The 72,089-nt window shown below is 43.5% G+C and overlaps 1 long non-coding RNA gene across 1 annotated transcript; it reads left to right on the top strand.

The window, feature by feature from the left end:
* Nucleotides 1-33,356: 33,356 nt before the first annotated feature.
* LOC144782673 (uncharacterized) lies at nucleotides 33,357-51,002 on the top strand. Its single transcript, XR_013601201.1, has 2 exons — nucleotides 33,357-36,371; nucleotides 50,898-51,002. It is a non-coding gene; the product is annotated as an uncharacterized LOC144782673 (long non-coding RNA).
* The last annotated feature ends 21,087 nt before the right edge of the window (nucleotides 51,003-72,089 follow it).

Below are 72,089 nucleotides of genomic sequence, written 5' to 3'. Positions count from 1 at the left end.
ACAGTAAATATGTGCTGGCAATTAATGTGGTCTCGTTTTATAGGACACGCATTTGCATTAGTGCATTGCCCATAGATTATTGCTTCGTGTCTTATAAACAATCACAATCAATCTCAGAATTTGTGTATATGAATAGTAGAAAACGCAAGGGCAGCAGCATCTTCCACAGGAATCGAGTGTTTAGCACATGAACAGGTGAGGCTTTTTGTGCGCGTAATTCCATTTCACAATCTGGCCGAGTTATATAGATTGCACTGGTGCCAGTGCACTTTTGCCCCAACATTGGACCAACCGACAGATGGAAATTATTGTTCTGTCTGCCAGTGCAACCTTTTTTTTTTCCATTTGTCAGGTGGTGCCAATAGCAATGCAAACAAGCTGTGCCAGTGCTTAATTTTGTAAACAAATAAGTTCCAGGGCCCTCGTCAGGAGGCCACCGCAGTTTGCACCACACATTGCCATTGTACCTACACAACTACTAATCATCACACTCCTACAAGTTGACAATTCACACTGTTCGAGGCCGCCAAAGCTTAAGAATGGCTTGGGTGGCAGGTATTAGTTGTTTTAAATGTACATTGAAATAACACACAACTGTTTTTCTGCTCATCTTTAATGTGTGCAAATAGCGCCACCATGTGGCAACTGTCATAGGTGTAGGTTCTGGCAATTAAGTGCCGGTGCCATCAAGTAAGTGCCGGTGCCGAACACCAGAAACGACCGGCTCAAATTAAGCCCTGGTGCACTCAGAACCTGAGGTGCGGACATTGCACCAAAGAAGTGCCTGGCATGGTTACCTCTATCACATTTAAAAAATAGACTATTTTAGTAAAAAAAAAAACTTTGAAACATTGTCTTTTTTCCAAATAAGAAAGAAGCAGCAGTAATAGAAGGGGTGTCAGAAATTGCCCATGATCCATAAAATTGCATGGAAACTTAGCAATATGAAAGGTTATATTGTGGTTGTTTCTCACTAGCCGGGACAAATGGCACTCAGTCTGCTGCAGAAAGTGGCTTCTCAAGCCTTCTTGCTGGGCTGAGCATCACGTTACCTCAAAGAAGATGGGATGAAGTCTGAGAGAGACAGAGTATACACAGTAATTACAGGTGCAATGAGGAGGGAACATTTAGTCAGATCTGTGAAAAACAAATAAAGATAACCACACAAATAATAAAAAAAAATCCTACATTACACAGAAATATAATTTCACCCCTGCTTCCACATTACAGATAGGGGCTTATTTTGATGTCGGTCGGAGGCTTTCCGACCAACATAGAAGGTTGACATTCCAACTGCCAAATTACAATGTCTGCGGTCGGAGTGTAAACTGTCCGGGCAAACCCACTGGCTTCCAAGGGGCTCAAGGAGCCTGACAGCCAGTCAAAAAACGCTGATAATCCCTTAAGGATGGCGTTTCCGTTGGGATTATGATGTCGTTTTCAGGACTATACTAAGGAGGTACTCTGTGCACGGAGATTCTGGGGATTCTCTGTCTCTGAAGCCCAGTATATTTCTGATCTTCCTGATTTTGATTCTCCACATGATGTTTACCACCCCTGACTGAGAACCTTTTTGGCGGGAGCATTCTAAAAAACGACCGTTAGGTCATTCTGAACTTGGCAGTTAGAATTTAGACACCAAGTGATTAGTAAGGGTTGTTTTGTTGCAATACTTGCTGTTGGTTTTTGATGCCTGGGATTGGTAAGGTAGTTTAGTAACGCTTACTGTGTCTTTGGATTTGTATGATTGGCCAATGTTTGTATTTGGAATTCGTATTATATAAATTGCAATTTATGTAGGCAGGTAATGAGGAGACTTTTCTCTCTTTTGAATTGGTTTGAACGGCACACAGTACACGAGTACCTTAAGTGCAACTTTGGTTGTAATACTGCATATGTTGCACTATTTTTGGCATGCCTGTTTCAAGCACACACCGAAGAATGTGTTGCTTTTTGGAGGTACCATAGTGAGATGTGAAGTGAATTAGCCGGCTCCCCTAGAGGGAATACCTAAATAGGTTTAGGTATAAAAACATTTCTTCCTTGGTGACTCTGTACCCCAATGGAATTAAAATATGACAATAATACAAACAAGGATCCTTTTCTGTGCACTTTTATAAATGGAGAAATGCAGAGTGATTTTTTGGTGTTCTGCCAGACAAAGCTAGTGAATTGAGTGTATTTTGCCTTCTTGGAAATAAAACAGTCTTTTGGGCTGGTTTTTTTGCAGTCTTTTGGAATACTATTGAGAAGCTCTTCTTGTAAATATGACTTACAACTTGTATTTACAAATGGTTTGGGTTAAGCACAGTCTGTGGCCTGTCCTTTGTTTCTGTCCTAAGTGTTGATCTGTGGGTTAATCGTGTGTTTAAATGTCTATGTGGTTTTCCCATTAGTGATACTTCTGTGAGTAAATAGTGATTGCGCTCTTTGTGAAATAATGGCTAGCCTTAAGCGCGCTGTATTATGTGTCAGAGTGTATAACCCACCTTCTGTATATATCTGGACTGAGCTCAATGTGTTTGTGTTTTTTTCCTGTCATCAGTCTGTTATGCAAAATGTCATTTAATTCATATCAAATAAAAATAATAAAAATTGAGAAATGAACCATATGATATTCTAAATAACTGCATGTTACTATTAAATTTATAGAGCAAGCAACTATGCACATGTACAAACTGCCAATGCTTAAAAGATAAAATTAGAATTCACATTGAATAGGAATAAAATAGGCCTCAAAAACGAAATTGTGTGTTTTGCAATACATAAACAATTATAAAATGTTACATTTTCCTTAGATACATTGTATTAGATATAAGCAGGCAAACACATCATCTGATTAAATTGGATGTTGCTGAACCAGACACATATCATAGAACATGCATTGAAATGCCTCAGTTTTAAATAGACTGTCACCGTGCTTACATTTCAACACTAAAAAAAGCTTCCCAACAGCTGTGTCAACTGTCATTAAACAGCAGCTGTTGTTTTGATTGTAGGCCATGGAGAGACAGGAATGTTGACTCAGCTAGGATTTTGTCAGTACAAAACATAGTGTAAAACCCTGCATTTCAGACTGCCGTTTTAAAAAGTTACAAAAATCAGGTTCATTATTTTGGAAAACAGGAAAATGTTTAAAGTAAGGATTTCCTTTCTTAAAGCCTTTTTACATAAGCACATTCATGGTTCTGATGTTAAATAATGATTGTCCTTTTAAAAAGTGGCGCAAAACGTTTCATGTTTCAAGTTAGGCATCTGTGCTTAGGCTTATGAATGAATGTGTCTAAATAGGATAGGCAAGGAATGAAGCTTGCTTTTCCTATGTGGAATTATCAAAATGATTGCTTTTATTATTATTATTTTTTTAAATTATGAATAAAAAATTATTATAAAATAAGTGCTTTTAAATTCGTTTTTTAATATTTATAAAGCTTAATACTCATAAAGTGACCTCCTGGCATTAAAATTAAATTTAAGTTGTGTTGTACCGCATAATGAGGAAATTTTCATATGAAATATCAATCTGCGCAGGCATAAAAAACTCATTTGAATATGGGTTTACATGAGATATTTCTAATGCCCAATCTCTGGAATTTGTAGACAACATTCTGAGGATGACTTTTATGCAAAAAAATTATAGGAGATTCATTTTTAAGTGCCCCAAATATCAAAGTCTAAATTGGGCAAAATTCACTAATTTAAAAACAAATTCTGCATCATTCAGAGCAGCTTTTAAACTGCCTTAGGCTTCAGTAAATGTATACATTTAGGTATAATACAAACAGCTGACTTCTATATTGCTAGAAAAGTATAATGCACACTGCTTATAATTGAAAATATGTATGAAACCAGCAGAAGTTATTCTCTTAACTCTGCACTGACAAACAGGGGGATGAGTGCTCTCCAGCTCTGTCTCTAGGGTGACTTTGAATTGGGACAGCCGCATGGGAACCCTTGCATACAGAATAGGACAGCTGGGAAGAGTTAAAAGTCAGTTCTATATTTAGATGCCTAGCAGGGCTCCCAGAGCAAAGTTTGCTTTGACATTTTGACCTCTGAAACCTTTTGAAAGACGACAGGGGAGAAAAGGAGAAGTTTTACTTTTTTGGCAAAAGCAAGCACTTTATGTACTCATATGATAGAAAACTATATAATGGTATATGTGAACTTTGATTAACAGACAAGCTTTGCCATATTTACATAAAGCACTAATGCTTTTAGTCTGAGGATTACTGTAAAAAAGCTGAGGCAATGACATTTAGTTTGAATTCATTCGCCCTCATGTTTCACTTGAACATTTGCTAAAAGGATTGGGGTTTGGGTATTCATGTTTTATTAGCTCTCTCAAAAGTGCTATGTACCTCCTATAACTTTGTTTATGCCCATTTGCTACAAATAGGGGCTGATAGTATTGACAGAAGTGAAACCTGTTTCAGGTTTCCTACTGTCAAAATGGGGGAAGGAGGCTAGTCCCTCTACAAATTAAGGCTAGGTAAAATGTATGTTGCTCTATCTTTTTCTCAATTTTTATTTTAGCCTGTATAAGCTGACTGTGAAATGGCAATGAAACATTTAATTGGCTATTCAGTAATACTGTTTTAAACATTGTTAGCATTAATACAATAAATAAATATACATGTTATGTTACTACCCATCCTGTTTGATGAAATTATGACAGGATCAGTAATCTAGATTGTTGTTCCCTTATTTTGATCTTTAAGGGGAACTAGATGTGGGTAGTTTTTGTTCTACAAGTCTTAGGTGATAACACCATTATTGTATGTTATTCTCATGCTACATAGTTTTGGAGGGGCATTTCTAGCTTTTATTAGCAAGTCTGTGTAAATAAACTGATAGTCCTTATTTGAGCTGATGCTGCATAGTTTGGATAATGAAAAGTAGAACCAGGGAAGATGCCCATGTGATCCTTAGCAGACATTTTTGAAGGAAATGTTTTATAGATAAGAACCCCTGTTAAATTAGCAGTTTTAGATGTTCCTGTTGCTCCTGTAACACGAGAGCATGGTCCTAAGTATACAATGTAGGTACTTTTATTAGGATCATTTTAGAAGTGTCTGCAGTCCTGTACAAGTAGTTTAAAATATATAAGTAAAAGTGTAGAACATTTCCTTTTTTCTTGAGGGTTTTCAGATTAGTACACAGGAATACACCAATGTAAGGATTTAGGGTATGTCTGTGTTGTTTTTCTCTTTTCCTCTGCGTTTAGTAAATGAACACACACTTCCTTGGCTGCTTGGAATTGGGTGATGTATTACTCTGGTCAGTTCACCAAAGAGCTCCTTTTATACTGCCAATAGGTCCAGGCTGTTGTTTTTTTTTACTCTCACATAGATACATGAAGTGGTTCTTGGGTGCCTTGCCATATTCCTTATCAGCTGCCTCAATTTTGTATTATGATGAATCAACAGCTGCCATTTTAATGCTTGTCCCGGAGGATTACTTCATACTGTGTGCTTCTCCTTCATTGCTCCGCTTTCTCCTTAATGGCAAAAATACACAGCTGCCTGAATGACTCTTAGTAAATCTGTCACTGCTTTCATTACTTGAGGATTTTTATTCTCCTGTTTACTGCAGAGCCTAGTCATTGTTGATGTACCTACATTGCCTCAGGTGGTAGTGTCTGATGCTTTTATCCTATTTTGGAGCTCTTATTTTGTGACTTACCATGTTCATTTCTGGGAGAGCCTCTTTGTAGCTACTTTTTTGACACGTTACTGACCCTTTTTGAGCCTGCCTTGATTCTCCTGCCTCAGTATTTGTATATTATTATTATTTTTTTCTTTTTTTTCTCCTTTTTCGCACCTTGCCTCTACTCAGCATACGTTCTTTCTTCAAATTTGGTGTGCTCTTACGCTGTTACTATGGCTCACGACGCAAGCAATATGAAATCTTCTCATACCGGAACAAAGCCTAAGCATCTTAAAAATGACCCGCCCTCCCCTATTCTTAGTCCCCAAATCCTGTTCTGGACTCCATATTAGAGGAGGTAAGGGGTCTCCAACCCTTTATGGCTGCTAGTAATGAAAAACTCAAGCAAATTGAAGAGAGATAGGTCGTTATGGAAGGCAAGGTTTTAAACTTAGAGCAATGCGTCAGTGACATTCAGGTTGTCTCCTCTAAAATTCCTCTTCTGGAACAAGAAATCTAAAAGTTAAAATTGCATACTGAGGACCTTGAAAATCGTAATCGTAGGAATAAGCTACGCATTTATGGTGTTCCGGAGAATTTGGAGGGGTCTGATATGGTGTCCTCCATACGTAAATTTCTTCACGAACTCTTAGATCTTCAACCGGCGTCTCATCCTCTTAACATCCAGAGAGCTCACCGCTTAGGGCGTCTTTACTCCAATGCGACTAAACCTCGTGGCATTATTATTCTGTTTCTTGAATTTGCGGAATTGATGGGTGTTTTGAAGGCTGCTAGACTCAAACGACGACTTATATGGTCTGGGCATAACATTTTTATTTCACAAGACCTTTCGAATGCAACGAATGCTCGACGCAAGGAGTTTTTGAATCTTCGTCCTCAAATGAGACAGTTGAACATCCAATATGGTATCCTTCATCCATGTTTTTGCAAGATCACACACAATGGCCGTACCCATTCGTTTGATGATCCTCAGAAGCTTCACGAGTATCTGCAGAGTGTTTCCTCCTAGCATGGACACCAATATTTGATATTTTCTTCTTTCTTTTCTTCCTCCTGTTTGAATTAGTTATGCTGATCTAATTGCTCTGGCTTCATTTTAGTCTCTATTCTATGTAATTCTTTTCTTGAGGTTCTGTCTTTTCACCCTTCTCTTACCCAACTTTGCTCTTCTGCTGCTCGTTGGGGTCCGTGTCCTCTCTGGTGTCTCCTAGCTCCCGATGTCTTGCTTATCTCTTTCTTCCCAGAACTGGCATTTTTGCCTTGATCTGTCTATTTATTTATTTCCTGTTCTGTCTCTCTATTCTTTCTCCTCCCTACTTTGCTTCCCCCTTTTCTGTCTTCCCTTTTTTCCTGTGCACTCTCTTACCTTCTTCTTCCCGGACAGTCTCTGTTTTTTTTTTTGGCTTCCATGTTTTTATCGTTGGTCACAATATTTTTGGGCGCATTTAATCCTTTAAATATTCACGTGTTGGGTATTCTTTTCTTATGTAATGTATTTCTTTGCTGTGTCCTTTCTTGTAGTTGTCCTCCTGCAGTGTGTCTACTCCAAGTATATTCCCACCTCCCCACCTTTCATCATGTGTAACTTTGTTACATGGAATGTTCGAGGTCTTGGACACCCTGTCAAGCGTCAAAAGGTATTGTCTCATTTATCCAAACTTAATTCACAAGTTGTTTTTCTCCAGGAGACTCACTGTACAGATGTTGAATCTTCTAAGCTAAAAAGACAATGGGTGGGTCAAGATGTGTTTTCTCCTTCTGTCAACAAGAAAGGGGGTGTTGCTATTTTGTTTCATAAAGGGTTGTCTGTCCAAATTTTATCTTCTCAAACTGATGATGAGGGGCGTTGGGTAATGGCTAAGGTTGTGATCCAGAATAAGACTTTGGTCTTATTGAACATTTATGGACCGGTTCGACCCGTTCCCAAATTTTGGAGTGATATTAAAATCCTTATCTCCTCAATTGACTGTCCTGATATTGTAATTGCTGGTGACTTTAACCAGTGGCTTGATCCGTTTTCCGACAGACTCTCCTCAAGCAAATTTAACCCCGATAAATCTCATAAATGGTTCCAATCTGCCATTGCCTCACGTCCCCTCTATGATGTGTGGAAACCCTGCAATCCTGACTCCCTTGAATATACCTTTTTCTCGAATGTCCACCATACTCATTCAAGGATTGACTATATTTTGGTCAGTAAGTCTCTTCTTCCTTCAATTCAAAAATCCGAAATTGGCTCTATTTTTAGTTCAGACCATGCTCCTGTCCATGCGGTTCTTGACCTTACCCTTGCCTCCTCTAGATTTAGTCGTTGGAAATTCAATACGTTCCTATTGTCTGATAATGTTTTTATAAAAGAAGTTACTGTGTTTATTAATGAGTTTTTCACTTTCAACAACCCATCGGACACCTCTATCCCTAATAATTGGGATGCTTTCAAAGCTGCCCTTCGAGCATTCACTATCTCCTATGTCTCTAAAAAGAAGAAAATAAATAGAAATAAATATGAGGACCAACTTAAGAATATCAAGCAGCTTGAACACTTGTATTTTTCGTCTAAGTCTACTGATGCCCTCCAGAACCTAATTAAAGCAAAAACTGAGCTAAATAAAATTGCTACAGTCGAAGCATGTAATACCCTACTAAAAGTCAAATCTAAATATCATGGAGGTCAAAACAAGGCGGGTAAAATGTTGGCAAATTACCTAAAAATCAAATCTGAACGTAAAACTGTAGGTCCTATTTTTAATGATTCTCTCTATAAATTGGTTTCATCAGATGAAGACATTGCGGAAGTTTTTCATAACTACTATCAAACTCTTTATACTGATGACACTCGCCCTTCTGCGCAGAACTTAACATCTTTCTTTGATGGTCTCCCCCCTCCGCCGTTGCTTCCTGATGAGTTTGACCAGCTGGAGAAAGACATTTCTCTTCAAGAAGTTCTTCGTGCTATCAACTCTCTGAAAAAGTCAAAGGCACCAGGTCCTGATGGGTTGCCAATTGAGTTCTACTCTGCATTTCATGCCATCTTTGTACCCAAACTACTTCAACTTTTTAACTCCTTTATTTCTAATGCTAAGGCATCAGGGTCTTTCCTGGATGCTCTAATTATCATAATTCCCAAACCTGACAAAGACCACTCCCAATGTAAAAATTATCGTCCGATTTCCTTGATTAATTATGATTGTAAAATTTTTGCTAAAATTCTTGCTTCATGTCTTGATTCCCGTATCCCACTTTTAATTAAAACTGACCATGTTGGCTTTGTAAAAGGCAGACTGGCCGCATATAATGCTCGTATGTTTTCTAACATCATCTCCCACAGTAAAAATTTTAAAGCCCCACTAGCAGCCTTGTCTTTGGATGCGGAGAAAGCCTTCGATCGCATCAATTGGCAATTTATGTTCCGTACCTTGCAATGGTTTGGGTTTGGTCCCTCCTTTATTTCCTTAGTCAAACTCCTATACTCCTCTCCTCGTGCCTGTATTTTTGTCAATAGCCAATTTTCTAGTTTTTTTTCCTTGTCTAGGGGTACAAGACAAGGTTGTCCTCTTTCCCCGTTATTGTTTATCCTATGCCTTGAACCTTTTTTGGAACGAATTCGAAATAACTCTAATGTTAATGGTTTTAAATTCACCTCTATTGAAACAAAAATATCTGCATATGCTGACGACATATTGGTGTATATGGCCAACCCGGTCACGTCTCTCCCTCCTTTTATGGAAGAAGTTCGTTTATACTCTTCCATTTCAGGTTACAAACTTAACTTATCTGAAACAGAAGTTTTACCCTTAAATTCCACCTGCTATCAATATATGTTTACTTCTACTGACTTTGCATGGTGTCCCTCCAAAATCAAATACCTTGCATTTGGTTTTCTTCATCCCTTGTTGACTCCCTCAAATTTACTTTTGCATCCCTTATCGATAAAATCCAATCCCTACTCCAAATTTGGTCTCCCTTATTCCTATCGTGGTGGGGTAGACTTGATACTATTAAAATGATGATCACGCCACATATACTTTACACTGTCTCTATGCTTCCTATAAAAATACCTAATTCATATTTTGTTCACTTAAATTCCATTTGTTCTAAATTTTTATGGAATAATAAACACCCTCGCATCGCCCTACATAAACTCATCCGTCCTAAGAATGAAGGTGGTGTCTGTTTTCCCAACTTTAAAACTTACCACTCTGCTTTCCTGATTAAACAATCCTTCTCTTTAGCTTATGATTTTTTAGACTCCACATTACCTAGATGGGTTGCTTTTGAACGTTCACCATTAAAGGACTTCTCGTTTCAACACACTGTTTTTATGTCAAACTGTTCTTTTTTGGCCAAACACCCAGTTCTAAAATACGCTCAAACACTGTTGCATGACACATTCTCTAAGGATTTATCTCCTCTTCAATGTTTTTTGGCATCCATTGTGTGGTACAATAAGTTTCTTAAGTATAAGGGCAAATCCTTCTATTACAAGTATTGGAAAGAAAAGGGTATTTCATTTGTCCATCAATTTTTTTTGAATAACTCTATTCTTCCTTTTCATGAATTGCAAACTGTATATCAATTACCCAATTATTGTCTGACTGAGTATACCAACATAATTACCGCTATACAATCTCACTTATCAGCTCTTTCCACACCTGATACTCTACCCTCTTTCTCTCCCTCAACTCCACTTTATCCTTTGTTCTCTCTGTATCAACCTAAAGCTGCCCTTGTATATAAAATGTTGTTATCTAATGTCATTGACCGACCCAAATCGTCTACTGAGATTGCTTGGGAAACTGATTTGAATGTTTCTCTATCTGTTGATGTTTGGGATCGTTTATGGTCCAAATTATTTAAAGTTTCTATTGCTGCACGCATTACTCAATCACTGTTTTTTATTTATTATAGAGTTGTTATCACACCTGTAAGTATTTCTAAATTTTCGCCATTATCTTCCCCACTATGTTGGTCTTGTTCTTCAGAAACAGGTACCCTTAATCATCATTTATACGAGTGCCAATCTGTTTTATCCTTTTGGAATTCTGTTTGGAATATATGCATGCAAATGTTTCAATGTTCTTCTTCATTACTAAATGTGTTTTTGGGTTCTGTATCAGATGATATAGATATTGTCACATCTAAAGCTCGATTACTTAATCTTTTCATTGCTATTGCGTTTAAAGTGATTTTATCTTGTTGGAAAGATAACTCCAAATTATCTATAATTACTTATTGGAACTTCATTTGTGACGAGCATAGGATTGCTGTCGCCTCCTCTTCTCTGTCTCTTTAAAAATTAAATCTGATCTCCTATGGCTCCCCTTTGTTACTTATCTCTAGTCTAATCCTCCCAACTGATTGCTTGATCTGTTTCCTCCTTGCATATATTCTCCTGACTCTTGCTTTACTTTTCTCTTTTTCTTCTTTTGCTCCTATCCCTTCTCTCTCTTTCCTTTTTCTCTTCCTTTCTTAATATTTTCTTTTCTTTCTCTTTCCTCTTCCCATGCTTTAACCCTTTATTTTACATTCATTTTATGCTTTTTGTTTTATCTTATTATGTTTATTCCTATCATTGTATGGCTTTGTATCATATTTGTTAAAACCTAATAAAAATCTCTTAAACAAAAAAAAAGAAGCAACCACAACCCTTGTCAGGTTGAAGTCACAAGCAACCCCTAAATTTACCTATGCTCTATCCTCTGGTAGCTTGGCCCAGAGCAGTCAGGCTTAAATTAGAGACAATGTGTAAAGCATTTGTTAAAATGAAAACATACCACAAAAGGGATCCTTGTCAGATTAGAAAAATAAAGTAGATTGTAATGCATAAAACAAGACCAATACGACAAAAATCCAATCAGTAGAACCAGAGATATGCCATTTTAAAGATTTTAGCAAATATAGCATCAAAAAGCACAAAGCGCCAACTGTGTATCTGGATGCACAGGACTGGGACAAAGTCACAAGTTCAGGCCGACCGCAATAGAGCATGGACTGGCTACAGGAACCTAGTTAGGCCTACTGAACAGTTGCAAATTCTGTTTGCAAAGAGTTATAAAGTCCTGCTTTGAGGATATGTAGTTTGAAGGAGAGACACATCAGTTCTGAGGAGCTATGAAGCTGTGATTTAAGGTCCTGCATTGTCATTGAGGATCTTGTGATGAGAGGCATGTAATGTGTTGGGAACATCCACGCAGCAATGCTGATGCGCTGGTTCGGCTTGGAGTTGCACTGCGCATCAGGGGAGATGCTTTGGTTCTGCTGGATCCACAGATGGGCTGGAAGAGCACCTTCAGGTCCACATCGAAGGGTCCAGTACTGGGGTGGCACTACTGGGCAGGGTAGGCCTCACAAATGGCAGAGTCCAGGTGCTAGGTTGAAGGTTGTTGGAGCCTTCTGTCCCTGATGCTCTACTAAGGAGGGCAGCTAACTAGCTCTTGGAGTAACTCTTGGTTCCTGGAGAGAGCAGCAGGTCAGAACAGCAGAGCAGATGTCGTTTAGAGCAGCAGTCCAGTAGAGTGGCGGCCCTTTCAATAGATCAGCAGTCCTTCTTCTTGGCAGAGTCCACAGGTCCAGAAGTGTACTGAAGAGTTGGTGTCGGAGGTCCAATATTTATACGAGGTGCCACCTTTGAAGTGGGAGAAGTTTCTAGACGTTTCCCTTTGATGTGCACAGGTTTCCTGCCTCTCCTGCCCTTGCTCCAGACTAACTACAGGGGGTATGCTGCCCTTTGTGTGGAGGCAGCCTTTTCAAGTGTAGATAGGGCTGTGCCTAGCTCCGCCCTCCCATCTTGCCAGTAATGGCCCATCGAAGCACACCTAAACCCTCTGTTGTGTGGTGCTGTCTAAGAGGAATACACAAAGCCCAACTGTCAGCGACACCCAGTGATATGACCCAGAGACAGGCTGCAGGCACTAAATGGCTATGGCAGGAAAATGCAAACTTTCTAAAGGTGGCCTTTTCAAAATGTTAATTTAAAATCTGACTTTACCATAAGAGATGAATTTTCATTGCAATCCCAAAGACACCAAACATGGTTACCTGTTCTCATTTGGAAGTTACAGCTTATTAAATGTAATAAGATAACTCCAATGCTATCATGCCGCAGTGAGAACTGAATGTAAGAATTGTTCACTACCAGCACATGTAAAACTAAACAGTAAATATCCACCTTCTTAAAATACACTTCACCCTGCCATTTGGGCTGTCCAGGGCCTACCCTAGGGGTGACTTATATGTATTATAAAGGAAGGTCCTATGGCCAGCAAAAACAAGGCCAGCAAAAATGGAAGAGGAAGGTAAAATGTTTAGGGGTGACCCTGCAGAGAGAGCCAAAACCAACAGCCCTCATCACCAGCAAACTAGACTACGGGAACACCCTCTACATAGGAATCACCAACCAGCCCACAAAAATACTTCAGAATGTCCAAAATGAGGCAGCCAGAATGGTCCTCAACCGTCCACAACAAACTCACATCACACCTCACCTAAGTATTCATTCAATTCATCTTTATTCGATTCACAAAGTGTATCATGAAAGTATACATAAGAACAAGATGTGTTCTAAAATCGAGATAATAATGTAAAACAGAGATAATAAAATGCAGACACAATGTAACATACAGCAGGAAGCGATTTTCTTTTAGTTAATGCAGCCTAAGACATCTTGCTAATACCATGCATGTATACAAATGAGGAAGTCATTGCAAATATAAAAATGCCGGCCTACATTATTTAAAATTGAAAGATTTCATTAAAGGTATAATAAAAGATCTCCTCAGATCTGTATGAAATTTACAAAAGAACAATAATTGCATCGTTGATTGTTTGGCCGTATTATTTCAAGGGCAAGACATTAATTCACTTGACCAATTGTTGATATTTGGAAAGCTCGTCAAACGGTGAAAGATATAGAGTCTGAAACAAATCTGTGCTGTGCATTAAAAAACATTAAAAAGATACGGTTGCATTGAAAAGGTAGACAAAACCATTCGATTATGATGGACAGTTGGTTTGACCAGTTCCACAGACAGTCTCTGATCCTCCAATAGGTTTAAACACTCTAATTTTAATGATTTCCTTGTGGTGCTGGTCAGGGTTTCAGGTAGATCATAATATTCCGGATGGCTAATATCTAACATAAAGTTCTTAATAAACTTTAGCCATGGAATTTTTAGTGCAAACTCAGAATTGCAGCAGTCCTTTGCTAAGTCCCGATCTTGTGCCAAAGAAGGACTGGCTGGATCTTTATCAGATGTGTGGCTCACTGGTCTGCAGTCTGCATAGAATTTTGCGACCCACAACCTTAATTAGAGAATCTAGCAGGGAGATGGGTCTATAATGTGAGCTGCAGTTACGGTCACCTTTTTAAAATATTCGTACAATATGAGACTCCGACCAGGAATTTGGGAAACCAATGCTCTGGCATGATCTAAAAACAAGAGTCAAGAGGGGTCCCCAAAGATCAATATTAGCCTCAAACAAGTCAATCGGAACCCCATCTGGACCTGGTGCTTTACCTCCCTCGCTTGAACTTATAGCCAGATTAACCTCTTCCAGGTAGAAATTAAGATCAGAACGGTCATAGGTGATAGTAGATAAAGATGTATCCACCATCTATGCTGATGCAGAATTACAACCACCCCACTTTGTTGATTCTGCATATAGCTTAGAGAAATGAGGTACCCAATTCTCTTCAGTAACTGCAACATCTAAATTTGGCGTATTGTCCTCTCTAAAAAAGGGTGAGTTTATCACACGCCAGAACGCAGTAGTATCATTGTTGCAACTAGTATGATGCAATTTTTCCCAGGCCTCCTCTCTTTCAGACTACTTCTGCATTTTTTTAGGGCAAGCCTGTACAACCGTCTCCTATGCTGGACCTCCAAACAATTCCTAGGTGTACTCTTTAAAGCTATTTTTAGGTTTTTGTGAGCCTCAGTTCATGCATGATCAAACCAGGCCTTCCTCTTTACTGGTCCTTGCTTCTGATTGGAAGTTAGACCCACTTTGATTGCTTCAGTAATTTGGCCAAAAGGCTCCATAATCACAGAGGCTTCAGCAGAATCATCCAAACAAACATCGAAGGCCCTTCTTTGTTGGTGAATTAGTTGCTCTAGGAAACCATTTGGATCAACCATAGACCTGTGAGAGAGAGAGAGTTCTATATTCTCCACAGACAAAGTGTGAAGGCAAGCCCTTGTTCTTTAACAGAGTCAGAGTTCAACACTAGGGTCTGAGGGAAATGGTCACTCATTGTTAAGTCATGAATTGTGAAATTAATAACTAAGGCCAGTAACAGTAGAAAAAAAATAGATAAACAATGACACTTTTACCTATGCTACCATCAAATGTACAGGATACCTCAACTAGTCTGTTCCCAAATTCATTGCTAAAACCCAGATCATATTTAAAAATAAGCTCATTTGGTTTCTCGCCATATTCAGTGTGTAAGAAATGGGTAACATTGTCATGTGTAGGTGAAGTAAAACCAGAGATCTTGCTGGATGGCAGTTTGCATGGTTGGATGTTAAAATTCCTCTGCCACACCAAGATTTTATCTCTATTCCCCTTAGTGATTAGAGATTCCAGATCAGAATCAAGTTGGTCTAAAATGGCCAATATATCTGAATCACAAGCATTATTTTAAAAATGTGCTAAAATCAATTGGGAAGAGGCTGAGAGCTCGACAGAAACAATTTGATACAAAGTGTTAGGGAAATTTACTTTTACAATATGAGAAGTTAATTTGTTTAACACATAAATTCAAATGCCACCCTTGGGTCTATCATGCCTTGATGGAATGGCTGGAGTATTAATGTTTTATGACTATTCAGATGATTTGGTTCCAAGACCCATGTTTCCTGTAAACATATAATATTTAAACCAGTCACAAAATCTAACCATCCTGGTAAACTGTGCTTGCTATGAAGCCTCGCCATATTCCAAAATAAAATGCTAATGGTACTAAAATCAGGAATTGTAAAGTCCAAGCTTATCTCAATCCTCGACGGGACCTGCTCCACAGTTGGTTGCACATCTTATAGGTCCTCCTCTATGTGGAAATTATTGGCAGGGGCTTAAATTATAGAAACAGGTTTATACAGAATAGTTCCTACCAATGATTCGGCCTTTAGTCAATCCACCCCAGTAAGACTAGAGAGGCAATCAAATCTATTGGATGTTGCAATAGGATACATCAAGGAACGTACATTGTTTGGATTTAGAATTGGGGGTTGAAATGTTGGTTGTGGTTGGGGAAATTGTTGTGTCTCAACATTCAGCTAGCTGGGCCAATGTAGGGGGGGGCCTGTAAAATAAAGCAAGCTTTAAAACTTAGACTTGATTTGGATTTAAAAGCACTGACTTTGCCCTTCCCAGAATCACACTGACTAATGCTGGAGTTTTAAAAGGGAGCACCACACAGTAACCCTGAAGCACTTTGGGGCCGTCTGGCCATCTTAAAATGTTCAAAAAGTGCTCCCCTCATCCTAACTTTAAAGTTTGACCAGTTAAGAGACTTGTTACTCAACGAGTCCCATGTTTCTTGAAGAGAAGCATCTAAGGTCGGGACATTGGCCAAAATGACCACATACGGAGTAGCAGCAGCAGGAAGATCTAATCGATCCTTGACAAGCAAGGGGCGTGTAAACGCAGATGCCCCAGGGCAGGAATTAGACATAGAAGCTAATGGTGCCTCTTTATTTTGAAACCTGTCTACATCAATCACTGGTGCTAGATGAGACTGGGGCACTAGGTTTAACACTCGGATGGGTAACAGATGGGTAACTCGGGATTCCATGGAACAGGTTGTTGTAATGGGAGGGTTGCAGGGGCTCTAGGGGTATTGACATTAACATGATAATTTGTGCCACATTGTAAATTTATTGAGCCCAATTGCTCTACACAGGTTAACACAGCACATTCAATGGCTTTAAGTCGGTCTGTGAGAATACATAGAGAGGTCTTAATAAATTCAGTCAGAGCATGAACGGATGTCACCAACGGGGGGGGTCACTGCTGACTTTTGCACAGGAACCTTCTTCTTAGCCCTGTCTTGCCCATCAGATGGATCCATGGTAGGATCGGCAGGCCAACTCCTTGGAATCTTTAGATGTTTGGATGGGGGATGGGTGTTCGAAATACCGACAGAATCAGTACTCTTGATCTGCAGTTCAGTCAATTGGGCTGCATTTGGGGAGATTGTCCTTGAGCCAGCAAATTCATGTCCATTCTCAGAACATATGGTTAAAGTTTCCTCCACACTTAAAATGTGATTCTCGATGGCCCCCGTGGCCCCTGTTATGCAATTCATAGTGGACTACCCTGCTTTTGGTGGGGACTTTGCTAGTGCAGAGCATGGATGTTTCCTTTACCCATTTCTGTACTGTGCACCTCTGCTTGGTTCCAAAGTAGGATGTGAAAAGACAATAGGGCCTGTAAAAGCTGCCAAAAAAGACAGAAATGATAGATAAGGCAAACTTAGTATCAGCGTCGTGCTCATCAGTAGGGGACAGGAAAATAGGAACAGTGTACATTCCCCCTGCACTCCACTCAGTGCTGCTACCCAAACTAGCTGACTTTTTACTGACTCTTCTCGAGGGGGACGTTGTTCTTGGGGGAGACTCCAATGCCATTGTAGATGCTCAACTAGATAGGTTCCCGAGGATGGCTCCCGCTGGGGGACCCTCCCGCTTCCAGCGTTTTCTAACAGCTATGGGTCTAATCGATATGTGGAGGCACGCCCACCCCCAGGCTAAGCAATACACCTTCCACTCCGCAGTGCACGGCAGCATGTCGAGAATTGACCACTTCCTGGCCCTAGGCAATGGCATCCAACACATAGACACCGTAGAAATTCACCCTAGGGGTATCTCAGACCACTCCCCGATCACACTGACGATATCCACACAGGAGAAGGCACGAAGACGAATATACCCCATACATGCTACATACCTTAAGATCCCCCAAGTTCGCAAGGCACTCAATAAGATGTCGACACTGTATTTCACTGAAAATGCGGACTCAGTACGCTCCTCAGAGGTTGTATGGGAGGCATATAAGACAGTGTTAAGGGGCTAAGCCATGAACTCAATCACAGGCTACAAAAGGGAACAGGCTCAGGAACTCACCAAATTGGAATTGACGTTGCAGGAATTGTCAACACCGCACCGGAGGGACTGAGTACACATCTACTAGCAATGTACAAGGAGTGTTTAGAGAAGGGAATACTTCCACCAGATCAGAGACTAGCCACTATAGTAGCCATCCCCAAGCCGGGGAAACTACCAGAGGCATGCTCCTCATACCGCCCCATCTTGCTACTTAATGCAGAAGTCAAGATCCTCGCCAAACTCTTGGCGAACAGAGTTTTGCCTCATCTGCCCAACCTCATACATCGGGACCAATCCAGATTTATGCCTCATAGAAATACGGCGCTAAATCTGCGCAGATTACATGGGGTGCTGGCTAGAGCGGACTCGATCTCAACACAGGCAGTAATATTGGCCCTGGACGCCAAGATGGCCTTTGACCTTGTAGAGTGGAACTACTTGTTTGAGGTCCTGTCTCGCTTGGGATTCGGCCCTAGGTTCATTGCATGGATCAAGTTGTTGTACGCTGACCCGGTGGCGCAGGTGGTGGCGAACGGCCATATCTCGCGATCAATCCCTCTGGGGAAGGGCACTCGTCAGGGTTTCCCCCTCTCGCCGTTGCTATTTGCAATTTCCCTGGAACCACTGGCCACTTTAATAAGGACCTCACCGCTACTGACAGGAATACGTTGGATGGAGGGCTGGGAGGACCGGCTTTCCCTCTACGCGGACGACATGCTGGTATACCTAACAGACCCTGAACATGGGGTGCCAGCGCTCTTACATCTCTGTGACACCCATGGTACAGTATCAGGGTATAAGTTAAACTGGAGAAAATCGGAGATGTATGTCCTGCAGGGACCGATTCCAGCGCTGACTATGGACTGCCCTCTAAGGGCAGCTGGTTCTTCCTTTAAATACTTAGGTATCCATGTTACTAGGGACCCAACGGAATTTATGGATAAAAATCTGGGACCTCTTATGGCGCGACTTAAACAGGATGTTAAGTTTTGGGCGGGGCTGCCTTTAACACTACTGGGGAGGGCTGCACTATATAAAATGATGTCCTTGCCCCGATTTCTATATATACTTGAAAATACTCCGTATCCGGTGGCTCCGAGATTCTTTCAGAAGGTAGCAGCTTTGGTTTCAACTCTTCTGTGGGGGAACCTCCCGGCACGCATTGCGCAAACCAAATTACACAGGGGCTGGTACGATGGCGGAATCGCGTTGCCTAATCTGAGATTGTACTATTGGGCGGCACAACTGAAACCCATCAACCATTGGCTACACACTCCGCAAAATGAACCAGCATTCCAAGCAGATAGTGCGCAACTAGGCACGAATAGTCTGCTGGCTCCGTTATATGACCAGAGCAAACTGCGTAGATTGGTAGGGCCCACCAGACTAACCGCGACACTATGGCATACGGCGACAGCGGCATTAGGATGGAAGGGGAGAATAACCAGACTTACTCCACTGTGGGACTCTCGAGCCTTGGGTAACATGAGAAACAGCAGAGGCTTCTCGCAATGGGATACTATTAGGATATCTACAGTGGGAGATCTCTGGGAAAGGGGAGGGGTGGTGACGTTTGACAGGCTGAGGGAGCTCTACGACCTGGGAGAGAGGGAATTATACAGATATATACAGATACAACATGCATTGCTCGCTGCCATACCCCCAGACACTGAGTTGCCGGAATCATCCCCACTCGAAGACCGCCTTCTCACTGAGTTTATGATTGAGCGTGCGACATCACTTATATACCGTAAACTACTTAACAACTTACCGGACCCAATGACCCTGCTGAAGGAGAAATGGGAGGGCGACACCCGTGAGATGGACGAACATGAATGGAATGCAGCGATAGCGTCGCCTAAGGAAGTGGGCATCTCCGCACGATTGAGACTAGTACAACTGAAAGTTTTACATAGGGTATACTACACTAGGACTATGTTGCACCGCATTAACAGAGCACAACACCCTTACTGCCTTCGTGGGTGCGGGGAGGAGGGCACGTTTTTTCACACTCTATGGGACTGCCCCCGTATCCAGGAGTTTTGGAAACAAATACTGCGTACCATATCACAGACGCTAGAGGTCTCACTGCTACCTGAACCACGGAGGTGCCTCTTAAATGTATGGGAACCTACTGATTTGTCCAGACACGGTCAACTCTGGGTCACGGTGGGCTTGATAGTAGCGAAACGTGATATCGCACAGAGATGGGGAGCGGCAGAAGTGCCTACAAAGACGCAATGGTGCCTTAACATGGACAGGGTTATGGTGACAGAAAGGGCGGTGTACTATAACAGAGCATGTCCGGGGAAATGGAACAAAATCTGGACCAAGTGGAACGTGTACAGAGGGGAGATTTGTGATCCCTTGCCGGAGGATGACCAGGACATGTTGGATGAGGAAGGGGAGGATATGTAGTAGACCACACAGAGCCCAAAGGGAAGTGTGGCCACGGAACTCGGAATACACCAAGGTTTTACAGGATAGATTTGAGAGTTAAGTAAGAGGGGATACAAGGGGGGCCGCGTCCGAGGGAGACTGAACACTCCCACGTTGAGGTTTTAATGTGGTGTTGGGAGAGTCGGAATGGAGGTGGCACTGGGGAGACATTTCTTTAATCAGTTGATGCGACCGATAACTAACAATGCATGACCACAATGTGATTCCTCAAGTTTCTTTGTTTTGCAAAAATAGAAAACCAAGAACCTGTACTTAGCGGCAGAATAATGATTATACAGCACCTTTTAAATTAATGCAGTTATACGGAGGTAAATAGAGTAACGTGCAGATTCAAGTTCTATGCTACTGCATGGTGAATACAAAAGTGTGATGGCGGCCGGCCCTATGGGTTGTAGGCCTACAGCTGTGTAAACTTAAAGGAGCAATAAAGGTTTTTGGGGGGGAAAAAAACTCAGGTGGAACCCCAGAGGTTGATCTGCTAATGTATTTGATTCAATTTCGGACCAATCACCCTCCTCCTACTGTTTCAGGAACGATGTAATTATATGGGATAAAATGCTAGCTAATTTTTTATCACAGTCTATATCTCCATGTTTTAAGGTGAGAGACTGGTCCTTCTCACTTTATCAACTGCACCAGCTATACTGAACACAGGCTCAGCAGACACACTGGTGACAGGACAAGCCAAGTACTTTATTGACAGCCTGCTGAGCTCTGCCCATTGGCGCATCTTCCCATACCAATACATCAATGAATTTTGATCTACATTGACCTCTTTTGGATCATCCAGATACTCTTGGAACATCCTCTAGAAGGTCATTGGGCTGCCACTTGCTCAACCTCTTTTTGAAGAGTTGAGGCGCAGTGGCCAAAGCGGCTGACTCCAGAGTGCGAGGTTCTCGATTTCATCCACGGCGGTAGCTCAGCTCAGCATCATGTGACTCTGGGCAATAGCTCATTTAATCTCCCCGATGGCTCTCAGCCCCTTGAAACCCTTGAGGGGTGATATGTTCATGCTTTACAAATACACATTATTATTTAATATTATTATTTCACCATCACCTCTGCACTGGACTTGAACCATGCCAATTTAAACCAGGGTCTGGCCAGTCTGTTGCTGTTGTTTCCATTGGTCAGTTGATGGAGTTGTTGGCTGCTGTGAGATAAGACTGCCCTCTCTGGAAGTTGAAGCCGGCACCACAGAACTACAGGTTGGGAATCGAAGTTCTAGCCGATCTTCTTCGAAGTCGCTGGCTTGCTCTACAATCTACCTCTTACATTTTAAAACATCCCCTTCAGACAAAGGAATGAAAGTAGGCAGAATTTTTTTCTATAATGAATCAAGTAGTGTTGCACATATATATTCTTTGGATGTGAGGATATAGTGTAGCAGCCTTGTATTACAAGCCAAGCAAAGGATTATGGTCTCAAGCAAGGCATGCACTTCAATGTTTTCATTCACACCTGCGGGGGCGACACGTTTAGATATCTTTTTTACCTGGTCTTGTAGGAGATGCAACAATGGGATAGCTTGGCCCATTGTACTGTCCTCCTTGCTAACTTCCTAGGTGAAAATCTCAAAAGGGAGTAGCATCTGTGTCAGGCATTTGACTAGGCCACAATTGTCCGTGTCCATGGTCATAGCTTTCCCAGCTACATCCCCTCCTCTTTGAATGACAGTCATTGATCTGTTTGTACTGCTCAAACAGAAGTTAAAACATGTAAAAGGTCAAGTTCCAATGTGTTGGCATCTCCTGTATCAGGGATTTAACTGGTACTCTATTATTATGCTGAATGGTCTACAACTTCTTCTGGGCTTTAAAAGAATGGCTGAAATGAGTGCAGATTCTTCTGCAGGTGGTCAGTATGCTGTTGACTATGTCTTCTTTTTGGAGGAGGTTTTGCACCACCAGGTTGATGCAATGGGCCAAACACAGGACCCTGAAATAGCCTTTGTCTGACATGACCTTGACTATGTTGCTGCCATTGTCTGTGGAAACAAATCCAATTCTGAGATCTCTGGGTCACAGCTTTTCATACACCTTGCTGTTAAATTCCTCCAAGATGTTTACAGCTGTATGTGATTTCTCCATTGTGAACATGGCCACTGTTGCATGCTGCTGAATGTTCTTAAACTATTCTTTAGAACCAAGATCTGCAGATATCTTTTGCTTTACCCCTGCAAAAGAGATTCAGTGTGCAGTGATGCACATGTGATCAGTCATCTGACAACTGTCATCAGGTGGATGGTGTAAACAATATTTTGCTGCACAGCTTGTCGAAACAACTGCAGCACATCATGATGCAGCGCAGGAACAGCAACTCTGGCAAAATTGGTCTGACTTGGTATCTTCTATTGCTGGCAGATGGCTGCCACACATTCTAAGAATCCCACTCCTTCCACATAAGAAAAAAGGGAAGAGGCCTAGTGCTAACATTTTTGACAGCTTCCCATTGTACAAATGTGTGGTTGGGTAGTTCTGCTCATAAGGCCACTCCTGCCTAAACATGCCCATAATAGTAGCCTGGATTTCTATTTATCTGGGGCCACTGACATAGGCATATTTCTAGAAGTAGATGGTGGTGGTCGACTCAATGTGTGGCTTGGTGGGGCAGTCACTGTATGCCATGGTGTCTCCATCTCACTCCGAATCTTGTGCTATTGTAAAGTCGCAGAGGTGGGTGAATCTGCTGGTGCACTGCTGGGGACAGGGCTGCTTTGTGTGAAGATGCCACCCTCTTCTACCTCATCATCCCCTTCCACCGGGATTGGGCTTGTACTTGTAGCTGATGTTCCCTAGCTTTGATATACTGTTAATAGTTTGTTTCAGGTGCACAGCCTTAGTACAAATTGAAGTTTCAAAAAAAGTTTCAAACAAGTTAAATCAAATGTTATAATGTACTCCAGAGGTGGCGTCCTCCGTCCAGTGACATCTGTAATAACATGAAAGTGTGCTTCTAATGATCCATTAGTCGCATCCCCATGGGCACACTTGCATATCTCCTCTATTAGGGGAAATGAGGATTCCACACAATTTCGTCTTAAGTTAACAGTTCTTTTTATTCCAATCTTTTATGAATTTCTTTCATTCAATGATTCATTGTATTTCATATTGTTTTTTATAATCTGATAACATTGCTGAATTAACTCCTATGCATTTCGGGCATGATGAAGCCCTTCCTCAGGGAGTAGCACTAAAAAAGTCAAAAAATTACTATTACAAACCTAAATATAATGAACTCTACATGATTTGAATAAAACTGGAATAATGCCCAAGTGTTGGTCACACGTGTACTGAGTGAAAAAAGTGTAAAAAAACATGACATCGGCGCAATGTGACAACGGGTGCAGTGAACTCATGCTAGGTGAATCTATACACATAGCCTAAACAATTACATGAAATCCATTAGTGTCCTCCAACAAACACCATTCTGAAATGATAATAATAACAAAAGTAAACAATCGAATATTCCGATATTTACACAATTCAGCAGCCAAGTATTTCGAGGTACTCTGACCTACCTATGTTTCAAGCAATCCTTTAGTTCAAAAACGTAATCTCAATTCAAACATCAGGTTCTCAATAACGGGACGCCTATCGCGCTTCCGTGTTGTTTGGTTTAATGGCTGCCATTGGTTTATAACTCGATCATGTGACCATAAAAAAGGAAAAGAGACTCAATGCCGGTAACTCGACCGACGATCTTCAAAAATGAAACAATATTCACTGAAATGGCTCCATGAAAAAAATACCAAGCTCAAAACCACGAGAACTAAAAATGCCAACCATTTAAAAATTCTCCTGAAAAGTGAATGTGAATAAGCGGTTGCAAACGATAAGTCATGTGTGTGCTGTAATCAATTACCAATAAAGCTATATGTATTAAACAATAAAAGTAAAAACAAAGATTAGAACAGTAAATATAAACAATAGGATTCACAAATCTGTCCAAGGATACAGCAACTAGTGCATTATAGCTCATTACAGATGGCATGCCAGTTCAATACGATCATTAGGACCATTTGGTTTACTGGACTGCAGTCTTTGGATCCAAACATTTTCTTTTTGTAATAAATGCTTATTATTGTCTCTTACTTCTTTTTTATCCACGCATTCCAGTATCAGAAATTTTAATTGAGACTGATGGATCATTAGAAGCACACTTTCATGTTCCCTAGCTTTGCTCATCACCACACCACGTTCAGAAATTTTCGTAAGGTGCTCCTCCCACTTTATTGTGAAGCGTTTTTTCAGATGGGTTGTTTGGCCTCCAGTACCAACACGTGTACCAGGCTTACCTCGGTGATCATGTGTGTGGCAAATGGTGCATACTGCAATGTGCTCCCCCTCTTTGCTAACCGTAAAAAAGTCCCAAACTGGAGAGGAGTATTTTTTTTACTGTGCCACTGTCAATGCCTGAAGAATAACCGGAGATAGGTGGGCATGTCATCGATTGCCTCTCCCTGAGGCAGGGGTTGGTGCAGGTCTCAGTTGGGGCTTTGCAAATATGGGAGCTGGTGGCAGTGCTACCTGTGCCACATCTCTCGGAGCAGGTTGAAAGGCAATGTCAGACTCTTCTGTGTCACTATCCACCATGACTGCCTCGTTGTTGTTATCCTTCTCATCATCGCCTTCCAGAAGTCAATGTTTTTTGGGAACTTTTATTTACCCTTGCCCTCCTGTTGTCTCCTGGACTTTTCTGGGGTCCACTCCATGACCCTATCATCATCATCAGAAGTGGTGCTTGGGGAAAGTGGTGGAGAAATACCCTTATTTTGCTTGCTGGCGATACAGGAGCCATTGATTCTAAAAGAGGAGGTTCAACTTCTTGCTCGAAAGGAAGCTCAAACTCCTGTTCTGCTCCAAAATCAGGCAAATGTATTATTGCTGACTGTGGCTGCAGCTGTGGCTGTTGTCCGCTTTACTCTGCTTGCTGAAATGATTGTCTACTACTTTACAAAAGGGACACATCACTACTTGGTGTCAATGTCATGATTGCAGTGGCTGACTCACTGACAGACATGGTCCTGGGCTTAGGTTGGAGGGGTGCTGTTGATGCAGGAGTGCTGTGCTCAGCTTTCTCGTTGGAGGCCGGTGCAGCAGGCACAAGTTTGCCAAACAAGGTTGTGGTCAGCATGCCAGTGGTGGAAATCTGCTTCTTCTCCTCCCCACTGGCCACTTTCATGGCAGTACCTTTCTTTTGGGCCATCTTGAAGCTGTCAGTTGGCAGTGGTACTTAGCTTCACAAGCTGAAGAGATGCCCATGTTGTGTAGGCAGTCACACATCACGTCGTGCACAGCCTTCTCTCTGGTAGTACTGTGTGAGAGGTCTCTACTCTTCTCTTGTGAACCTAATTGCAAACAAGCAAGAAGAACATCAGTGAAATGTGGCAGTGTTTCAGTTCAATTAGTAGTACAAACAAAAATATCATTTAGTGTGGTTACTTAAGTTATTATGAATATTTAGCAATACAGTGCAGCTATCCATTTGTAAAACCACACCAATAATAAACATTCTTGGTGTACACTCAGGAAGGATAAGAAAGAGGAATAACAACATTCAGAGGTAACTGTTTGCTTAATGTTCATCATGTGGGATGTGGCACTCAGGGAGGTGCAGGTGACCATGGAATAATCCTTAGAAAATGAATGCTGTTGTGCACCGATAGCAGACATGGGGTTGATGCCAGATGTTAGGAAAATTGAATTTTTTTTGTATCAATTAATTTTTTTAAACAATAACAATAAAAAAATAACAAAAAAATAAAATTAAAAAACCTAAAATTAAAAAAATCTAAATAAGAAACAAACTATAAATACGTGAAATTACCCTCAAGCATATAATTTATTAAACTGCTATCTCAACCATCCATGCAAGCCTACGGCAAAGGGACACACTGGCTGGACGCACAAAATGGCTGCCAGCAAGTGTGACATGGTCAACAACAACAACACTGAGCAAGAAAGCATGGGGAGCAAGGAAGACATGCAGGCCTATAGCAAACCACACTGACTGCCTACAAAAATGACCACCGACCACATGGTCAAACAACATGGCTAGCATTGGCCACAAACAAAGAACACATGCAGGCATATGGCAAAAGCACACTGACTGCCTACACAAAATGGGCGCCAGCCACATGGTCACAACAACAAGAAGCAAGAAGACATGGGGAACAAAGAAAACATACAGGCATATGACAAAAGCACACTTGCTGCCTAGACAGAATGGCCACCGACCACATGGTGAAACAGCAAGCAAGGAGGCATGGTCACAAACAAAGAACACATGCATGGCAAAAGCACACTGGCTACCTACACAAAATGGCTGCCAGCCACATGGTCACAACAACAAGCAAGAAGGCATCGGAATAAAGAACACATGCATGCTTATGGCAAAAAGCACACTGGCTATCCACACAAAATGGCCACTGACCACATGGTGAAACAGCAAGCCAGGAGGCATGGCCACAAACAAAGATCACATGAAGGCCTATGGCAAAAGCAAACTGGCTGGCTACGCAAAATGGCCATCAGCCACATGGTCACAATAATAAATGAAAGGCATAGGGAACAAAGAACACATGCAGGCTTATGGGCACTGACTATATAAAATGACCCCTGGCCACATGACATGGGAAACAAAGACAAATGGTGGCCTATGGCAAATACACTCACTCATTGGCCAGACAAAGGAGGCATAGATTGGTAACACAGAAAAAAGATTATTAATTCAGCAATGCCAAAAATGAAAATTAACTCTGCTAAGAAATTTTACAACAATATACATCCTCCAAAGGCATCAAATATAACTACCCCACCTATAAAAACATGATATACCCCCCAAAACACAGCTTGCAATTTAATTCCAATGCCATCCATGGCCTAAAGGATGTTTCAATTCAACAGACACCACAGAAACAGTTGTTTTATGCACCCATGACTAGCACTTGGCCTACTGGCTGGAAGGCTCATTGTCAGACTAGGCAACATAATGAATTAAATCAATATTGCAAACTTATTGAGAAACATGTACTGAACTGTGCAACATGTTCCCTTACAAAAGATCAAATACATGCACAAAAATAACTAGACCCGTAATAAATCCTAGTGCATGCCCCATAACAAACAAACATCACCCTTTTACACCAGGTTTTCAACTTACTTCTGAAATCTCAAATTTAAAGTCCTTAAATCCAGTGGTATATATGCAGCAGACAAGGAGACTGATCCATCCAGCTTCAAATCCCAATGAAAAGTGACCAGGAGAGGGACAAAGCAATTGTGAGGAGCCTGCTGGACAAGAACAGGAAGTTGGAGTCTCTTGGGCACTCCCTTCCTGTTTGAAAAAAAAGTTTAGAAAAAGGCTTCTCACACAAAGAACTCCAGTGGCCAGTTTGAGAAGAAAATCCATTCCAAAAGCCTCTCGAGTGCCAAAACGAAATTTTAGGGTGCAAATGCGAAAAAAAGCATCCGCTTTGCTCCCGAAAGGCAGAACTCAGGAACTCCGCGTTCCTATGCGGATCGTCTGAATTCTGCAAACTCCATGAGCGGAGCAGAGTTTTACACCTGGGCCTGTTTGCAACATGTGTCTTCTAGATAGGATGCGAGCATGGGAAACCATTCAAACCCGCATCTGTCAGCATGTTTACTCATGGCCTAACTAGTTACTCTCCTGATCCCATGCATACTCTTTTCCCCCCACTTTAGATGGCCATTCTCTGTAAAGTCTTGACCCATCTTTGTATTAAAAAACTTTTGGTCTGCTATTTCTTCCTGTATTTACTGTTGTTGACTTTTTATGGTTCCCATAGTGTCCCGTTTTCAAAATTTAGCATGCATGATAGCCCCTGGTTATGCCCCTTGGGCAACTGCTCACTTCTGACTTCTCCTGCCAGGGCCATCTTCTTTGTCAGATCTCCAGTGGCCTTGTGTCCACCCAAATAGCTAAGGCTCTTCTGAGCCTTATGGCCATTTCGTTCTGCTTTATAACCCTCAACTTGCAGACGTTAGTGTGATGTGGCCCATCAGGCCCCACATCATCTGTGTTCAAAGGCCCCATGTTCAGCCTTAGACCCACAGTCCATCTACCCTTTGTCTCACCGCAGCCTCCTCACTGCTCGATTTTCCATTGCTCCGCATCTCTATCAGACCCCACCTCCCTGTTATGCCAGCTCAGCGATCATCATGTGGCGGTTCTGCTCTGTTTGAGTGGCTTTCCTACTGGATGGGAGTTTTGCTTCTTGCTGTCAGGGAGCGATTCCCCTGTGGGGCTCAGGGTATCTCTACTTCCTGAACTTGCTGTCGAAGGCTGGCCTCCAGATACGCTCCTTACTTGTATACCAGTGCCATTTTGCCTTGTGCTTTTGCAGCCACTACTGAAGACTGCTTTGCAAGGGCTAAGGCAGCTGATGCAACTGGGAATGTATATTGACCTAGGGCCCAGCAGAGAGAGAAAGATCACACTCTACTTCTCTGCAATCTTGGATGTGCCCCATTGTTTGACAGGTTGACTTTGCCAACATAGGATGCCTGTATCCATGGTTTAGGCTTGGGTAGCTGGTCAGTGGAATATCCAAATACTTTGAGCCCTATGGCTTATGGTAGTAGAATATTTCTCTCAGTTACATAACTTGACCTGCACCCTAGAAGGTATTTATGAAATTGCCACATTTTCTGTTGCCATGTGTGTCTTCAAAATACAGAAATACTTTACAATTATATTTGATGACTAATTGTAAACATCGTGTAGAGCTGGTACTTAGTTATCACCTGATTCAAATAGCCAAGAAACACATACATATCCCGTGGCACTGCAAAGGGCATAAACCCAATCTTAACTGTCACCACCCTGTTAAACTGTACTACTTCCTTGGAACAATTCTATAGCCCTGTGGCAAAGAAAGGGTAATATCACTTTGCACAAAGTGCCTCACCTTGTTAGTAACCAAAGACATTATTTTGGCTGATTATTGATTAAGACTATAAAGGGTAAAATGATGAGTTTAGGATTCAAATCTATGCATGTGAGCCACATATGTTGTAAATCAACTTTTGCTGTAATTTAAGATGCATTGACTATGTCACACTAAATCTAGGATGATAAACTACAAAGTTATTTAAAATATACAATCACACATGATAACATTGGCATTACTCAGTTCATAAAAATAATCTGATTTTCATAGAGTATAACATGTTTATACAGTAAACTCTTATTCTAAAATCATACATTTTTCTTAATGAAAACATTCTGTTTGACATAGGTAATACAATACATGTGCCATGATGAAATGTAATGTAATGTGATGATTATTTTTTTATTTAAACTGCAAAATTACTTATCTAATTTACAGAACATGTGAATGAGGCCTCAAGATGCCATGTAGAGCTAAATAGGTTGTGAAACAAGTAACTCCAATTGAAATGGTTTTCTGAGAATGGGTGTATGGATGGACAAAGAAACTACAGAAAAACAACTCATGAAAGTTATCCACAACAATTGCAGTAAAATCAAGGAAATTATCTACCCCTCAACCCCCCAAAAAAGAATGGAATAATCTAAGCAGGGAGAGAAAAGAGCACTGAAATGCAGCCAATAATGAAACACACTGGACAAAAAAAGTGGAGGTCGTGGAACTAAAGCACAAACACTTTGCATTAATAGGAGACTTTAGCGTCCGTTTTGAAAATCTCAACAACCCTGTGGCCAAACGCTTAGAAAATTATATGCAGATTCTGCAGCTAAAACAGTGGGTTAGAGGACCCACACCCAATGCTGGGCACACTCTGGACCTTCTTTTTTTTCTAATATAGAATCTACCAACATCCTAGAGGTCAGGCCCCTTTTGTGGACAGACCACTCTCTAATTTCCTACACTCTCAGCCCACCAGCAAAACTAACCAGCCCTCTTACATCATCAAAAGCGGTAAAAAGAGCCTGGAGGCTTGTCACTTCTGACACATTCCAGCGTAAATTTTCCCTAAATGACCCAAATGCCCTAAAGACACTCCTTGTACAGATGGGAGCGGAAAGTCTCCAAGTGGAAATCTCCAACACACTGGACCAATGTGCACCCAGATTAGGAAACAAACCTAAAAGGAGAACACCATCTGAGAAATGGTACTCACCCGAACTTAGGGTACTAAAAAGAAAGTGTAAAGCACTAGAACATAAGTGGAGATTGTCTAAGCAGGACACAAATAGACTGTTATATAAAGCTGAAATGAAAACTTACAATAATGCCATTAAAAACGCTAAGAAGACCTACTAAGCGAGGCGAATAAATGACAACAGCAACTCACCCAAAGAGCTCTGCAAAATAGTTAAAGAGCTATGTAAACCATCTAGCATGTCCCAAGTTCTGCCCCCTCAACAGATTGATGTGAGAAAATCAGGAAATGTTTTGTTGATTAAATCTCCGAGATTTCCTCTTCATTCAGAAATCAACCCCCATCAGCTGATATAGATTGGAAAACATTGGACCCTCATCCTGAGGCTTAATCCCACCTCAGCAATTTTGACCCCTTTACAGGGGAACTGATCACAAAAGCAGTGGCCAATGTAAAATCAGGGTCCCCACTCGACCCATGCCCTCACTTTATCTTTTCTTGGACCATACCAACATTATGCCCTTAGGTAACTTGTATATTCAACAAATTCTTGGACACTGCTGTATTCCCAGAAATCTGGAGAAAAGCCACCCTAGTCCTTCTACTAAAAAAAAGCAGGCATGGATGTTCACAACCCGGCAAGCTAACGACCAATTACCCAGCTCCCATACCTATCTAAGGTGTTTGAGAGGCTGGTAAACAAACTACATGTATGTCAAAGAACCAACGGTGGATCTCACTAGCCTCACCTCTCTGCTTCATTCCCTTTGTAAGTGTTGATAATGGTAATTGGTGGTTGTGTGCACAAACAGCTCCTGCACCCACTGTTGCAAGGTGCAAGCTGCCAAGCAGATTGGGATACTGTGTAGAATTGGAGCAGTGCACTACCAGACATATCTTTGTCAATGACAAACACTAGTCAGTTCCTTCGTATAAATCAATTCTTTATTTCAGATTTCCAGAAACACATGAGCTCCACCCAAAGCGTTTCGTTCAACAGATTGAATTTGTCAGGGCATGAGATCAAGACAGCTCCGTCCTCTCTTCAAGGTTTGCATCCTGAAGTGAGGAAGGAGCCTTCTCAACCACCGGCATTAGTTGCACACACTGGACCCTTATTAAGGAGGCCCACGCAGAATTTCTGATTCACAGTTTGAGACGTGGCACCACAGATACGTACTATCGTTTACTAAAGAACTGGATAACCTTTTTACCTCAGACCTTTAATAGCTCCCATCATATCTCATGCCCTGACAAAGTTCAATCTGTTGAACGAAATGGGTTGTCTGGGGTTCATGTGTTGTTTCTGGAAATCTGAAATAAAGAATTGATTTATACGAAGGAACTGAATAGTGTTTGTCATTGATAAAGATACATCTTGTAGGGCACCGCTCCAATTCTACACAAACTGTCTAACTACCTTGAAACCAATGCACTCCTGGATCCAACTCAAACTGGTTTCAGAGCCACCAATAGCACAGAAGTCACCCTCCTGGCAGTCCTAGATAATATCAGATCCATAACTGACCAGGGCAAAGCCACTGCCCTGATCCTATTGGACTTGTCAGCTGTGTTTGACACGGTTTCGCATGGCCCGTTACTGGGAACCCTGCATGAAAAGGGCATACATTATTAAGCCCTTCAGTGGTTCTGCTCCTTCTTAAGCAATAGAACACAAACAATACAAATGGGCTCTCTCCTCAAACCCTAAATCCATCCCCTATGGCATCCCACATGGAGCCTCCTTGAGTGCCACCCACTTTAATGCCTATGTATCCTCTCTGTCTAAAATCAGCAGAAAATGGGGATTCAGTATTTGCTCTTATGCAGATGACGCACAACTGCTGATAGCCCTTCAAGAAAGACACGTGGACACCAGGATTAAATTAACTGTCTCTCAGAAATGGCGGCCCGGATGTCAGACCATTGTTTGAAGTTGAACGTGGATAAGTAAGAGATCCAACTCTTTGGAGGTGCACACCTAATTTGGGACACAACTTGGTGGCCCCAATTACTAGGAACTGCACCCGCACCAAAACAGGCTTTCTCATTGATAATGCACTAACTATGCAGGACCACATTCGTGCACTGTGCGGGAAAAGCTTTGCAACATTAAAACTCCTAAAACGACTCTTCCTTTGGATCCCCCTGGAGAGCAGGAAAACCATATTTCAAGCCCTGCTTATAAGTAAATTGGATTACTGGAATGCACTCTATGCGGGCATGGCAGACTACCTCTTCGTCCGTCTGCAGGTAATCCAGAATGTGTCTGCCAAGTTGGTGTGCAACAAGAGTAAGTATAGCTTGGCATCAAAATGCATGAGGGAGTTCCACTGGCTGCCTGTGCGACAAAGGGCTTCATTTAAGCTGCGGGGCCATTCCAACAAAGTTTCAACACCATCTTGGCCCCAGAATTGTACAAGACAAAATTTAATTCTATGCCCTCACCCATATTCTGAGGTCGCACAATCACATATGTACATCATGAAAATATCTCTACTAACAAAAATCTAAGCTCAGCCAACCAATATGTTATGATGTACAAGTTGATAGTCACATACAAGGATAAAGCATATGGATAATAGGAGTAACAAATATATATATTATTTCTTGTGTCCAATGTTTCACTTGTTAAGTATTGACTGATGTCATCACACAGTCTGAACGAGAGTTTGCAATTGCTACAATACATACAATTGTTTTTATTATTCTGAATAACAATTAGCATATGATGAGGAGAAAATATAATAAATTCAAAATGTGATTCTAGTGTATCACAATTGGAATACACTGTGGACAGGGTAGACTTTCTCATCATATTCTGACTAGCCCTGAGACTTATATGCAAATGTGTAAGTACTTGCTATTGTACAGCAAGAGAGTACATCCTACCAAAGCAACTACAATACACTGCAATGCAAATCACTGCTGATGCTATGCATTTTTGTGATTGTTACTTCAGAATGCTTCTCTACTTTGCACATTTTTTTCTCTGCTCTTAATTGAGTTCCCACAACACCTTTCATCAAAGGTGAGTTAATGTTCATCATTATTTGGCTGCAGTTGTCAGATCTTATGTTTTTGATCTCATGCAAATGTTGTTAAATTCATGATTTGTCAACACATACATTTTGCAAGCATAAACTCTTATCTTTATCCTTTTCCATTTCATTCATATGCTGTGTGATAACTTTCTGTTCTTCGTGTATGTCAGACGTAGATTGCTGTGCAACAACAGCAATAAGAAATTACATTTAAAAAATGGTATTATCATATTTTCAAATTACAGCTCCTTTGCAACTAGTTGTATTGCATGTGTGTGTTTGAGCTGAGGATACACTATCGCTCTTGTTATTTGCCTATTTTATTATCTTAAAGTAAAAAAACAGCAATGGATGAAATGCTTGAATTATTCTCAACCACTGTTAATTACTCTAAGCCATATCCCTGTCCATCATTATTTTGCTCACCATTCCATCTCAGAATAGACTCAGCAACAGGCAAATTAGCCTTGGTCCTGTTCCAATACAATCCAGCCTAAACTGCCAAGCTCGACCTTCTCGAAATCGGAACACAAGCAACCCAAGACCCATTTCACTCTGATTGGGGTTCATCACCAAATGATTAGCTTTTGAAAAGCAAATCAAAAGATTGATAAAAGTGCACTAAATGTCTCAACCATATTTATAGATCAATGAATTTGTAGAAACGTGACAGGTGTGTACAGCAAATTATAATTGCAACAAACTAAATTGTTTAAAAATACATTTATTATACATCACATTATTTGCAAACATTTTTTTTTTATTCAAGAAATATAATTGATATTTAAATTGCAGTCATGGTGATGTGTCATGCTTTCCACAAAAAAATAAGTTTAGAAACACTATTCTGCTTATGTTTCCTTATAGTGAGTCTATCATGAACTCAGGCTTTTACTGTGCATCTGGCATTTCGTTATCTAGTCGCCCGCTACTCTCATTATTGTCTTTGGTCTCTATAGTGTCCTTTTGCCAGACAAATGCAGCCAATGGTGTCTAAATGTTAAACTTCCCAAACAGTAGTCTATGATGGATATTATCTCCTGATGACCAGAGATGTATACTTCTGCTACACAGCATTTTTTTTTTGATTGGCATTATGAGCCTTGGTCCCAGAGCATATCCCTGGTCACCTCGGTAAGAACAGGACAATGAAAATAGACATGCCTTTGTTAATAAGTATGCATCGTGGTAAAGCAGTTGTGCAGATAGTGCATAACATTTCACATAAAGACTTTAATTCAATATTTATTAAAAAGTGGTTATACTCTCAGAAATTTACAACTATTGTATTGGAGCAATATAAAACAAAGAATTACTTCACACAATAATACTAACCAAGTATATGTGTATTTCGAGATGTTTTAACCAACATGACAATAATAATAGAAAATAGATGCAGTGCTTATGTAACTTCTTCGGTGCTGTATTATCATTCATTTCAGTTTGAGTACTGTTTATCACTGTTTAGCACAATGTATGTATTCAGTTTGTGGTTAAAACACAAACTGAAGTCTGAATATCCTACACAATAACCACATGTTGAATATTACATATATTAAACACTTGGATCCCTATGCACTGTTCTCTGCATAATTAGTATGAAATCCGAATAGGTAAAAATTTATATTTTTCTTTTTTAACTGATTCTTAATACTATCACAACGCTGTATTTCAATTCAACAATAACATAACTTTGTTTACATTTATGTATTTTTAATAATTTACATGACAAAGGTATGTTAAATCTTGAGAACAAAATTATACACCATTTTCTTAAATGATGCGCCCCTACATCACATTGTTCTGATAATGCATTGAAGATTGAGAATGATACATGTTTATAGAAGCTAGTTCACAAAATGAGAAACAAAGAATACATGTCTAGAACTCCACCGCGATACATCCTGTTCTCAAATGCTAATTAATGGATTAATTACAGAAAATAAATGATTCATGAACATTACCCAGGTATCTTGCCAGTACATTGGTTGTTATATACTCACCTGGTCCCAACCACAGAGATGATGCTGGACCTCCTATCCTTCCCAAGAACAGCACTTGTCAAGGAACTGAAACCATAGAGCACAAACTGTCCTCTGGGGGGAAGAGGGGTTGGGATAACATATTAAAAGAGAGTCTTGTGGTACTGGAACTGCTCAGCAGCTGGGCCATACTATGTAACAGAATGTTGTCACTCCAGAGAACATCTGTGTTTGTGAAGTAGGTACACAGTGGACCAGAACCTCTGTCTTTGCAATGACACAATATAGTGGATATATAGCAAGAGGAGGCAACTACCATCAGTACACTAACAGGCCTCTATATACAATGATCATGTGTTGACTTCAGTTAAATACACTTAGAAGTTTTCGCCGCAGCCCTGTATGAGAGCAGAATAACCAAAATCACAGATTGGAATGAGGCACTCTTAATGACAATGCTCGGAACATAGATTGAAGTTAATGGCACTCTCAAAATAACCTCGGAACATAGGTTGGAGTTAATAGCACTCCGAAGGTAAACTCAGTGCATAGGTTGTAGTTACAAGGTTCATTCAAACATCTGACACTCACAAATGTTTTCTCTCACAAATTCTGTTCATTCAGAGAAACACGGAATTAAGTATTTCGTCTCTGAGCAATCAGTTCAAGCGCTAAGGTTGAACGGAGAAGTAGGGAAAAGGAATGCACAAAACGCACTGGAGGAAATCACAGAAAGGGTGTGGAGGAATAGTCTAAACTTTTACGATGTTGGTGCTCATTCCTGCTAACTACTGTAGGAGGATTTTTGTGCACTAACCTGATCTCAAGTACTTAACCTGTTTCTTTCACTTGACTGATGATCAAAGAAGATATCAGAACCTTGACACAAGGAGTTGCATGGGGTCCGGAGTAGCTGTGTAGGAGGGAGACATCGAGGGAGCTGGAGCCACGAACCATCAGTTCACTATGGACTTAAAGGAGCCTGGGACAGTAAGTAGACATAATATCAATGTTTTAATATCAATATACATAAATATTGAGTTTAGTATATCGATAGTATTAAATATCGATGTTATGTATATCAATGTTAGAAATATCGCTTTTAAGTGTTGTCAAAAATATCGCAGTATGTAATGTCGACTGTAAAAATATTGTGTTAAAATATCGTTATTGTACTATATTTTAACCTTTTTAAAGTTTGTTTTGAGTATAATAATAGTTAGTTAATCTTATAAAAAATAAAATTTGTATAATATTTTTTGGGAGAGGGATGTTGGCTTTATAGGGGATAAGGGTGGGGAGTGTTTTAAAATAATTGAATACATTTTTTAATAAATTCGTATTTTGAAATTATAATTTTGAAAATATATTTCCAGAATTAGAAAATATTGTTTTAGGAGCAGGATGTTGGGTTTATAGGGGATAAGGATAGGGAGTGTTTTAAAATATTAAATACATATTTAATAAATTCAAAATCCTAAATTTAAAGTTAGAAATATTTTTTGTGAATTTAGAAATTATTGTTTTAGGATTTGGTAGTTGTGTTTATAGGGTATAACTTTGGGGAGTGTTTTAAAATTTTTTTAAAAAGTTTTTTAAAATTAAAAAATCTAAACATATTTACATAATAATCTGTGTTTGTAGTGTATATTTTTACTTGAATACTATTTATATGTAATCGTTTATTCAAATATTACAAGGTTAACTAGTGCAATAATAATGTACAATATTAATTATTACATTAATAAATGACAATATGGTAGAAATGTATATACATATGTATTAGTTTATCATATTTAATAACACATATACAATTATGACAATCAATGTCTAATATTTTAATATTAAGTATTAGGTATAGTATATGGATTAAATATTATGTATATGTAAATTGTATAATATTTAGAAAAACATAATTAAAATAAATATAAAAATAATTATCCTAATTTTGTAACAATTGAATTTTTAAATAGTTATACTATATAGTGTATTAAATTATTATAGGAATTAATAAATATTTAAATTTTAATGTAGAGTATAGTTAGTGATATTATATTATTTGCATTGGGAAAAGAAAATTAGATATGTTTAGTGTCTGTTTAGTGTCTGGCAGCTTTTTTTACTTTATAGTAATTAGAGTGGGTATAGTAAATTAATTTTGTTTAGTGTCCAGCACCTACACTGATTTAATGCTAACTGGAGTGGAAATAGTAAATTGATTAAGTTTGGTGTCCAGCCCTGTAAGCAGTTACATGTGGGGCAGACATCCATGCTGAGTGCCCTCCATGCACACACCAGCCTTTTGATACAATTGGTGTCATACACGGAGGGCATCTTATCCAACATGTCTGCCCTACATTGATCCAATCAAACCATGACCACTTCACTGACGGCAGCAGTGTCCCTCCTTCAGCAGTCCCTCAACCCTCTCACCCCTGCCCCAAACACAGTCACCACTACCCTACCTGAACACTCACACCGGCACAGGCACACACAGCAACAGACACAAGCAGCACACTACCATCCAAAACAAAGTCAAAAAACATAAATCATGCACACTCAGGAGACTGACATCAAACTCAGGGGAGATGGTAAATAAACTCACACACCCATCCACAGGCACTCCGCATTCCACAGCTACCTCTACCTCCAAAACGCCTACCCTTTACTCTCAGGTAAAACCTTCTTCACAGGTTCTCTTTCTCTCTGATCTTGGCCACTTCCCCAAAGATTCATCTGATCAGACTCCTAGGAGGAAGAGGAAATCCCCCAGGACAGAGATGCAGATCTACCCCCGCAGGCAGCCCCTCTCCTAAGCGTAGCCACACTGAGCCCCCTCCATACTTTACCCAGGACCAAAAAATGTACTTCCCCAACACCATCCAGAACTTCCACCACAAAATCAACTTTCTCACGGTCCAAGCCAACCCCTCCCAAGGTGCAGACAGACACCACCCATGTTTCCCACACACACCATTACACCATCCCCAAGACTATCAGGCCTCCCCCCACCACAACCACTTCTCCTCCCACAACACCACATGTTCTGTCTGTTCCTGACACTGAAGTGGAGCCCACACCCCCTCAATCCAACCTGTCCACTGCAGTGGACCCACCATCCCCTCAATCCAACCAGTCTACTGCAGTGGACCCACAACCCCCTAAATCAGACCAGTCCACTGCAGTGGACCCACCACCCCTTTAATCAGACCTGTCCACTGCAGTACACCCACCACCCCCTCAACCCGACCTGTCCACTGCAGTGGATACCAACAGTAGAGTAGGCACCATCCCTCCCACAACCCACACTGGGACACCCTAGTCCTATCCCTGTGGTGCCTGGCAAGGTCATATAGATGCCCCTCCAAGGTGAGATGACACATTTCTTTCAGTGCAGGCATGCGAGGGGGTGATCCTTATTTGCATCCCCTCAAGGACTGCCAATTTGCCTTATTGTTCTATATAGAAATGTCTCCTTATGAAAATGCTGAATAAAGCACTTATTTATTTTGAACCATTTATTTGGTTGTAACAAGCTTTGATAATAAGTGAACTATCCTTGATGGGCTAACGTTGTAGTGTGTGTACAATGATTTGGTGATGTGATGGACTGCATGTGCTCCATGGCATATGTGTCCTATCACAGTTTGTATTTGAGTCCCCATTGAATAGATTAGCAGGTTGTCATGAGCCACAACATTTGTAAGCATGATGTTAACATGCTCATATGAAAATCAATAAGAATGAATTCACTCTTGGACATAGGTCGTGCTGACATTTGTAGACATTGTGCAATATTTCCAAAGGGCAAACATCTAGGATGGACATGCATAATAGCGCTGTGATGAACTACAAGTCATCTGTCTCAGATTTGAAATTGTGTATACCTGAACTGTTACTAAGTGCAGATGAGTTCAGACACACACATAAACACATGCCAATGTAAACTACGTTTTCAGTGACTTGTAAGTGTTGTAGCCATGTCTGAGTATCATCTTGCCAAGGACAAGCTTTACAAAGATGAACTTCCACTGTAGGGAATTCAACTCATGGCAATGTGTTAATCAGTGACATATCCTGTTACCATGATGTGTGTGAGGTGAGCAGTAATCTCTGTCTTCCAAACAACTTTCATACCAAGACTATAGTCCCTGCATATTTCCCTATTTCAGTAGCTTTCTGTGTGCTGACTAGTCAAGTGATTTCTCAACCTATTTTACTTTGAGTGGACAAGATGTGGTTGCAGGATTAGAATGAAGTAATTCTGATAACATCCCTATTTGGGTTGATACAAGGTCCTGCATCATGATAAAACCCTCATGTGACACATTCAAATTTTCCCAAGTAACATTTCTGATAGCATCATCATTTTGTTTTAAATCTGTGATATCTTTTTGCAAGTGTGGCACTTGTATGTGTCAATGTCTGCTCACAATCAGCATATTCTACCCTTCCAATAAGCATGCATGGCACATGACACAGTGAGCAAGGGTGAGTGTGGCACTCACCCTTCAGGAATGCATAGTAAAATATTTTTTAAGGGCCACTGTCTGCCGTTAAAAAATGAAACGAAAATGTTTCATTTTTTTTTAAAATGCATCCAGTTTTCCTTTAAGGGGCTGCATAAAAAAAACTGTTTTATTTAAAAGCATTCCCAGACATGGAGGTCGGCTGAGCCCAGCAGGCCACCATCCCTGGGAGGGCTAGCCATTTCCAATGGGGTCGTAAATTGCAAGTGGCTCATTAATATTCATGAGCCTCGCATTTTACGACCCCATTGGGAATCGCTAACAGTGTCTCTGACATTGTTGTGCATGTGCTTTTGAGACTTACAAATTGCAACTCGCAATTTTTCGCAATTTGCGAGTCGCAAAAGCAACTCGGACATCTGGCCCAAAGTGATTTAGGTTTGGCCAGAGAGGTTAAAAAGCTGCTGCTTTATATGGCAAATAAGTTGCATATAAACAATTATAGTATAGTGCACCCCACTGCCTTATCAAAGAATGAATTAAAGCTGTAGGGGGTGAGGGTCAGGAGAGAAAAAGATCTGGAGTATTTAAGACAATAAGGCCTCTGCAGTTGATCTTTGCAAAGTTTGGGAATTTAATATCTCCTTTCCTCACCTGAGATAGTTGCCCAAACATGCAATGCATAATGCAGTTTTAAGGTTTAAAATTGGTCTCCATCCGCTCCAATCTCACCCAGCTGGGATAGTATCTTTTAAGAATTTGTGTGGGTTATGTTGTTGTGGGCTAATGGCCATACATATTGTATTGGACTGTCTCTATTTTAAAATTTACGTCAGAAAATTTTAAAACCAGTTCTTTTAAAATATAATATACGGGCGAGATCGGCGGCAGTTTGTCTCTTACTCAATATTTAGTTGTAACCTGGGCATTGGCTAGATTTATTGGTTTTGAAAGATGTCATGCCTGTAATGAGTGATTCATAACTATTTGTAGATTTTATATAGTATTAATATTTCTACTTTAAATAGGCGTGGCTAGCACCCGGCAAAGATGGCGGTGTAACAGCGAAGCTCAGGGCTCGGGCTGTGGTGCATGGCAGCCTTTGCTCTCCCTGAGCATCCATTCGGTATGCCAAATATGCCCCCACATACCAGTGATGCTCCGGTGACAGATCCAAGAGGTTTGTGTGGTGTGGCATGTATTAAGACAAACTCCCTGCCCATCTGTTTTTTTTAAATGGCGCCTGTTTCTCCTCACAGTCTCGTAATTTCAACTTTGACATTGCGCTGTGGTGTCTAAGTCCTAATCCTGGTGCCAAGTGAGACAGCATGGCACCCATTCTCTTCTGGGAGATGTTTACCAGACATCAGTGTGCCTAATAATTTGTATTTATATGCAGATGTTATGCAAAGCATCTGAATTTGGAAAGCTCTCCTCAAAATGGCGGCCACATGTGTTATGTTATGTTATTTGTTTTTATATAGCGCTTGAATCACCTGGGGGCATCTCGGCGCTTCACTCTAACTCACCGCCAAGGAGGGCAGCAGAAGAACAGAATTAAACAAAGTTTAATAGAGGGTTTAGTACAGGAATGCTTTTAAATGTTTTCTGAAAGCGAGGTAAGAGGGAGTTTCTCGTAGTGGGAGACTGTTCCAGTATTTGGGGGCAAGATAAGAGACAGCCAGGCCCCCAGACTGCTGGCGTCTGATACAGGGCACCAGAAGCAATTGCTTTGTGCAGGATCTTACGAGGCAAGTAGGAGCAGATCTTTCCAAATTTATTCTGGAGGTATACTAGCCCCTGACCCTGAAGTGCACGGAAGGTGAGGCAGCAGATTTTAAAGAAGGCTCTCTGCTTAATCGGAAGCCAGTGTAGCTGTCTCAGCAGTGGTTGTGAGGGGATGCCAGCAGGCCTATTCAGAACCAGCCTAGCCGCCGTGTTCTGAATCACCTGTAATATTTTCAGAGCCGTGGTTCCCACCTCAGCTAACAGGGCATTTCCGTAGTCCATGTGGCTCATAACTAGGGCCTGTGTTATGGTTTTGCGATGTTCCGAGGGGATGAACGGCAGAATCTTCCGTAGAAGCCTTAGTCTATAGTAACATGCCCCAGATACTGTGGCTATCTGATCTTGCATAGACAGGGACTGATTTAATTTGATGCCCAAATTCTTGACACAAGGCTTCGGAATAGGAGGCAGGCCAAGATGTGTTGGCCACCAATCATTTGACCAGACTGCTTCAGCCTTCCCTAGAAGCATGACTTCCATCTTGCTTGGATTTAACTGTAGACAGTTGTTGGTCATCCACTTTGAAATTTCAGAGATTCCCCTAGCAAAGCGGAGTCTGTCAGCTTCAGGGTCATGGCTGATGTTAAATAGCAGCTGGGTATCATTGGCGTATGATATTATTTCAAACCCCAGTGCTTCCACCTCCTTAGCCAATGGAGCCATATAGATATTAAAAAACGTAGGGCTAAGACAGGAGCCCTGGGGGACGCCCTTGTCTAGTGCAGTTCTATCTGATTGCTGGTGGCCCAGTATGATCGTTTGGGAACGATCTGCCAAGAAATTTCGAAGCCATTTAAGAGCCAGTCCCTGAATGCCGCAGGCGCTTAGCCTCTCTGCGAGCCTAGAATGGGAGATGGTATCAAAGGCCGCGGAGAGGTCCAGCAAGATCAGAACTGCTGAGCCGCCCTTATCCATTGTTATTCTCAAGGAATCCGTCACAGATAAAAGGGCCGTTTCTGTGCTGAATCCTCGGCGGAAACCGGACTGCGATGCATCCAGGATTCCATTTGATTCCAAATAGCTGTTCAATTGTCTATTATTAATCAGGTTTTCTAGTGTTTTTCCAAGAAGAGGGAGCAAGGAGATGGGACGGTAGTTGCCCAACTCGGACAAGTCAGCCGTGGTTTTTTTTAAAATGGGGTGCACAAAGGCTTCCTTCCAGGGTGCTGGAATTACCCCTTCCCTAATAGAAAGATTGAAAATCTTTTGTATTGAGGGGGCCAGAATGTGCGATAAGAGCGACATTATTTTAGGTGGACAAAGGTCCGTTGGTGACCCTGATTTGGCGGATGTAAGCGCCATTAGGGTCTCAAGTAACGTGATAGGGTCAAAGTGTTCAAGAGAGTACATGGTCCCTGTGGTAGTCCAGTTAGAGATAGCCCTGTCTGAAAGACTAGCAAAACTGTCTGTGGGGATATTCGCATACATTTTTGCGATTTTCTCATAGAAAGACTCGGCCAGTGAGTCACAGAGATCCTTTGTCTCAATGGCAGGCTGTTTACACGCCATGGGTTCCACAAAGTCTTTAACTACATTGAAGATGGCCTTAGCAGAGTTTTTGGAGTGCTCGATTTGATTGGCGATGAACACGCACCGTGCAGCCTTACGGTTTCGGTGGTAAGTTGCCAGGGCAGCTTTATATAGTTGTTTAGATTGTGCTGATTTGTTGCGTCTCCATTGTCTTTCTAATTTCTTACATGCAGACTTTTCCTGGCTCAATTCTGGAGTAAACCATTTTGCTGAATTACGACTGGGGGTAAGTCTGGGTTTCTGTTTCATAGGGAGAGTCGCATCCAACACTTTTTTTAGCCCCTCATTGATTTCTGTCAGCCTATTGTCAACATCCTGGTCTTCTGACGGAGTAATAGTCCGGAAGACTTCCTCAAAAACTTGGGGGGTGAGTTTGTTCCACTGCCTATATACAATGGGGCACCTGCCAACAGGGAGGATGCCAGGGACCTGGACCGGAGAGGGGGCAGCAAACGTAATCATCCGATGGTCAGTCCAGACAAGGGGCTGTGGAAGGCAGAATTTCAGATCCTCTAAGTTAGTAAAAACGAGATTAAGAGTGTGACCGCCATCGTGAGTGGGCCCTTGTATTCTTTTGTGGAGGCCCAATTGTGCCATATCTATAAGTAATTTGTTGACCTTTGGTGAGGAGCCGAGTTCCCCATGATAATTGAAGTCCCCAAGTACTACAAATTTAGCTGCTGCCAGGGCATGCGTGGCTAACAGATCAATGAGTGTGTCTGTAAAATAATTTTTCGGTCCAGGGGGGCGATAAACTAATGCTCCCGACCAGCTCTCTGAAGCTGAGAACATTGCTTTAAAAATGCCTATTTCCAGCTCCTCGTCCATCTGCGAGAAAGACCAAGAGATGTTAATATACTGCTTACACACAATAGCTATACCCCCCTGCCTTTCCCTTTCTATCAAGATGTAAAAATGTATAGTTTTCCGGGATGGCGATATTAATAGAGGGGTGGTTGGTAGAGTTCAGCCATGTTTCAGTCATGAAACAAATATCCGGGGAGTGGGAGTTTAGCATATCCCATATTTCAAACTGGTGTCTGGCAAGAGATCTAACATTGCATAACATAAAAGTGTGCGCCTCCTCCTTGGCGAGCCTTGGGATGTGCCTTAGTGCTAAATAACTTGAAAATGGATCACCTTGAAATGAACAGCAGCGACATGCTACAGGACCTTTTAACTGTGTGGGGAACTTGCTTTGGCAGTTTGTCATACCCCATCCAGAACTAAAGGTAGACCTCCGAATTTCATGAAGTTCTGCTGAGGAGTAGGCTAGAGTTTTATTTGCGGGTTTTGGAAAAGGGGGTAAAAGACACCTCTATGGAAGGATCTTGGCCATCTCCCATCGCAAACTGCGGTTTGAAATGGGATACCCATTTATCCTGCGGGACCCAGTTCTGTGGTTTATCGGAATTACTATCCACACCCCACTTGTAGACACTCCAAAACCTTCTGGGATCTTTATGGCGTCCTGCTTCTTGCAGGTCTAACCACCTCTGCCTATCCCATAGACGCTTGGATTTAAAGACAGCAGATTTATACGCCGGCCTAGCTATACGTACGTTCACACTCGAGCCACTTTTAAGGGCTCTACCTAAATCCAAGCGAGCCTGCCTACATTCTGCTGAGTACCAACGTGGAGGGTGGAAGTTACAGGGACCACTTTGTTGAGAGGGCTTAACCAACAGCGTACGCAGGTCCTTAAAAAAAGCCTCATGAATTCTGGTTCCACTTTCAATACTAGTAGTTGGGCACTCCTCACTCACTACACCCTTCAAGTCACTTATTGCCTGAGTAAGCTTGCTAGCTATAAAATCAATATTCTCCTGAATGACTACAACTTTAGACCAGCGGACATGGCGCATATCATTAGTAATGACAACGTCCACTGGAGAAATGGTATCAATCACCCTTCCCAAACTAACTGGTGGTTCCCAATATGATATTTTTGCCGATAGGGGGTTATGATCGCTCTCTACTCTATCTATAATTTGCATGTCCTAGAAATACCTCCACAGGCTCAAACTAACAAGAATATAGTCTATTCTACTCTGCCGGGGGCCGTTCTTAAATGTATTAGCCCCACTTTTATCACCTGGTGTTTTACCATTGGCGGATCTAACTCCTTTGTTTAGGCAGAGTGAATTAAGCTGTATTGCAATTTGCGTCCACCTTTTAATGGGGACTAGATCCAATTTAGGAACCCCCCATTCCCTATCTTCTTCATATGAAAGGTTCCAGTTATCATTCAAGAGAGGCTCAAAAGTTACATTAAAATCTCCTCCTATAATAATATTAAAATGGAGAAGATTGCTCTCTAAATGTTCTTCCAGAAGTGTTAAGACTTCCGAGTTCTTTCCCCCGGTACTTCTGGCATATACATTGTATATATGAATAGGGTCTCGATTCACAAACTCCAACATAAGGGCCTGGAGATCCCTATGATAAGTGGGTATTATCTTGACCATTACAGCAAGATCTTGGTTGATCCAGATTGTCAGGCCACCTGACGGTCGACCTTTCCCTTTCTTTTCCGCTAGGATTCCATAGTTTAGATACCCCGGAAATGCAACTGCTCCAGAGCCAAGGTTTCCTGGAATAAGCATATTTCATGCCGGCTGATAAAAGAAGCCCACTCCAGGGAATCCATTTTCGTTCTCAGACCAGCAATGTTCCATGAAAGAACTGATCCGGTAAGTAGAGGAGATTCTATAAATTTGGGAATCTCCTGGGTGATAACTAATGATTTATTCTGTACAGATGACACCCCTGGGAGCGGGGGTTCTAAAAAAGAAGTGGGGTCCATTGAGATAATTAATGCGTGATCTGGGACCTCATCACTAGTAGTCTCCCTGGGTGTTATTTTTCCAATCTGGGTCTGTAGTCAATCGTTATTGTCCAATCCAGAACAGGCCATACCTATGCTCCTCTCAGGAATTTCTCTAGTTAGTGTCCTTCTCTGGTAGGGTTGTGATCTCATTTGAATCTGGGAGTTATCTGGGGGCCAGGTTCTATATTCCAAAGCCAGCAAATCCTCCACTATCTTTGGGTTTTTTAGGACCACCTCAATACAATCATCGGTATCGCCTGGTGATGTGATTCTTGTGGTTTTTACAATGTCCTCCCTGATAACAGACCTACACCCCCTAGTGTGCCTAATCCAATGGATTGCCTTATTCGTTAGGGAGTCCGGGGTCTCATAGCCTCGTCCTATAGGTATTTTTGGGACATTCACCATATACACTGCCTGTGTGCGGTTTTGGCAATCGTTACGGTGAAGATGGTATGGATTAAGGGAATATGATCTTGATTCTTGCCGGCAGCTTTCTTTTGTATTCTCGCCCATACTAGCTCTAGCCACTGGCATAACATTTGGCTTTGAGATCAATCTTTTGGGCGAATTAACCACATTTTTTCCCTTTAGATTTGGATTGCCTATGGATTGTGTGATCCCCCTTTCTTTCCTCACCAACGGACTGCGTGTAGGTGGAGTGGAAGTCAAAGGGGCAGATGGAACAAATACTTTCCCTCCAACCACACTTTTGTTCATTGGGCCTGGCGAGCAAGCTTTTGCAAGATTAAGTGAACATTGCCCTGAATGATTTTTTAAGGTATTAACTGTGACAGTCAAAAGATCAACTTTAACATGCAATGACTCAACCAAACCACACAGTTGGTTTATAATTACCCACAGGGGGTTGGCTGTTATCTCAGGAGACATATGCACACCAATAGTTCCAGACAAAGATAAGGAATTTTCCATAGGGGGGGGAAATCAACGAGGTTCCTACTGCATTGTCACTCTCCATATGAGACAGAACAGAGAACCTATTGTTACTAAATAAGGGTTCTAAGTCCTCAGCACTGACATCAAGTTCTACAGGTGGATTCAACTGATCTATGCTTAACTCCTTCTCATCAATTGTTACAATATTTGTCCCTACCCCCACAGCAGGTTTACTTAGAAACATATCGGGAATTATCACCACCCCCTTATCCTGCCTTTTACCCGTGCTGGCCCCCAGTTTCACAATACCCTCACATGTTTGCTCAACAATTTTAGGAGCTTGAGTCAGTATGACCCTACAGTCTTGAATCAGATCATCTATTCGATCCATGACACAATTGGCTCCTGCATGAGACAGCCGCTTGCCGGATGACTTAGTTTTACATTTTCTTGCTTTTTTCCCACCTTTAGGCACTCCCCCTACTACTTCGCCAGAGTCTACTGTCAATTTCCGTTTCCCCATGCTTCCGGATAGCTAGTCCGTGCAGTTAAAAATTAATAATCACACAGAGTACCTCAGTTGTAGATAAAAGGGGATTGGCCCAGCCCTGCCACCTCCTGCCCCCGGACTGTCACAGACTGTCTGCCCTTTGTCCGGGCTTCGTCCGGCTTTGGTCCCGCGCTGCGTGACCCGAAAACTGTTTATATTCTGTCAGTAATTAGGGGGCGGTCCTCCGCTCAGGTGGGCTACCGCGCGGACTCCTGGAGTCCTGTGCGCTGATGAAATCACTAAGCCCCCCCGCGATGAAAACAGCCTCGGGCACTGTGGACACTTCTTACTCTCCCGCCTGGGGAGACAGCAGCTCTGGACACAGTGAGCAGGAGCTCACGAAGCGGGACCCTCTGGTCAAAAGTTGTAGAAGTTGTAGGAGTTTCGTGCTCACTCACTCTGTGAGCCAAACGGGCAAAAACGGCTTAGTTCCCTCTTTTCTCTCCCCCTAAAGAACGTGGCAGCAGTAATAGCGTCTCTCACGCCTCGGGCAAACCAGGAATCATAAGGCCCCTCCAAACACCTCCAAGCTCAAGGTATCCCCACTGTGCAGGAGCCGCCAGATCACAACAGCTGCAGTATGCAAATGCGGTGGTAGTTTTCAAATTGTAGTACTCAAGCTCACCTTGTCTTGCCTCAGCCTCAGTACACGAACGCTGCCGTGCAGCCCCCAGCAGATGCCGGTGCCAAGCAAAGTGAATGTAGATGTCCCAGCAAGCCGAGCGCTGACCTCTGACCGCTGGCAGCCGCCGACAGCCGCGTCCTCACCTGTGCACCATGCACAGAAACACACAGAAACCTGCAGCAGCAACCGTGCCCAATACGAAAAAATTCACGCTTGCCGTTTTCCGTTTTAAGGGCCACAAAGGAAGCTTTTTCTGCCCGGAGATTAGAGGATTAGAAGTCCAGGAGGCCAGGGTTCGCCAAAGCCACAGCAGCTGGATCAGTAGCACGCCATCTGACCGCCATCGTCATCCTCGTGGAGAGCGGAGGACAAGTGTATCACCCACAAGCAATTAAATCTACTGTGTTTCCTGCACTTTTTGCATTCTCTCCAATTCTCACCTCAATATTCCTTCGTAAGTAACCTTCAAATCTGCATCTCTGGTCTGATAAATCCAGTGTGCGAGTATGCCCCGTTCCAAAAGTTATTTATACGCCGCTAAACCAATCCGTTACAACCAATTCCCCACCTGATTATCAACCAATGCCCACCACGTGTGCGCGGGTTAGGGGGTTCCTCTCTGGTCCGCCGATCGTATTATTTCCGGTGGAGCGTGCCTCTACTTCCTGTCCTACGTTGCTGATTCCCAATATATCGGTCCACCGTTCCTGGTAGGCTGACGACTAAAAACTAGCAATCCTATTCGGCGAACCGCTAACCTATGAACATCTCTGCCTTCGTTTTCCTGAACCACTATGTTTACCCTGTTGCACTATCACCTGCGAGTTGCCGAAGAGTATTTTATATGTCTAATCCCATAACAAATACAGGGAACGCTGAATTACTAGTAGGTGTCTGTTGATCTACGGACAGAATATTACTCAACAAATCCTACAGCCCGGGTGTCATTACACAAACCGGGCCGAGAATACATCCTGCTGCCTCTGTGTTATAATCCTAATGTATATGTTTTATCTACACTGACAAATTTCCAAATTAACCGCCTCAATAGATCCTTTGGCCCGGGTACCATTTACGTAAACCGGGTAAAGAATAATACCCGCTATCTCTGTGATATGATTGTAATGTGTTAGACTCTCCTGGTCACCTAACATGATACTTTCTTACCGGGAGTGTGGAACTTATTCTTCTTCCAATCTTACACCCAGCCACCTCCTTTTATCTGCACAGACGATTTCCCAATTAAGCGCCTATGCCATTACATCACTCATACGGAATATTCCAAAATCAAACCACTATCTAAAGCTCTTCTTTCATTTCATCAAATGATGTCGACGTTAAGCCAACAATATTCCGATACAAAGGCAATAGCCCATCACATTGTTCATTCTCCATGGATTAAACAATCCCACTGTTTTGACCCCATCAAAAAATCTATAAACACTGGAGAGGATTAATCTAAAAAGTAGTGCAGTTCAGAATCCTTGTTGAGTCCCTGTGTCACTGATCTACATTTACTTATCCACCTCGCCTCTGTTTGCCTGATTTTAAGATCCCAGTCCCCACCTCTTACAATTTGGGTCACCTTCTGTACACCATGAAATCTAAAACTTTTTCGAGTTCTGTGTTCACTCTCCATATGTACAAATAATGGTGACTTAATATCACAATTAATTATAGCACGTCTGTGTTCCTGGATCCTTATTTTCAAAGGTCTTCTTGTGCTCCCTATGTATAAATTAGTGCAGTCACAAATGATAGCTTAAATAACCCCCACACTATTACAGTTAATGAACTCGTTAATGCAGTAACATTTGCTACCATTGTAAGCAAAGTTTACTGTTTTATTCAGACCTAAAGAACATACATTGCACGACCCACAGACGTAAAAGCCTTTAGGAAGGGGTGGTAGCCAATTCATAGTCCCTGGACTTTCTGCTTGAATATAATTTCTAGACACTTTTTCCTTGATCGTTTTACATTTCTTATATGTCACCATAGGTCTGTCACCTATCACTCCCACCAAACCAGGTACACCCTTCAACAAGTTCCAGTTTTTACTGAGTGCCTTCCTGATCTGGTCTTTCTCAATGCAATAGGTTGTCACAAAAGATAATCTTCTACCTTGATCCCCTCTAATTTTCTGCACTAGTGTAGATTCTCTGCTAATTCTCGACACTCTTTTCCATACTTTTACGAGATGTTTATTAGTATAGCCCCTCCGGCTCAACCTGTTCTGTAAATTATCCAGTTCCTCCCTGCAGTCGCAGTCGCGACTGCAGTTTCATCGTACCCCGACCATCTCCCCAAAGGGAATTCCCGAAATAACTGAGGCCGGGTGAAAACTGTCAGCCCGTAGTATTGAATTAGTAGCCGTGGTTTTCCTGAAAAACTTACTGGTTATCCTATCACCTTCTACCACTAGTGTCACATCCAGATATTCAATTTGATCGGTGATAGGAATTTTTATCCTATATGTTCAATTAAATCTCTGTTGCTAAAGGTGAGCAATTGTATCTTCATCGAGCAATGTTTTTCTGACAACAAATGGTTAAGTTAATGTGATCCTCCATGGTGATGGTTGAAGTTCATTGGTGCCCAACAGTGGGTTTTAGAATGTTCAATAGACAGCGGAAGATCTGTTGTTTCAAGAGACAATGTAAAGATATTGTTGTAGTGCTATGACGAATTATGTATATAGATGCTTGTGGTACAAGGGGACACAAGAAGGAAGGGTATACCAGTGATTTTCGTTTGTATTAGATTGTGCAGCATTGTGTCTAGCAATGAATGTATTAGTGATTATTGTTTGTATTCTTTTTCACAGCCCTGAGGATGGCCCAGAAGGGGATGAAACGCGTCGGCTGTTGATTATACTGTGACCATTGATACATAACAGAAAAAATAAAACAGAATATTCAGCACAGAAGAATCTTTTGGAAAACTGTTATTGAGAATTTATGATATTGTATTATATGTTGTGTAATAAGTACGCTCCTTCCTTAGTTGATTTATTTCCATGGTATGCGGGGGTAGGGCGGTGCCTCTGAGGGTGGTTGAGCATAAAAGTACAAACTACAGAATTGCTCTTAGGTGCACCTAGGTAGATGACCCAACATCGTCCAAATTTGAGTGAATATGTTTATCATATCAGTTTTGGAATGTTTATATTATTTTCCTATTCCTGCTCGGGTCCGGTCACACACACCAGCTGTTTGTTTTTCTGTTCCAAGACCTTCATGACTCCCTTTTTTGCTTCAGGGGTTGGAGAATATATATAGATCGCTGATCAGTGGCAATAAGCAGTTAGCTACAGCCTTCCCCAGAAGAGGAGTGAGAGAGGGCGGTAGGATTGCACTTACGCGACCATAAAGGGGCTGTGGTCCGATAGTGTGAGCCACAGGTATATAGCTGAAGGGAGAAAGGGGAGTAACTTTTGATTACCCAAGAGCAGATACATTCAGGTATGAAGTTGAGGAACCTGTGAGACGTGTGAATATTCCAGTGCAAGTGGGTTCAATGAGCACCAGAGGTCCTGTAATCCACCATGTCTCAGCCGGTCCCATAAACAGTGTGCAGTTCTGTGTGCCTGTGCGCTGTGTAGCGGAGTAGTGGACCTGTCTAAATGAATGTCATGTACACAATTAAAATCTCCCCCCAAGAGGCTCGGAACGTGGAGGTCTCGGAGTATTGCCAGTGGGAGACTCTCTAGAAGTTGAGACTGGCCTGCATTGGGTGCATAAAGAACAACAAGGGTAATTGATGCACCGTCCAGCTGCTCCTCTATGACCACATGTCGCCCCTCTGGGTCATCCTGCAGCTCTCGATCTGAAAAGAAACTGTGGGTGCCTGCCAGAACAGCACCCCATGGGTTAATGCCAAGTAGACAGTACCCACCACTTGATCTCTCCAACGACGCTGCACGTGATGTAACTCGACGGATGTTATGTGAGTTTCTCGAAGATGTACTATATGAATGTGCCTGCATTGCAGTTATGAGTAGACCCGGTGTCAACATCTAGGTGTCCCCATCCCCAATACATTCCAAGATAGGAAATTATAAATTGAGGGGAATCAACAGAACCAGATGCCATCTAAAGCTAGACTCTGCAGCCACCTCCCCCACATATCCCCCCCATCTCACAAAAAGTTTGTCGTCCCATCTCTCACCCACACACTGCACACAGTCATTCAAATTCAACAACAAAAGCAATATTCCCAACTCCCTTCCCCAGGTTGAAGCAAAAACAAGCCCCTAGCCAATAGTAAACCAGTAATGGACAAAAGTCTAACAAGTCCACCCTGGTGGTGAGGGCTGAGATGCCAAATGCATTACACTCAAGACATGGAACGACCTCCCTCAACACATCAGGGCCTCCTCCTCCCTTCATGAGTTCCGCAAGAAGATGAAGTCTTGGCTCATCGTATAGGCACCTTGGGGACCACAAACCTACACACCTGCCCAGGTGCCTGGATACACCTGCAGAAGTGCCTGGATATCCTGTCAGGTGATTAGTGTTATATACAAATCAACATAACATAACTTAACTTAACCACTTAACTGCGCCGAACGTTCTGCGCTAGTGCGGAACGTTCTATTGAGCGGGCGGGGTCGCGACGGCCAACAGACGTGCGCAGCACTACAAAGGTAGTGCACGCGACGGCCGTTGGTCGTCAGCAGCAGCCATGAGGTTAACATAACTGAACATAACATAACTGGGTGTCTGCCTTGCTCAAGGGAGACCTGCTCTATGTCCTGGACAGATTACTGAGAGTGGCCAAGAGACCTTCACATGAGGTAAAAGATTTGAATAGCAAAGTTATAAACAACGGCCAGCTAGAAGATTCCAGAGGAAAAAGGTTCTGCTAACCATAAAACCTGAAAGTGGTAGTACCTTAGGACATTCTAATACCTTGGCAGTATAGCTGCAGGCTTCCTCATCACTAGGCCCTGCTGTTTGGATGGTAAACCTGCATTAATTCTCACCAACCAATTTAATTCTTGCATCCGTTCCCACTGCTCAACCACAATTCCTGAAGCTTAGTACAGTTCACCAGATAACAAAACACAAAACATCTGCATTCACTCACCTTTAACCTCATCAAGGCTTCATCAGTCCTTCCTCAATTTTTCAAATGCTTGTGGGCCAGCAGAACCACCTGCAGATCCCTATACTCATGATAGTTCTGCAGCCAATTCAACCAAAACAGTCAACAAATCATTGAATATAGGCATTTTCCCAAAGAAACTACAGAAACCTTCCCTAATCCAAACAGCATATGAGCCAAGAGAGCCTTCAAACCACTAGCAATAACAGACTGTTTTTCATCAAAAAGATAGAAAGAATGAAAAATCTATCTCAACACATATACATACATTTAAATAAAATAACCAGCTTTCAGATTACTAGAACAGATTCTTCTGTGGCGGAGGCAAAGAAGCAGCAGTGATATCCATGTGGACTGATTTTTAATCTACAGTGGCTTAAAAATTGAGTATCGGCACACCTATTATTTGAACTCGCCATTCCTTTTGATACTGTTCATCATCCCAAGCTTCTATGGGGACTTAACAACATCAGAGTGCAGGGCACATTATTGAAGCAGATCAGCTCCATTCATTTCACAACTAATGTACCAAAGATCCTTACATCTTCCTTAACATTCACCCTAACTGAGGGAGTGGCCAAGATGGCGGCCGCATCAGACGCGTTTTAGACTAGCTGTGTCTGAGGCCTACCATTTCTTCTGTGATCCAGCGCCATCGACCGGCTACGGGTCCAGTTTTGCACTGCCCAATCCCTTGTGACCACATGCAGAGCCAGATAGGGCTGTTGATCACCAAGACCTGTCGTGATCGTCACTGGTTCCGGCGGCCTGGGTTGTTTACTCTTGTGGACGGCTGCTGCCCAGACAGGGGCTAATCCTGAGCACTACATTTCAAGGCCGACCTTTGACCATGGATTGTTTGCTACGCCTGGGATATTTCCGGGCCCCCGATACCAGGTCGGGACACTGGGGGACGTGCCGGAGAGGCCGTGCCGCTGCAGGGCCGTGCCCCGGAGGACTGCTTTGCTCTGGCTGCCCCTGCGGCCAAACCCTGGGAGGGGCAGCTGATGACCACGGTGGTGACACAGCGGATCAGGAGCCCAGAGGATGAGTCGGGAACAAAGGCGGGCTAACAGGAGCACATAGCTGCTGACGGGGATTGAACAGGTGACCGTAGTCAGTGTTGCAGCACGGCAGCCCTGCTGCGGACCAGGCCTGGTCCCCCTTCACACCACCACCCTGCATGCATCTGCTGGAGTAAAATCGCATGGGTAAATCGGGGATTAGGAGGTGACGCTCACCCGATGGTAAGACACAATATTTGGAAATAAAAGTTCCTTAGAGCGGTGCGCACAAGGAAGGAGTGTTTACCCTATGCTCCAACACTGAATTCCCTAAAGAGGGAGTCCTGTACAAATTTAAACAAACCTTGGGCACACACTATACATAGACTATATACAGTAAGTTTCCAAACAGTAGTTATTCCGATTGAACATTAACATGAAAAAGAGAATATGTTTCACATGAATACTACAATCATCCACCTGTCGGACACCACCCCTGACAGGTACAGGGGCGGGCAAACTGTCAGAGGGACTATGAGATTGGGTTGACCACTGGGAGATGGTAGACGCGTGGCAGACACAGCATAGGGAGGGTCAGTATTTCTCCTATTTTTCCCATCTTCACAACTTACACACTCAAATAGATACATTTTTGTGCTCTCAGAAGCTTATGCAACACACTAAATACTCTGAATATTTGGGCCGCACCCTTTCCAATCATATGCCCGTGCTCCTGGCGTTCCAACCGATGGGGGGACACCCACCAATCCCTATGTAGTGGTTTAATCTAGTCTCTCTAAAATATGTGTGCTATCATAAATCCCTGGTGGAGGTGATCTCAGGCTATTTTGCTCAGAACCAGGGCACTGCATCCACACGTCTCACAGAGTAGAAGGCTTTCAAAGTGGCAGCTTGGGGTCGTTGTATCGGGCTGACGCTCGGCTACTATACACCGCCCTGATGGCTTGTGTCAAAATGGGCACCACTCTCTCTCCGCAATATGTAGTCTGTGGAGGCACGAGGCAGAGATGCCTGTTATCCTCGCTGTTATTTGCTCTGACCATCAAACCCCTAGCAGAGCTATTTAAACAGGAACGCCAGGGCTCTGGCATAACTGTTGAAGGTTGTGAGCATATCATCTCCCTCTTTTGTGGTTGATATTATTCTTTACTTGAGGCATGGAGTGCAAGGTATTATGCGTGCCCTGGAACACCTGCAGAGTTTTGAGGTGGTGTCCGGTCTGGGGGTCAATAAGACCAAGACACATGTCTTCCCCATCCCCCCGGATGTGGCACCGCCCCAGTGCTTTCCCTCGGATTTGATGTGGTCACCCATGTCCTTTCAATACTTGGAGATCCAGTTCTTTCACCAGCTGGAGGATCCCTGGGAAGCTAATTCAGGGAAGGTTCTCCACTCTCTGAAGACTTGTGTCACCTTCTGGCGATCCCTTAAGGTGGTCATAATGGCCAGGATTTTGCTCACTAAGATGGTCATGCTCCCAAGACTCCTTTATTTCTTTGTTAACTTACTGGTGGGAGTACCGATCTCATGGTTTAAGCACTTGGATTCCCTGATGCATGACCTGATTTGGGACGGTGGTTGAGATAGGTTGTCCCTCGCTATTGTTCGTGCCCCCTGGGGGAGGAAGGTTTTGGCATTCCAGACTTTGAAGTATATTTCCTGGCTTCCCAGCTCCAGTGAATTGCACGGTGGCTTGACCAAACCGATCGGGCGGGCTTGGGTGATTGGGCTCTTGGCACCCATGCAGACCTTGTTGACTAGGCTGCTTTGTCCACCGATGATGTTCCAACACCCGTGTTTGCTACTTTCTGTGGCACTGAAATGCTGGCGCAGATGCGTTCTGAGGACGGCAGGGATGCAGTTGCATGAGCTTGCGCTGCCTTTGCTGGGTCTCTCTCACAGAGAACCCATTTCTCACTTTACCACTGGGCAGATGCACGCCTGGACGGATGCTGGGCTTGTCATGGTTGGTGGCTACTATCACCAGGGTACCTTATTGCCATTCGATGAATCAAAGGAACATTATGACGTGCCGTTAGGATAATTCTTTACTTACCAAGCACTGACAATAATGCTCAAAGACCTGTAGACGGGGGATCGATGGAGCCCGTAACACACAATGTCTTACAACTATTGGTCTCAATGGGATCAGCTAGACACTTAGCAACCTAGCTCTATCGATCCCTTGTGACAATGGTACGCAGTCCCTTAATGCTTCTGAGAGGCAGATGGGAAAAGATCCTAGAACGGAAACTGTCAGATTCGTAGTGGCAGAGAGTTTTGGCCTCCCCACAAAAGATCTCTAGAAACACGAGGTTGAAATATACCCTATTCAATTAAATACACATGGCATATATGACACCGTACAAAATCCAGGTGAGTATATGGGGGTGAGCCCCGCCCCTACCCCAGATGTGGTCAACTAGATGCTGATTTTCCACACATGGTATGACACTGCCCTAAATTGTGGTCCTACCAGGAGAAGATACTTATGGCCCTGGAGACTACACTTGGGCAGTGCCCCCAGCCCCCAGAGGTGTGTCTTTTGGGATTGTTCTCGAGGTCGACCTCGCAAAATGTTGGCATGAGGTTTACAGACTTAGCATTGGTGTTGGCTTAAATTTGAATAGCCATAATCTGGAAATCGGCTAGAGGTCTTAGGGTCTGGACCTGGAGAGAGGATGCCACCCAGTGGGCCGGGGCTAAGGATAGGGAATTGGCCAGAGAGGAGGCTAGAGGGGTACTGTTTTGTCATATTGCAGATCTATAGACCAGAGTGCTGGTGACTAGGGTGCACCCAGAGATTGGCCATGGGGAGGAGCCTGGGGAGGGTGGCGACTAGCCAGAGGATGAACTGGTTGGGACACCAAGAGGAAGGCTTGGCCTTGGAATGACCCAGGAAATGCCAACAAGGTACTGGGCTTTCTGCACTGCCCGGACGAAGGTCGAGAGCCGTCGAGACCCCCCTACGATGCACACCACACAAAGGGCATATCCGAGAGGTACTGGATATCTTTAATGACACCGGGAGGGAGCTCCCTGGGCCACTGGCCCACACATCTACACCCCTGTTAATTGAAGGCCATTGCCCATTGATGCTGGGGGATGTGAAACTGACTGACATTTCTATGTGCAAAGTCTCCCTGTCAATTTCTTATTGTGTTGATTTTCATTGTTTTTCTGGTTCCCTGTTGTATATATGGCACATTAATTTTCTCTGAATGATGATCCATAGTAATGCTGTGATGCTTGCATGCCCCCCCTTCGTAAAAGCAAGTGGTTATTTTCGCGTGATCAATATTGATGTACAATGATTATACCCATTCAGACTCACTTCAACTATAACGATGGATGTCGATAATGAGGTTATGTGTGGTTTCTTATTATGTACTACACCACTGCAACATGTTAAAATGCAAAATGCCCCAAAAATTACTTACAAAAAAATTAAAAAACATTTACCGTAGCTGTCTATTGCACCTAGTCTCTCACTTCAATCTCAAGTGTTATTGTTAAGCAGATAATAAACAAATCATACCTAATTATGAAAACCCATCTCACTTTGACTCATACTCAATCGGGCCTTGTCTCAAACAGTCAAATAATGGATGACATCTAACCACAGCAAAATAAACACATCCGAATTTGAAATATCCATATGCAGTAAATGGATCAAACACCTCCTATCAACAATATGGTCTCAGCAAGTAGACCTGCCACCAAACAACTGAGCCCAAGCAAGGAATCTATGGATAAATACGGAATACAGTTGGCCAATCATAATAAGGCTGTCAATGTGTTTAAAATGCAATTTGGCACTTCTTACCCTCATAGTGGGTATAACGATATCTCAGACTACATTTTTTGAAATGCTTGTCCCGCCTCACCGACTGGAAGAGTTACTACCCTCCCCCCCCCATCCCCCAGAAAAGCCAGGCCCAGCTGCGCCCCTGTGAGGAAATGATAATTTGTGCACATGTAGACTTTTTTAGATCTCGCCTGAGCCAGCGCGCTCAGGCGAGACATTTAGTAAGTGGGCTGTTAAAATCCGACCACAGGCTTTTGTTTGTGGCCTAAAGCTTGCGGTCACGCACGCGGTTACGTGCACAGGCGCCATCTGGCTTTCTGTCATGGCTCATTAAGTGCATCGCTCATGGCACCCTTACAGCGCGATCGCGATCACTTTTGCTGCTGCTGCGTGCGCACGCACCACTCGTGTGCTTTTTAAAAATGTTTTACTTTTGTACCCTTACATGCCTCCGCCAGTCCCCAGCACACCTGTACCTACTTGCAGTATAGAGCTGTTAGTCGTGTCGATGTCCCTGCTTTGGTTTTCTTTTTTTCCTGTCCGTTTCTGTGGTAAACATTCAACAATAATCCCTCCCTTTAGATATTTTGAAACAAGCGCCACTGCGGCACCCTCCGATTTCACCTACCTGCTACTTGTAGTCTAGAGCTGTTAGCCATGTCGATGTCCCTGCTTTTGTTTTCTTTTTATTCCTGTCCGTCTTCGTGGTAAACATTCAACAATGATCCCTCCCTTTAGATATTTTGAAACTTTTGTACCCTTACATGCCTCCACCAGTCCCCAGCACACCTGTACCTACTTGTATTCTAGAGCTGTTAGTCGTGTTGATGTCCCTGCTTTGGTTTTCTTTTTTTCCCTGTGGTAAACATTCAGCAATGATCCCTCCCGTTTAGATCTTTTGAAACAAGTGCCACTGCGGCACCCGCCAATTTTACCTACCCGCTACTTGTAGTCTAGAGCTGTTAGTCGTTGTTGTGTTCTAGTTTATCTACGCTTGTGACGCAATAGGCGCACAGCGTAGCCCCACGTGACCCTGTGAATAAAAGGGGTCTACGAGCGTACGTACGCCAGTTGGCGACGACGTGAATAGCCACTAAGCATAGCCCCAGTGTCCGTCTCTTCATTTCTAGGCCTAGGCCAGAGGATGAACTGGTTGGGACACCAAGAGGAAGGCTTGGCCTTGGAATGACCCAGGAAATGCCAACAAGGTACTGGGCTTTCTGCACTGCCCGGACGAAGGTCGAGAGCCGTCAAGACCCCCCTACGATGCACACCGCACAAAGGGCATATCCAAGAGGTACTGGATATCTTTAATGACACCGGGAGGGAGCTCCCTGGGCCACTGGCCCACACATCTACACCCCTGTTAATTGAAGGCCATTGCCCATTGATGCTGGGAGATGTGAAACTGACTGACATTTCTATGTGCAAAGTCTCCCTGTCAATTTCTTATTTTGTGTTGATTTTCATTGTTTTTCTGGTTCCCTGTTGTATATATGGCACATTAATTTTCTCTGAATGATGATCCGTAGTAATGCTGTGATGCTTGCATGCCCCCCCTTCGTAAAGGCAAGTGGTTATTTTCGCGTGATCAATATTGATGTACAATGATTATACCCATTCAGACTCACTTCAATTATAGCGATGGATGTCGATAATGAGGTTATGTGTGGTTTCTTATTATGTACTACACCACTGCAACATGTTAAAATGCAAAATGCCCCAAAAAATACTTACAAAAAAATTAAAAAACACTTACCGTAGCTGTCTATTGCACCTAGTCCCTCACTTCAATCTCAAGTGTTATTGTTAAGCAGATAATAAACAAATCATACCTAATTATGAAAACCCATCTCACTTTGACTCATACTCAATCGGGCCTTGTCTCAAACAGTCAAATAATGGATGACATCTAACCACAGCAAAATAAACACATCTGAATTTGAAATATCCATATGCAGTAAATGGATCAAACACCTCCCTATTAACAATATGGTCTCAGCAAGTAGACCTGCCACCAAACAACTGAGCCCAAGCAAGGAATCTATGGATAAATACGGAATACCGTTGGCCAATCATAATAAGGCTGTCAATGTGTTTAAAATGCAATTTGGCACTACTTACCCTCATAGTGGGTATAACGATATCTCAGACTACATTTTTTGAAATGCTTGTCCCGCCTCACCGACTGGAAGAGTTACTACCCTCCCCCCCATCCCCCAGAAAAGCCAGGCCCAGCTGCGCCCCTGTGAGGAAATGATAATTAGTGCACATGTAGACTTTTTTAGATCTCGCCTGAGCCAGCGCGGCTCAGGCGAGACATTTAGTAAGTGGGCTGTTAAAATCCGACCACAGGCTTTTGTTTGTGGCCTAAAGCTTGCGGTCACGCACGCGGTTACGTGCACAGGCGCCATCTGGCTTTCTCTCATGGCTCATTAAGTGCATCGCTCATGGCACCCTTACAGCGCGATCGCGATCACTTTTGCTGCTGCTGCGTGCGCACGCACCACTCGTGTGCTTTTTAAAAATGTTTTACTTTTGTACCCTTACATGCCTCCGCCAGTCCCCAGCACACCTGTACCTACTTGCAGTATAGAGCTGTTAGTCGTGTCGATGTCCCTGCTTTGGTTTTCTTTTTTTTCCTGTCCGTTTCCGTGGTAAACATTCAACAATAATCCCTCCCTTTGGATATTTTGAAACAAGCGCCACTGCGGCACCCTCCGATTCCACCTACCTGCTACTTGTAGTCTAGAGCTGTTAGCCATGTCGATGTCCCTGCTTTTGTTTTCTTTTTATTCCTGTCCGTCTTCGTGGTAAACATTCAACAATGATCCCTCCCTTTAGATATTTTGAAACTTTTGTACCCTTACATGCCTCCACCAGCACACCTGTACCTACTTGTATTCTAGAGCTGTTAGTCGTGTTGATGTTCCTGCTTTGGTTTTCTTTTTTTCCCTGTGGTAAACATTCAACAATGATCCCTCCCGTTTAGATCTTTTGAAACAAGTGCCACTGCAGCACCCGCCAATTTCACCTACCCGCTACTTGTAGTCTAGAGCTGTTAGTCGTTGTTGTGTTCTAGTTTATCTACGCTTGTGACGCAATAGGCGCACAGCGTAGCCCCACGTGACCCTGTGAATAAAAGGGGTCTACGAGCGTACGTACGCCAGTTGGCGACTACGTGAATAGCCACTAAGCATAGCCCCAGTGTCCGTCTCTTCATTTCTAGGCCTAGGCCTCGTGCTATACAGTTAGCCTCCCAGGTTGCCCCCAGAGTGTAGTTTGCCCCCCAGACCACCTCTGTGGACCCCCACACAACACAACAGTCGTGTCGATGTCCCTGCTTTTTTTTTTTTTTTCCCTGTCCGTCTCTGTGGTAAATAATAAACATTCAACAATGATCCCTCCCTTTAGATATTTTGAAACTTTTGCTCCCTTACATGCCTCCCCCAGTCCCCAGCACACCTGTACCTACTTGTAGTTTAGAGCTGTTAGTCGTGTCGATGTCCCTGCTTTGATTTTCTTTTTTTTCCTGTCCGTCTCCGTGGTAAATATTTAACAATTATCCTTCCCTTTAGATATTTTGAAACAAGCGCCACTGCAGCACCCGTGCATTTCACCTACCCGGAAGTGCTGTCATTGCTCTTTCAAATGAAGAACATGCGTACCAATAGGCATTGCTTTTGTCGCGAACAGAAAAGCAACCCAATACATCATGGCTGCCACGTCAATGTGCGTCCTGTCAGCAGTGTTTGAAAATGACAAAATTGAAGTACAAATCAAACTCGATTTCCTAAGGCGAGGCAAATAAAAAAGGATGAGGTTTTGAACAGTATCCGCTTTTAATCATTAATAGAAAAGAAAAACACAAGGAAAAACGGTTTTAACTCGATTTGCGTATCATTACCTTTTATATATTTGATCTATCACTAAAATTATCTGAAGAAAGAATATATCAACAACGGAAACGGAGTAAAATGTATGTAGTTGCTCTGTAGTAAAAATAAATTTGAAACAATTTAGTCCGGAAACTGCTTTCCCGGCGATTTTACATTTCCATTGTAGTACGATGATTATTGGCTATTGATCCCTGATTAATTATTGGTGTCATGCTGGATCACTGCCATGCTTCTTATGAAAGTAAAGCTTGCTCTTTTACTGGGACTTTTTAATTTTGGGTTTCACACCTTCCCAATCACTCTGAACACACTTACTTCTTTCCATCCAACCGGGATTTTCTTTAGAACAAGCATTGGCATAGCCAAAAGGGTTTCACCTTTGGGACCCTATAAGTATTTAATAATGCAGCACAATATCCTTGGTGCAACAACATCAACTGTTGCATAGCTAAACACTTATAGGGTCCCAAAGGCGAGACCTATTGGGTATGCCAATGCTTGTGTATTCAAGCCTTAAAGCACAAACGCACAGCCTAAACGTAAAGAAGTAAATTAATATTTAAGAATGCTTCTCTGCAGGCCTCATTCATGTATTGCTAGTAACATCGGTTCTTGGCTGATGCTAACCAAGTGAAAATTCCATACTGTTCGTTCTTGTTCTTGTCGGCGTGTCTTTTCATAACGTGGTCACATGCTCTGCCCACCCGTTGCTAGAATGCATCTATTTTCGTAACCCTTTCCTATTGCCTCATGTTTTCGGTAAGTGCACATCTTTGACAGTTTCGGTCATATTTCTCTTTTCTTATCGTTTACTTACAGGAATAGTGGCTTTTTTCGTTTTATTGGCATTTCTTGGTGGAAAAGATTTGATTTTAAAGCCATTGTTTTATTAAATCAAATACGAGACTCGTTTTTCTCTCCAAAAGCTTGGCAAGTGGACGGGTCCACGTCCTGGAATCCTATTTTACGTCAAATAACTTACTGTGCGTGCTACTGACATCCCACCTCTAAGGGCTGCTTTATTTTAAATGGATTAGATACTGTCACTGCTGATTAGAAATATAACTATTTCCGTGTCACTACTAATGAGATATTTTTTGTAAATCCATGGAGGTGGATTTATTATAGTTTTATTGTGAGATAGAAGGGGACCAAGTTCCTGCACAAGTGAAATACTGCATTGGTTTTAATTCCTTCTGACGTTTACCCATAATTTCTTCTGACATTTGCCTTTGTAAAGACTTTAGCTCCTAGTTATAACTGAAATAATATCATTTTAGAGTGCAAAGATGTGAGATGTTGGACGAGGTAACATAGACTTGACAGAGCTACAGGAAGGTTGGCTTATATTTCCAATAGGTGTGCACATAAATCAGACAACAAGGGCAACATATTAAATTAGTAATACTTGAGCTTTAATTTAAAGGTCAGCACAGGTCATGCCCAGACCAACCTCATGATGGAAAACAGAACGTAATTAATTGATTACTTGTTAGTATGAATGATGCATGGGAACATGTTTAAAGGTTTTAAAGTTTAGAGGAGGTTACAGGGTAACCTTGGTCTGAGATGTGGTGGTCTGACCACTATGAGATATTATACTGACATACTAGACATATTCAATATGGAAAATAGTAAGATAAATTTAGAAAGCCCTGAGTAAAAAATGTCTTTATGAGGTTGCTTTGGTAGACTCAAACTTAACAGTCCAGTTATATTAAAAAGTTACATACAGCCTCAAAGCAAGAGTTAAAAACTGAGTTTCTAAAAGTTATAATTAACTGAATAAACAGACACATCACTACAAAATTAAAGGCTGCCTCCTTAAAAAATGTTGGTTAAGTAAAAAATGAATTTGCATGAAAAAAAAGACTAATAAACATAATTTGCCATACTATTCAATTCACAAATCGTGCCAATGTGTGGGTCCCCTGCCCAGTTTAGAGGTTGTGGAACTGCACATCTTGTGCCCAAAGTCGATGCTGGTTTTTACTTGCGTTAGTCACTGGGCAACCTGGTCATTGTGATGGTCACCCCAAGGGGCTTAGGGTGGGGCAAACAACTATAGATTGGCCTGCGTGGGACCGCCGTGCAAGGCATGGCAGTCCAAAGTAGGGAAGCTTATTATTGGTATCACATGCAGAAAAACCTATCTGGACGTCAAGGCCACTGATTGTTTTTTTGCAAACTCTTACTTTGGAAGTTTGCATTTCAAACAAGGACTGAGGGAGGTGAAAACAGCATTGCCTTCTTCAACCTACTGAAAAGATGAGAAGGACGTCGATAAATCGAAAAGAGACGTCTTTAGGTAGAGTTGAAATCCTTTATTGGCAGTTTTAACAGACACCACTGGAGTGTATCGTCCTCATTGAAGCACGAACAAGTAATGACAGTTATTGTCATTCGAGCTTTTTAGGAGGAGTTGGTATGCGCGAGAATGCAGAATCAAAAGTAAACAAGCATATATATACAACCGTGTACCATGCGCATGCAGTGGAACTATAAGGATTTCAACACAAACAGGAGCATGCACGGGAACATGTGCATGCATAAGCAGTATTAAGCGTGCGCATCAATACACAGAATTTATGCCATTACACCTACTGAGAAGACACCGGTGCAGAAATTCTATTGCAGGCTTGGAGATCCCTAGGAGACAGTCGAAGATCTGCAGGTAGAAAGGGGGGCTGCTCTGCCAGCAGGCGGAGGATATACCTCTGCTGAGTTGGCAGTCCCCCTAGGGTGAAAAGAGGCACTTGATTGGTCGTGGCATGTTTCTGAAAACAGCTAGGGAGGAGGCAGATGTTGTGTTCCAGCTTATGCACGCCTGTGATGTAACAGGCGTGCAGCGTAAGTCACACGTGACCCTGCTAAATAAAGAGGGGCCCCGCACGTACGCTCGCCACTTGGCAGCAGTGCGAAGAGCCATAATCATCACCTAGTGTCCGTGCCTTTATTTAATGACAGGCCACGTGTCAGGCCTAGGCCACCCCCCAGGTGCCCCTCGAGAGTAGGCCCCCATAGTACTGGCCCCAGGTGTCACCTGCCCCTCAACGACACAACAACTGGCGACGAGGGTGGTCGCGCCCTCGCCGTGTGTGCCTGGTGCGTGCGCTGGTTCAGGGCGGCTGTGAGCTTTCAGCCTCGGCTCGTGGTGCTCGTGCCCTTTCGCCGCACGACCTGCGCACAGGAGAGTGAAGCACTCGGACTCCCGCTGGTGCTCCAGGTGAGCCGCTGCAGGGCCCTGCGCCCCGCTCACACGCCCGACGGCCTACGGCCCCTTTCACTGCCCGCGTGTGCTGCGGCACTTACCTAGCGACGGCCTCCATCCCTGCCACCCGCCGGACCTTCCCAGCGCCTCCATCCAGGTCCCGTGCAGCGCCGCACACGAGCAGGTTGCCGGTGCGTGAATCGTGCTGCCCGGGTGAAGTGGCGCCGCGGTGCGGGAGGGCCCTGACCACGCCCCTCGCGCTCGCGCAGGCCGGGCGAGGCCTGCCGACCCTCACGCATAGCACGGGCGTGGCTGCACGAGGTGGCAGACACGGCCAGACTCCGCAGGGGAGGCGCAGACAGGCTTTCGCGCCCCAGGTCGGGCACAGAGAGGGAACAACAGGTCTGTGGGCGCTGCTGGGAGGTAGAAGAACAGGCCTGCCCCAGAAGCTACTCACACATGTTGTGAGTGTGGTCACTCACCAGCACCAAACAAGCACTGGCCACTGCGCAATCAATCACCACATCGAGTGTAGCGACCAAGAGGACCCCAGGATCATCACTCGGTACACCGTGCACGGTGACCCCATACCTAAGTCATGGCCACGATACCCCCCATTGAACCATTTGTGGTGGAAGGCTCGCCATCGTCGCTAGCCCCAAAATGGAAAGACTGGGTAGACCGCTTGCTCATATTCTTCGAAGCCACAAAGGTTCATAAAGAACAAAATAGGGCCATGGTGCTCCACTTAGGTGGCAAGGACGTTCACAATATTGCCAAAACGCTGGTTGAGGCCATGCCAAAGACTCATCACTCACTCATCAATGCCTTGAACGCGTACTTCGAGCCCATGGCTAATCAGGACTATGAGAGGTTTATTTTCAGGCAAGCCAGGCAACTGCCGGAGGAGTCGCTGGACACGTATCACGCCAGGCTGAAACGACTAGCATTGTCATGTGGGTTCGTGGACACTACCGAGGATGCGTTCGTCGGATGCGACCCTCTTGTCCCAATCCCGCTTCAAACTGGCCACGGTGGGAGGACGCGCTTTTTCCAACACGCTTCCTGCTCTATGGAATAAATTGGCCCCAGAACTAAGGAAGGAATGTAACCTGCTATCCTTCAGGAAAAAGTTAAAAACCACTCTGTTTAGGCAAGCATGGAGCAGCCTGTAGGTGCTGTGGTAATATCAAGTAAAGGCCGAACCCCCACGACGTAATTCTGGACAAACAGTGCTTAGAGACCCCGGTGGTTATAACGCGCTATAAAAATTAAATAAATAAATAAAAATAAAAATAAGGGGACAAATAATTCAGGGCTGTGCCTCAGCCAAGCTAAGGGAACGAATCCTGGAGCAGTCTGGAAAGCCTTTGGCTGACATCCTAACTCTGGGCCGCACGAAGGAATTGCCCAAAGCCCGAGCTGCCCACATGGAGGCGGCCCTCCAAGCGCCGGTGAAAGCTGAACCGGTCAATAAGATCCAGGTAAAATCACCGACAAAGTGGAACAAGAAGGCCCCTGGGAACTCAGCGGGAGCAACCGGGAAAGCCTGTGGATACTGTGGAGGCCCACCCCATCAAGCATCGGAATGCCCAGCTCGAGGGAAGCGGTGTTCAGGGTGTGGTCGATTTAATCACTTCGAAAAAGTATGTAGATCAAAGAAGTTCGGCAAGCCACGGCAAGTGGTGAACGCCGTACCAGAGGGTGACCCAAGCCAGAGTGATATGGACGACGATGAAGAAGAAGAAAGGACGATGCATAAAGTGCACATGATTGGCACAGCTATTCGACGAGCCAGAAAGCTTCCCCAGTGCTGTATCAGAGTAGCGGAGCAAGAGATCATGGCTGTGGTCGACACAGGAGCAACCATCAACCTCATGAGTGCAGCCCTATACCGGACAATGGATCGTCCGCCAAAATTGAGTCCATCTCCCATCACCGTCTTCGCGTACGGTCAGGACACTCCGCTCAAAATCAGAGGAAAATTCAAGACAGCAATCAACCATGGCGACAGGACTGTTACCACCAATGTCTTCGTGTCGGAGGATGGGCAGGGTATGCTACTCGGATGCCGGGCCGCGGAAGACCTGGGAGTCGTTACGTTTGCATTCGGAGTTCACCAAGAATCGGTACAGCAGCTCATAGCTGATTTCTCGGACATCTTCAAAGGCATCGGAAAATTCACAGGTCGCAAAATACACCTACACATTGACCAGGCTGTTCAGCCGGTGGCCTTGAGACATCGCCGCATCGCCTTCCACCTCAGACCCCTGGTAGAAGAAGAACTCAAGAAACTAGAGGCAGCAGGCATCATAGAAAAAGTGACGGGCCCTACGCCGTGGGTATCGCCCATTGTGGTCACCCGGAAGCCGAAACAGCCGGGAGCCGTCCGGATTTGTGTTGACATGAGTCTTCCCAACGCTGCCATCAAAAGGGAGCACCACATCACGCCCACAATTGATGACCTAATCGGACAGATGGCGGGAGCGTGCTGGCTTTCGAAACTGGACCTCAGGTCCGGATACCACCAACTGGTGCTCGATGACGAGTCAAGGAATATAACAACATTCTCGACCCATGTAGGACTCCGGAGGTACACCCGACTCAGCTTCGGCGTGTCCAGCGCCGCGGAAGTCTTCCAGAACGTAATCCAAGAGCTAATTGCTGACATACCGGGTGTAATCAATGTCAGTGACGATATCATGATACACGCCCGCACCATAACAGGGCACAACCAGCGGCTGGCACAGGTATTCCGAAAACTGAGGGAAGCTGGCCTCACCTTACAACGGGAGAAATGTGAATTCCTGAGGCCGAAACTAGGATTCTCCGCTGAAGGAGTCAACCCGGATCCCGAGTAGGTAAAGGATGTCAAAGAAGCTGCTCCCCCCACCACCGTCACCGAAGTCCGCAGCTTCCTGGGAATGGTCAACTATTGCGGGATATTCATCCGAGATCTCGTCAATCTCACACTACCACTGAGAGAGCTCACGAAAGACTCCACGCCCTGGACATGGGGACCGGAGCAAGAAAAGGCGTTCAAGGACATAAAGGCAGCCCTTTCAGACACCACCACCTTGGCATTCTTTGACCCCCGGAAGCTAATCCTAGTGGCAGTAGACGCCGGTCCAGCAGGACTAGGTGCGGTGCTCATGCAAAAACAGCGGGATGACATGGACTGGGCCCCGGTCGCATTTGCTAGCCGTTCACTCACAGACACTGAACAACGGTATTCCCAGATTGAAAAAGAAGCAATAGCAATACACTGGGGTTGCAGGCATTTTCATCTATATCTGTATAGGAAGCCATTCACAGTGGTCACTGATCACTAACCACAAGTCGCCCTTTTCTCAGGGACCTCGACAAAACCCCCACCTCGCATAGAAAAATGGATGCTACAGCTCCAAGACTACAACTGCCAGGTGGAGTACCAACCAGGGTCACGAAATTCGGCGGACTACCTCTCACGGCATCCAAGGGCAGCCACACCGGCGGAAATGGAGGATGCCGAGGATACGGAAGCTTATGTCAGGTGTGTCCCCGCACGATCCTGCCCAAGGCCCCTATCCCTGAGCAACGTCGCGGAGGCTACTCTGAAGGATGACTGTCTACAAAGGGCGCGGAAAGCCCTTCAGAATGGAAATTGGCACAGAGCCAAGGAGGAATGGAAAATACTCACACCGGAAGCCCAACGCATCATGGAGAGCCTGCACCACGTGAGAGGAGAACTGAATGAAGATGACACAGGATGCCTCCTACGCGGTCACCGGCTGGTGATACCCTCCGCCTTGACAGATCAGGTGGTGCAATTGGCCCATGTCGGCCATCAAGGAATGGTTAAAACTAAGGCAAGACTGAGAACCAAAGTGTGGTTTCCACTCATGGATGACCTAGTTGAAAATACCGTGAGATCCTGCGCAGCCTGCCAAGTCACGGGGGATGTCCCGCGGGAAGCACCCGTCATAGTCGAGCCTCGACCTCAACAACCATGGGAGTGCGTCAGCATGGACTTTGGAAGCCTTCCCGATGGGCGACACACCATGGTTGTAATAGATGATCACTCAAAATATCCCGAAGTAGAGATAATATCTACCACCAGTGCCACTGAAGTAATACCCAAACTGGAGAAAATTATAGCGGCCCATGGAGTGATACGAGAACTAAGAACGGACAATGGCCCTCCGTTTCAAGGCCAGGAATTAGCCAACTACCTGAATGCCCTAGGAACCCGGCACCGCCGCATCACCCCCCGTTGGCCACAAGCCAATGGTGAAGCTGAGCGCTTCATGCGGACTCTCAACAAGGTAATTCGGATCGCACACGACAAAGGACAGTCGCTGGAAATGGCGATATTTACATTCCTGCGAAGCTACCGACAAACACCCCACACTACTACGGGGGTAGCACCGGTACATGTCCTCATGGGACGGGTAGTGGCAGACTCCATTCCCCATCACCCTCAGTGGACACCTGCAGTGGTCAATGAAGGTAAAATCGAGGCGAAGCGACAGAAGTCATATGCACAGACAAGCAGGAGGAGGAGAGCTACCATAACCCGGATTGACCGAGGCGATCTTGTGTTGCTGAAGAATAGAGTAACCAGCGGAAAGTTCAGACTGACATATGAAAAGAGACCATGGAAGGTTATCAGTGTGAAGGGCACTCGTATCATTGCTGCATTGCAAAGCAGGCGAACCTGTCCTGCCACTATGATTTGGAGCATATTAATTGGACATTTTTTGAGTATGTATTTTTAAATATAATGTTGACTTATGGGGCCCATTATTAACACAAGTTATACATGCCAGTAGTAGGTCTGGACTTTTGCCATCTTGCTTTGAATCTACACTGGCCCCGATTTTTAAAAGGGGGGACTGGTCTAACTCAGCATGTTACAGGTCTATATCCTTGCTCGACTCCACGGTTAAAGTTATTGGTAGAGTGCTGCTGAATCTAAATATGGTGATAGGCAAATATACTAAGGCCAAAGGGGGCAGTCTTTTTTTTTTAACTTTTGTTGATTTAACTGCGGCATTTGACTGTGTTATACATGAAAAACGATGGCAAATTTTAAAAAATATGGGGGTGGATGCATCTTTATTATTGTTTTTAAGGCAGCTATATGCTGGGGCAATAGCAAGGGTCCGGTTTGGCGAGGGGGGGGGAATGCAGTGAACATTTTAAGGTGATGAGAGGAGTGAGGCAGGGTTGTGTCCTGGCACCATTTCTCTTTACGTTATATATAAATGACTTAGGAAGAACATTGGAGAATGAGTGCCAGGACCTACCATAATTAGGGAAAAGCCCAATACCAGCATTAATGTATGCCGATGACGTGGTCCTAATGGCCCGCACTCCGAGGGGTATTCAGAAATGAGTGTACAGCTTTGCAAATTTTATGTCAACCTTAGGTTTAAATGTTAACATACCTAAGACCTTTGTGATGAAATGTGGGACTGGCAGCAGGAAGTGCAGGCCAATATTTTTAGGCACCAAACAAATTGAATGCACTGACACTTTTTCCTATCTCGGAATCTTATTTGACAGAAGAGGGTCCTGGACTCAGGCGATCGGGGCAAGGAGGCTGCCGTTCTCAAAAGCTATGGCTGCTTTAATTAATTTTATTAGGAGGCTAGGATAGCGGGCACCAGAGGAACTTTTGCAGATTTACAAGGCTAAATGTATTAGCATAGCAACCTATGGAGCTGGCATCTGGGACTATAAGGATGTAAAACCCCTGCAACCTACTGAGAATAGGTTTCTTAGGTTTCTGCTGATTGTTCCCGAGAGTACCTTCACTTTTATTTGTCACTCCGAATTAGGTATGCCCTATATAACGGATGTTTGTAAAATCCAACCAGCCCTTTTGTGGCATAGGATTGGACTTCTGAACAGACACGGCTAAATAGACAGATTTTAGGAGATAGTTGCAGGCTGGACGGGGTGGCGCACATTAGATGGCTCGAGTATGTTAGAAATTTTATGTCTAACCTAGGTCATCCTGAGTATTTTTCAGAGCCCACAAACCTACTCTCAGTACAAAGGAAAGACCTAAAAGACAGATGCCTGTACCAACCTCTTGGATAGTAGCAAGATTTGGTCGTCTGCTACATTATGGGAGCCCACTGGGCCTACTACTTATTATCGGCCACATGGTGTGGTTTTTCCCCTACCACGGGCCTTTTATCCTTCATTTCTGGGGGTACCGGGCCCAAACTCGAACCGAGTGCACCCGGGACCCTGTTCCACCTCGAGGACGATTTTCAGGCGAATCGACGCACCTGACCCTCCGACCGGCGGCGGCCCCGGCAGCTGGCCGCCCAGGGCGCACTTCCGGTCGGCGACCCCAGTCACCTGAGGCCGGGGATCCGGCCTTGTGAGGTAGGCCGCGGCACATGTGGCCTCTGCGACGCAATTGACCAGGGAACAGAGACCGAGTCCTACACACCGAACGCTCCCCAGCGACCCGGCTATACCGGAGCCACAGGCACTAACAAACAGTTTGCCGACAGGGCCCACGGCGACCCATGGACACAGCCCACCCTGCCAGCCACTTCTGGGGACGACCCGCCGAGCTCCGTGTGCACCAAGGGGTGAGTGCGTGAGATTGTTTGGAGACCCGCATTGGCGCCATTGCCCCTAGGCCCTGGCGGCCTGAACCGGACGCTGAGTGACCCAGTCCTCTGGACCCCCTTGCCCACCCATCGCCCCGACACGGGCTCGGCCGAGGGGAGGAACCAGCGCCACGGAACCCAACACACCTGACGACCCAGCCACTCGTGGGCCCCGGGAGCTGCCAGTGACCAGGCCGCACCGGCCCGTGGCGGGCAGTGACGCCAGCCCGCCTCGACCACCAGCATTGGAGCCGCCCGGCCGGACTTGGCGGGAACCAGAGGATCACCGGGCCGACTGTCGCGGGGCCCGCACAGACACCGTCTCCCCTGGGCCCAGCCGACCACCACCGGAG

The sequence above is a fragment of the Lissotriton helveticus genome, chromosome 9 (genome assembly GCF_964261635.1).
Source record: "Lissotriton helveticus chromosome 9, aLisHel1.1, whole genome shotgun sequence".
NCBI classification, from domain to species: Eukaryota; Metazoa; Chordata; class Amphibia; order Caudata; family Salamandridae; genus Lissotriton; species Lissotriton helveticus.
The sequence above is the reverse complement of the archived record's forward strand: the minus strand, read 5'-3'. Positions and strand labels throughout refer to the sequence as shown.